This window comes from Brassica napus, chromosome C1 (assembly GCF_020379485.1).
Source record: "Brassica napus cultivar Da-Ae chromosome C1, Da-Ae, whole genome shotgun sequence".
Lineage (NCBI taxonomy): Eukaryota > Viridiplantae > Streptophyta > Magnoliopsida > Brassicales > Brassicaceae > Brassica > Brassica napus.
The window spans coordinates 40,055,328-40,127,416 of NC_063444.1; the positions used below are offsets into that span (position 1 = coordinate 40,055,328).

Below are 72,089 nucleotides of genomic sequence, written 5' to 3' on the forward strand. Positions count from 1 at the left end.
TGTTATGTTTATCTAAAAGGATTAGGAAATATTGAAAGTGTTATTTCTATTAGGATTAGGAGTTATCTAGTCTTATATATATTGAAGGTTATGTTATTGAATCGATCACGGATTGTGTGAAAGATTGAGCTTTAGTTTTTGAGATAATTTTCTAAAGCAATACGAAAGTGTTTGAGAGTTTGAGTTCTTGATTTCTATACTTCCCACATGACCCAGGATATACTTTTCAGGAGAAAAGGGTTAAGTCAATCATGGCTGTGAATATCTTGTTGGGGCTATACCTAATCTAGTAGTAACTAATATAAAAGGAAGTGTAAGAATTAGAGAGAGCTTCATCTAGATATTATATCTCATGATCAAGGAAAGGTGAGAGTACTGTCTAGCAATTTTTCTCAAGTTTGTAAACACTTTTATTATCAATATTATCAGTATTTATTGTGTTCATCTCTGTGTTACCAGTTCCGATACGTAAATCGTACCAGAATGTGCTCAAGTGTGTTAGAGATCAAAATGGAAACCATGTGATTCAGAAGTGTATTGAGAGTATTGCCTGCTAGTAGGAATGGTTTCATAGTTGGATTTTTCCGTGGTCAAGTCGCCCCTCTTTCTACTCATCCTTGTGGATTTTTTTTCTTAGTCTTGGTTTTGGTCTTTATAGCATGTCCTGGAGAGAGGGAAGCCAGATGAAAGGGGACAGATCATTGAGAAGTTGAATGGGAATGTTGTTCAGATGAGTCAGCACAAGTACGCGTCAAACATTGTGGCGAAGTGTCTGGAACATGCTGATAGTACCGAGAGAGAGTTAGCTTATTGAAGAGATAAAGGGCAAGTCTGAGGAAGACAATCACTTGCTGGTAAGAAGAACAAAATCCTAAAGAAACCACATTAGACTGACTTGTAACGTTCTTTGTTCTTTGGCAGGCGATGATGAAAGTCAGTCAAGATCAGCAAAGGGAAATTCTGGTGCAGAGAATGAACAACTGTTATTGTTGCAGAGAGTAAAGCCTCAGAAGAAAGGAACAGAAGGTGGTTTGCAAATTTGGACAATGTTTGACTTAGAAGAATACAATTTATATTTGAAAATGCTTATGTACATATGTGCTTGTATCTATGAATGGAAGTGTGAACATAATTTGTGGTTAAAATTTATCTCCTCTTTCATTATGACTGAGAAGAACTTTGCGGATTGTTTGGCCTTAACAACTTGAACTCAGCTTTTTACATTCCAATGGAATCAAAACACTCCCCAAGTGCACAAACAAAGAAAAACTTCTCATGGGGCAAATTAAGCGAAGCCACCACATTCCCTAAAACTCATAACTATGAAAATGTGATGATGTGGTTTAACCTTCAAGTAACACTGGTAATATTGATAAAATAGTATATACGTACAAAACCGAGAAGGCTTTTCGTGTTTTCAGAAATAACAATTGTGGAGCATGCAGACCCACCTTTGGTCATATCTCCAGCTAAAGCCCCACTAAACATACATTTATAAGTTAAATAAAAAATAAAAAATTCAGATTACAATTTAGATATAAGAAAATACATCTTATTTATTAAACAAAATTCTTGATTTTTTTCATGCATATGTGATTTTTTTTATTTAGACTATTTCTTAGAATCTATATCAAATTTTACATAATTTAATTAGAATATCTTTATTTTTTTATTTGAAATGCAAATTGATATTTAAAAAAAAAATATTCTACTGAACTTTTTGAAAAAGCTTTTCAGAATCTTTGCAAATTTTATTTCAGAAAATTAATTAATTAAATTATAATTATCATAAAATATAATTAGAGACTAAAATTAATTTATCTTTGATTGATAAACAAAAACTAAAATTATATAAATTTAATTATATATATTTAACGATAATAACAATTTAATTTTTTTAATTCAAATATAAAATAAAAATATTATACTTAAATTATGTAGAATGATAAATGACAATCACAAAATTTATCAAAAGACCGATGAGATATATTATTATTTATTTTGCTAAACATTTTAATAATAATATGGATGGATAATACCATATAATAGTAAAATAACATAATCATTCTTAATTTAATCCATTAAAAATGAAAAAAAAACACTTAAATGGATGTACGGATCAAATTCAAGTTTCGACTGAACATTCTCTGCAAAAATGAATGTTACATAACATTTATGGCAACAAAAAATTTAAACTTCAGGGTTTATCCTTTGGGTTTTTCGGTCTGCAGCAAGTCGTAACCTATATTTTGGGATTGGCGGTTTGTCCAGTTCACTAGTATATATGAGGGTTTAATCAGCTGGTCCAGTTCAAGGTTGTAGAACTGTAAACCGTAAATCATAACACGTGAATACGAGATGTTGACTCGAGTGCCGCCGAGCCTTATCCGATCACTTACTCACTCTCCAATTTAAGACCAAGACTTTCGCGTGAATTCTTGAAACTAGAATTGGTACGAGGTTATTATACTATGAATCCAATTTAAGACCAAGACTTTCGCGTTATCAAGTAAAATAGGCATCAACCATCTCCACACAATCAAATGTTATGCAATAACTTTCATATTTATAAGGCGATCACAATATTATTTTTTGCATGTAATTTAATGGGCACAAGCTTCTTCAATAGCTGCAACAGTTTGCCTCACATCCACTCCCTTATTGCAGATATTGGCAAGTGCTCCGGCATACTTCATATCGTATTCCATCTTTGCTCCACATTGATTCTTGAAACTTTTAACCTGTGATTTTTTATTCAATATATATTTGTTTTAAGGGTCTTTAAGTGGAACACAAGTAACAATAATTGATAAGGGGTTGTTACCAGAGTCTTGTAGCAGTCCCAATCATCTACAACAGGTTGTCCTGTTGTTCTTGTGGAAGTTAAGAGATCTAAGACATCGGTTTATTTGAGTGAATGTCGAAGAATCTCTATAATGTTCTGATCGATTTGTTTCCTGTGATTTATTTCCTCAAGCAGAGTCTTCTCAGCTTCATGTCTTTGAGGTGACCCCACAGGAGCGTTTTGAATCTGAGAGATAAATATATAGTGAAATATCAAAAACAGACACATCTTTCGTTTATGTTTCAATCTTGAAAGATCAGGACTTCACCTTCGTCTCGAGATATAACAGAGGGATATCTTGCCGCGCATCGACCTGCGAAAGCAAAGGAACAATAGATTTAGTTCATATAATCTCCCTAGGACCACTTTCTTTCTTTCTTATGGTTAGAACTTCTTATACACAAAAAATCAATAGACCTTATCCCTGTAGTTTTCGTGTTCTGCACCATCATCAGTGCTAGATTCTGTATCAAATAGTTGGGTTTTGCGAGATTCTGCTGAGAAAAGAAGCAGAGCATAACGAAAAACAAGAACTTGAAAATGACCAAGAAAAGACATTGTCGTAATAAGAATTCTAAAGAACTGTTTTTTTTTCTCTTGCTGTTGATGTTCTTGAATACCGTAGTATATAACTCGTTTATATAGAAAATTCCTTTGCGCATTTGCGTATTAAAGTTTGAGTCTGTGCAAAAAGTAACTCATAATATTAAACCCACAAAAAGTAACTCATAATGTTAACTTCTGATGTCAACGTAGTATTTAAATTTGCGTATTAATGTTAATTGCTTTTGTTTGCTAGCTTCTTTTTTGAGATAATTGGATATATATAAAAATTAATTTGTATGATGACAACTTTTTCCTATAAATCAATGAGGAGTTCTTCCTCGTCTGACGAAGTTGCTGCTCTGTTAGTGCCTAAATTTCAAGGAGACAAAGTTGCTTACGATAAGTTCAATGGAGCTTCATTTAGTGGCACGGTTTTCATGACTTTTTTGACCGATGCATCGATTGATATCTTGCTTTAAGTGTACTAAGATTAGGAAAAGTCGTTCTTATGGTGGCAGAATGGGTAACTCTTTTGGCAACCCTGGAAGGGTTTTGCCTCAAAACAGATCTTCTTCTTAACAACATTGGTGTTTTGATTGTCTACATGATCATCATTGATATTTAAAATCATATTCTAGTCTAATAAATAATCTGCTGCTACTTTGTCGAAGCTTACTCTTCTCTGGTTGTTGTTGAAGGTGATGTGTTGGCTGGAAAAAAGAAGAAGATGTGACTCACCATTATGGTGTTCTTGAAGTATGGTTCAGTCAGCATTGGTGGAACACGAGAGCTGTGAGAGCAATCTTATTGGTGAGATACTCAATAAGTATGTCACTAATATAAACTTATCTTAAACTAAAATAAATCTATATAAATTTTTTAACATATGGAATCTTAATATAAAATTTTTAGTTTTAGTACTATTACATTAATTGAAAACTTATTATACTATTATATTAAACTTCAATCATTTCAATCTAAACTATGAATAATGAATCTTGTTAGATAGATATTTTATTTTTAGATTTATAAAAATATATAAAAATATTTTTAATATCATATCAAGTGTAAAGAGTAGGTGATTTTATTTTATTGACAAAAAAATTGGCTAATTATAAACTGACATGTGTCATTTGCCAAGGGTAGTGAAGTGCCAGAGGAAATAAGTGTCCAGCGAGATTTCCTCTATGAAGTCATCGAGTTTTCTGGTAGGTTACCGATAAGGAACGCTATGATTTTCGTATTAGATTATTTCTTAGAATCTGTATCAAATTTTACATAATTTAGTTAGAGGGGTTGTTTCAAAAATGACTCAAAATTTCAAGTCAAACACAAAAATAACCTATGTTTTTTTTTGAAACTTTGTTTTGTCCTATTCACTCTAGAAGTTCTAGTTATTCACGAAAATGTCATTACTTTTTTTTCCGAAACTAGTGCTTTTACCTTACCATCCTCATCTTCACCAAATATTTACAACTTTGCCATTGACATCAATACCTCAGCTACCATGAACTACCAAATTGAAAGTATTAATGCCCTAAAGTTTCGATTTTTTCTCATCATTTCCCATTTCCTATCCACACAAACTACATATCTTACACTTTCTCTCAAAATTCATCAAAAAAATTGAAGATTTTGATTACAAATTATGTAAGGTTCATAAACTAACGATTCTTGGTGAATAACGAGTAGGTAGCTGTTGTGGTGAAGTTCTGGGTGATTGGAGAAACCACACAAGTCATCTCACGAGTTCAAGGTATGAAATCGCGAACCACATTTTATTTTTCAGATCTATTCGACGAAGAAGACTTCTTTAGAAGTCTTCTTCATCGAGAAGGCTTCTTTAGAAGTCTTCTGGTCAATGCATATGTTAGTTTTGCAATTGACCTTTTGTGTGTTTTTAATAGAAGACTTCCCTAGAAGTCTTCTAACTTTCCTTTGTAAACACAATTTTTTGAAACTCTAAGAGACTTCTAGGATAAACAGGTTAGTTTTAAATCTGACCGAAGTTCCTGGAGAAAACTTCTACAGAAGTCTTCTGAAAGTCTTCCATAAGTCTTCTCAATGCCGAAAGATGTCTGCGTGGATTACTTTTTCAATTGCAAAATAATAGTAAAACATTTAATATCAATGAGAAGACATTTAGAAGTCTTCTCGAGTTTAATTCTGGGTTTTCGTCAAACCTTTTCCCGCGAGAGAAGACTTCTGGAGAAGTCATCCGACGGAAGACTTCTAGAGAAGTCATCCGACGGAAGAAGTTTTCTCTCGAAAAGTCAAACATAGTCAGTTGCAAAAGTAACCCAGCAGACTTCTTGCAACATTGAGAAGACTTCCAGAAGACTTAGAGAAGACTTCTTTTGAAGTATTCTCCAGGTAGACTTCCCTAGAAGTCTTCTACAAAAAGTCAAAATTATGACCAACTTCGGTCAAATTCAAAAGTAACCTGTTTATCCGAGAAGAATTCTAAAAAAGTCTTCTCTGGGAATTTCGAAAAAATTTCAATTTTAAAAGTAAGCCAATATTTACAAAGTAAGACTTCCGAAGATGTCGTCTGTAGAGTAGACTTCTTAAAAAGTCTTCTTTCGTAAATTTGCAATTGCAAAAATGACCTAAACAGAAGACTTCTTTTGAAGTCTACACAGGGTAGACTTCTTTTGAAGTCTTCCATGGATGATTTAAAAAAAGTCTTCTACGTAAATCTTTATTAAACTTCAAATTTACCCAAAATTAAATTGAATTTTTAATATTTTCTTGCTAATTCATGTTTATTAGTCAATATTGGGACTACTGAGTCGAATTCATGACTTAATTGGTGATAATTATGAAGTTACAAACATTGATGTTTAATAATATTTCTAGCTAAACGGAGAAGTCTTCTGTAAGTCTTCCTCATAAGTGTTAAGTAACTTCAAGAATATCAAGTCATGTGGTTTAATGTGTCTTTTTAGATCATAAGATATAATTTTTAACTTACATAAAATTTTAAAAATTTCAGCTTTCACTTAAAATTCAAGTTTGATCTTTTGTGAATGTGACTAAATTTTTTTTTTAAGTCTTCTCTTTTAATTTTAGTAAATTTGACAAAGTTTTTGTGTTATTGTGTTTTGTTATGAGAGGGTAGAATGGTTAAAAAAATTCTTTTGATTAACATTTCCTTAAGTTTACAATAGAATTCACAACTAAATAGTGCACATACAAATCATAAAACAGACCATAAACAAAACTATTACACATGGAACTAGATATCATTTTTCAACATAGATAAGCTTGGTCTCTCGACTTGACATCATTCCTTTGTACCACTTTGGGCAGAAGACTTTGGAAGACTTCCCAAAGACTTCGTAGGAAGTCTTCTATTATAAGACTTCTCAAGAAGTCTGCCAAGAGTCTTCCGAGAATTTCTGAGAGTCTTCCGAGAATTTCTGAGAGTCATCTGAAAAATCTTCCAAAGTCTAACTCATATCTGAAAAATCTGCATATTCAAAAACATTCAAATGACTTCAAACAGAGAAATCTTCAAAAATAATTTTTTATGCTTAAATAATAAATAAAACAATCAAATTAGGTTGAATCAATAATTTTATAGAATCTAATATATAAAACACACAATGCATATCCAAAATTTGTACAACTTTGAGCATAAAACTTTGGAAGACTTTCTGAAGACTTCGTGGGATGTCTTCTAACATAAAATGCATTAGAAGACTTCCCAAAAAGTCTTCCGAGAGTCTTCCAAAAGTCTTCCAAAAGTGTTCTGAAAAGTCCTCCAAAGTATGATTTAGATCTAAAAATTTTACATATTCAAAAGCATTCAAATAACAGAGAAAACTTCAAAAACATTTTTTTATGCTTAATAATAAACAAAAAACTGTCACATTAGGTTGAATTTATAACTTTTTAGAATCCAATATATAAAACACAAATAATACATATTCAAAATTTGTACCAATTTCGGCAGAAGACTTCCTAAAGACTTCGTGGGAAGTCTTCTAGCATAAAATGCATTAGAAGACTTGTCTAGAAGTCTTCCGAGCGTCTTCTGAAAAGTCTTTCAACGTCAGTCTCAGATCTGAAAAACCTGCAAATTCAAAAAACATTCAAATGGCTTCAAAACAAAAAAAACATCAAAAATATAATTTTAATGCTTAAATAATAAACAAAACAGTCACAATATGTTGAATCTATAGCTTTTTAGAATATAATATATAAAACACACAATAATACATATCCAACATTTATAGATCTACCTTTGAATGAGTGTAAGATGAGAACCATGTAATGAAAAACCTGTAAAAAGAAGATAAATTTGTGAGAAGACATAAGAAAAAAATGAGAAATGGATTTAAATTTGGGGTTTTGGTGTTCAAAGAGATTAGAGAGAGTTTGGAGAGTTTTAGAGTGAGAACCATTACATTTTTGTTGCAGCCATTTGAGAGGAAGAAAGAGAATGTGTAAATTTTCTTTATATATGGAGACAAAAATTCCAATTAGGTTTAATATTTTTGATATAGAAGGCTTCTTAGAGAAGACTTATTGGGAAGTCTTCCAGATCCTACATTCACTTATTTATGTTAAAAATAATTCAAATTTAGTAAAACTAAATTTTCATCGTTTTTAAATGCTTATTAATAAATGATTTCTATTTTTCTCTTTCAAAATATTTTTTATTAAATTTATTAATTATTTTTAAGATCTGATACATGAGAAGAATTTCCCTAGAAGACTTCGGGAAGATTCTGGAAGACTTTGATTTAGGCAGGAAACCTAATTTTTTCTAAATTTAGACGGGAACCCTAAAATTTAGGCGGGATATGTCAGAAGACTTCTTGGGAAGTCTTATGTTAGTCTTCCAGACCCTATAATCAAATAACTAAGGAAAAAACACTTTCTTAAACTTTTAAGATATTTAGAAAGTATTTAAATCAAGTTATTAGATAATCACTAATCACATATAGGTCAAATTTAATAAAAAAAAAAGATGAGATTTCAAAATCTAACCCTAAAAATACTAACAATACTACAACATATGTTACCATACCCTAAAACAAAGACTATCATGACTCAATCTACATTCTCTCATCTATGTTAAAAATAATTCAATTTCAGTAAAACTAAATTTTCATCTTTTAGAAATGTTTATTAATACATGATTTTGACTTTTTTCCTTTGAAAATATTTTTTTTTAAAATTTATTAATTATTTTTAAGATCTAATCTATGAGAAAACTTCCTCTGGAAGACTCCTGGATGACTTATGGAAGACTTTTGATTTAGGCGGAAAACCAAAAAATTTCCAAAATTTAAGCGGGAACCGTAAGTTCTACTAAAATTTAGGTGGGATGTGTCGAAAGAATTCTTTTTATATCTTTTGTGAGTCTTCTAGACCCTAAAATCAATCACTACAAGAAAATATCCGTATTGCCACAATTAGGTTTCTGGTAAAAGACTAAAATCCGTGGCAATATAGATGTTTACAACAGTTTGCCACAAAATAAAAATCCTGGCTATACACTCGTAGCAAATCAGTATTAGTGGCAAATTTGTGACAGCTTTGCCACAAAATGCCACACACATATTTCGTGGTAACTATCACATTTTGACATAAATTAATTCGTGATAAAATAGTAACGATTTTAGTTGTGGCAAAAGCATGGCTAGCACAAAAAAAATCCAAAAAAATGTTTTTACTAATTAATTAAAAAATAATTGAATACATATATTATACACAATCGCCCTACGCAGAGCGACCGTTGCTGGCTCAGGCTCTGGCACTGTTTCCGGCTCTGTCACTGTCTCTGGCACCGGCATTTTTTGGGATCTCCACCACATTCATCATTTCCCCCACCGCACATACTTTTTGAAACAAACAAAAAAAGCTTTAGAGAACACAGTCTTTTGAGCAACACAAGAAGCACACTATACTAATGAGAATCAAACACCTTTAGAGAACTATGTTATAAAGTCTCACCAAGTCAAGAGAAGAGGCTCATCCAAATGATTGGAAACTTTAACAACAACATTGTAGTTGGTCGTAGCATTGAGGATTGGATCTGGAAACTGCTCATTAACGGCTTCACCTGAAACTCAATCAAAAATATGCTTAAACCATTGTATGAAGTTAGCACTAAGGCCATGTTCGTTTGTACATCTGGAAGATGCATCCAGATGGTCCATCTAGATGTCTTATCCAGATGCTCCATCTAGGTGTTGTTCGTTTCTTCATTTCGTCCATGCATCCAGATGAATCATCTGAATGCAACTATGTTTGTTTGTTTTTTATTTTTTAACTTCCATCTACATCCAGGTGGACTTGTTAATAAAATGATTAAAATATAATTGTTTATGTTTCGGCGGAAAAATAGCATTTTTACGGTTTTGGCAGAAAATATTTTTGAGGTTTTTGAGGAAAAATGTGTTTTTGGCGAAAAAGTGTGTTTTTGTTGTTTTGGCGGAAAAATACATTTTTATGGGTTTGGCGGAAAAATACGTTTTTATGGGTTTGGAGAAAAAATACATTTTGCGGTTTGGATGGGAAAAGTATGTTTTGCGGTTTTGGCGAGAAAAGTGTTTTTGACGGGAAAAGTTTTTTTCCACAATTTTGGCAGGAAAAGTTTTTTCGCGATTTTGGCGGGAAAAGTTTTTTCGCGATTTTGGCGGGAAAAGCATTTTTGCGGTTTCGACGAGGAAATACATTTTTTCCGGTTTTGGGTGGGAAAATACATTTTTCCGATTTTGGAGGGAAAATGCATTTTTCCGGTTTTGGCGGAAAAATGTGTTTTTCCGGTTTTGGCGGAAAAATGTGTTTTTCCGGTTTTGGCGGAAAAATCTGTTTTTCGGTTTTGGCGGGAAAATTGTGTTTTCCCGTTTTGGCGGGAAAATGTGTTTTCCAGTTTTGGAGGGAAATGCATTTTTCCGGTTTTGGCAAGAAAATTCTGTTTTCCAGTTTTGGCGGGAAAATGCGTTTTTCCGGTTTTTGGCGGGAAAATTCCGTTTTCCGGTTTTGACGGAAAAATTGCGTTTTTCCGGTTTTGGCGAGAAAATTGCGTTTTTCCGGTTTTGGCGAGAAAATGCTTTTTGCGGTTTTGGCAGGAAAAGGCTTTTTGGAGTTTGGCGGGAAAATGCATTTTTTGGATTTTGGCGGGAAAATGCGTTTTTTGGGTTTTGATGGGAAAATGCGATTTTTCGGTTTTGGTCGAAAAGTGCGGTTTTACTGGTTTGGCCGAAAAATGTGTTGTTATGGAAATTTTTGTTTTACGTTTTTTTGCGGAAAAACGCATATTGCGGTTTTGGCGGGAAAGTGTGTTTTTCAGTTTTTGCGAGAAAATGCATTTTTTGGTTATAGCAGAAAAATGTATATGCAAAAAAATAGAATTTAGGGTTTGAAAATAATATTTTGATTTTAAAAGGTCATTTTTGTCATTTATCATTTTGGATTAAACTAGATGCATCTGCATCCAGATGCACCATCAAGACTCACTTTCATTTGGGTGAGAATTTGAGATGAGTTTTTAAAAATCTAGCTGGATGATCTATCTAGATGTAGCATTATAATGCACAAAACGAACTTCGATTTGCATCTTCACCCAGATGATTTGGTGAGCAAACGAACATGGCCTAAATCAAAGTAGCAAACTTTATATACCCTAGACACATGTAAATCACAAATCTTGAGATTTTATGGTAATGGGTCTTAGATTAACTAAAGTGACCTTCTTTACGGAAATAGAACAAAACCCATCACTCGCCAAAACCCAAAAGGCACCGAGATCTCTTAATTGACAGCGAGAAGCCGGTGAGAATCTTATCAAGACACTGAATCAGAAATCTCTGTGAAGATAGTAAAGTAGGGAACGAAGTCACACCTGTTGAGGAACGCCGAGACTTTGAAGTCGAATGAGAAGAAAGGGTCGACAGCTAAAGAAACGCCGGAGAGAGAAGGTAGCAGAGGAAAAATGCAAACGCGTTTAGTTTTCAAAGCTTAAGCAAAAAAAAAATAGACACAAACGCAGAAGATGGAGAATAAAGAGAAATCGACCCTATAGATTTAGGGAAGAGATAAGAGAGAGCCTAAAAGAAACACAGGGTGTGGTGAGGAGAAAAAGAAGGAACGGATCTGAACCGTTGGATTGAAGTTATCAACGGTGACAAGTAGCTATCCATGTCTTTTAGGATTAGCCAATGACAACATTTCTTTACATCTTCATTTTATTTTCAGTACTTCTTCGTTACTTTTTCACTTTGCAGCCATTTATTACTACAGTTTCTTAAAAAGTTGTGTAATCTATATTTATTGTGTTTAACTTATAAGTTTCTTAATGATTTGACCTACAATTTTGATTTTATATAAAGTATGCGAATGATTTTAAGTATTTACATATATATAAGTAATGATTATATTTGATTTATGATTTATAGTTTAATTATAGTAGTTACATTTTAACAGTTTTTAGGGAGATAGGGTTCATGATTTAGGGTTTGGAGTTATGGAAATGAGTTTTGAGTTTTAGATTTAAGGTTTGACATTAATATTTTAACAGACAGATTTATAAAATTATAATTTCTTAAAAATACTAAATCTAAATTAGTTTAGTTATATTATAGTATCTAATTTTTGTATTTAGTGTTTAGAGTTTAGCATAGCCACAAAAACCATGTAAAAAATTTGTGATAATTGTAGTTTAAAATAAATGCGACAAAAGGTTGGATGATTAGTTTTGCAAGTTCCTTACAAATTTGTCACAAAATTGTACCACAAATTTATATATGGCAAATTTTGCCACTAATTGTTATATCTTTGAAAATTTGTGGCAATTATTACCACATATTGCCAGAAAATAAAATCCGTGTCAAATTTTGCCACAAATTGTTACAACTTTGTAACTAATTTTGAAAAACATGAGTTTGTGGCAATGTAATGGCAAATATGTGGCAATATTTTATTTTCCACAAAATGGTTGTGTCAAAATTGTGGCAATAAGCTTATTTTCTTGTAGTGTAATTACCTATGCAAAAAACACTTTCTTAAACTTAAAAGAAACTTAGAAAGTGTTTAAATCAAGTTATTAGATAGTTACTAAACATATATGAGTCAATTTGAAAACAAAAAAAAATGAAGGTAAGATTTCAGAATCTATCTCTAAACCCTAAACCATATGTTACCAAACCCTAAACCAATTACTCAAGAGCCGATATACATTCATTCATCTATGTTGAAAATAATTCAATTTCAGATGAACTAAATTTACATCATTGAGAAATGTTTATTATAACATGATTTCAATTTTTTACCCATCAAAATATTTTTTATAGAATTATAAAATTATTTTTAAGATCTACTGAACGAGAAGACTTACAAAGAAGTCATCATAGAGAAGACTGAACACATGTTTTTTGTTTGTTCATAAGGGTACTGTTGCAATTTCACTAGGCTTTTGAGTTACTTTTGCATTTGATTGAATTTGGGGTACACTTTTCTATTCAAAATCAAGTTTTGAGTAACTTTTGGCAAATCCCCCTTAATTAGAATATCTTTATTTTTTATTTTAAATGCAAATTGATTTTTTTTTGTCTTCATTTTTTATTTCAAATGCAAATTGATATTTTAAAAAAAAAAATCTACTGAACTCTTTGAAAAAGCTTTTCAGAATCTTTGAAAATTTTATTGCAGAAAATTAATTAATTCAACTATAATTATCATAAAATTTAATTAGAGACAAAAATTAATTTAGCTTTGATTTATGAACAAAAACAAAAATTCTATAAATTAAATTATATTTAAAGATAATAAAAATTTAATTTTCTTATTCAAATATAAAATAAAAATATTATACTTAAATTATGTAGAATGATAAATGGCAATCACAAAATTTATCAAATGACCGATGAGATATATTATTATTTATTTTGCTAAACATTTTAATAACAATATGGGTGGATAAAACCATATAATAGTAAAATAACATAATCATTCTTAATTTAATCCATTAAAAATGAAAAAAAAACACTCAATGGAAGTACAAATAATATTCTAGCTTCGACTGAACATTCTATGCAAAAATAAATGTTACATAACATTTATGGCAACAAAAAATTTAAACTTCAGGGTTTATCCTAGGGTTTTTCGGTCTGCAGCAAAAGTCGTAACCGATATTTTGGGACTGGCGGTTTGTCCAGTTCACTAGTATATATGAGGATTTAATCAGCTGGTCCGGTTCAAGGTTGTAGAACTTTAAACCACAAAGCATAACACGTGAATACGAGATGTTGACTCGAGTGCCGCCGAGCCTTATCTGATCACTTACTCACTCTCCAATTTAAGACCAAGAATTTCGCGTGAATTCTTGAAACTAGAATTGGTACGAGGTTATTATACTATGAATCCAATCTAAGACCAAGACTTTCGCGTTATCAAGTAAAATAGGCATCAACCATCTCAACACAATCAAATGTTATGCAATAACTTTCATATTTATAAGGCGATCACAATATTATTTTTTGCATATATAATTTAATGGGCACAAGCTTCTTCAATAGCTGCAACACTTTGCTTCACATCCACTCCCATATTGCAGATATTGGCAAGTGCTCCTGCATACTTCATATCGTATTCCATCTTTGCTCCACATTGATTCTTGAAACTTTTAACATGTGATGTTTTATTCAATATATATTTGTTTTAAGGGTCTTTAAGTGGAACACAAGTAACAATAATTGATAAGGGGTTGTTACCAGAGTCTTGTAGCAGTCCCAATCATCTACAACAGGTTGTCCTGTTGTTCTTGTGGAAGTTAAGAGATCTAAGACATCGGTTTGTTTGAGTGAAAGTCTAAGAATCTCTATAATGTTCTGATCGATTTGTTTCCTGTGATTTATTTCCTCAAGCAGATTCTTCTGAGCTTCTTGTCTTTGAGGTGACTCCACAGGAGCGTTTTGAATCTGATAGATAAATATATAGTGAAACATCAAAAACAGACACATCTTTTGTTTATGTTTCAATCTTGAAAGATCAGGACTTCACCTTCGTCTCGAGATATAACAGAGGGATATCTCGCGCATCGACCTGCGAAAGCAAAGAAACAATAGATTTAGTTCATATAATCTCCCTTGGACCACTTTCTTTCCTTCTTATGGTTATAACTTCTTATACACGAAAAATCAATAGACCTTTTCCCCGTAGTTTTCGTGTTCTGCACCATCATCAGCGCTAGATTCTGTATCAAATAGTTGGGTTTTGCGAGATTCTGCTGAGAAAAGAAGAAGAGCATAAAGAAAAACAAGAACTTCAAAATGACCAAGAAAAGACATTGTCGTAATAAGACTTCTAAAGAACTGTTTGTCTTTCTCTTGCTGTTGATATTCTTGAATATGACATCTCATGATTTTAATAAGTTTTAGATTCATATTGTAGCTTATTATGATCATTTTAGGTTGCATTTAGGTCTTTATGTTGCATTTGCATACTCATTTGCATATTATAGGGGTTGGAATGCACATTTTATAAGTTTTGGGTCCAATTTGATGTTAACAAGAGGCCAGGGATCAATGCTGCACATTCAGAACTCTCGGTTGGGTTAAATTGTATGATCGAAAGATTCAGGGCCAATTCGAGAGTTCTTTTATGAAACTATAAGAGTTTGGGGGCGAATGTGTGAATAACCAAACTTCGGGGACCTGTTTTGCAAATAATGAAGAAGCCACCATTGGGGAGAACGAGCCTTTTCTTGGCTGATCCGGAGCCGACGGCGAGGCTTGATTTGACGACAAGGGAGCTGACCATGACGAAGACGACAGGGCTGAGCATGACGGCGGATTGAGCAACGGAGAGATACATCGGAGGTTGACGAAACGCGAAGGTGGTCTGAGACAGACGCCGTGGTTTGAGCTGGGATGCGGCGGAGATGGAAGAACTCGCTGTGGGATCTTGGACCAGTGGCGTTCGCAGAAGAGGAAGCTCAAAACAGAGGTGACGAAGCGACATGACTCACGCAGACCACTTAGACGCGGGTGTACTAGGCCGCGGAAACGCGACAGAGAAAACTTTGGCTCAGATGAGAAACGCGGACAGCTGGAGCGGGTTGAGGCAGGACGCGGATTTGATTTAATTCCGGTTTAGTCCGGTTTAATCCTGGTTTGTTGGGTTAAACCAATTCGAGTTTTGCGCCTCCCTATAAATAGATTTAGACCTAAAAACCTTAGTTTTTATCTCATTTTCTCTCAAGACTTTGTCTAAACTTGTAAAAGCTTGAATTTTTTGATAATCTAAGGAAGTACTTTATCTTATATTTGTGTTTCTCTTGTTCATTAACATGATTAGCCTTGATCCTTACATGGATTTAAGGTTTCTCATGGAGATTTGTGAGTAGTGACCTTGTGATTTATGGGTTAAATAGATTAGGGTGATTAAGTGGATATTTAGGATGTTTATTGCTTGATTAACATTGTTCTATTCTTGCTAAGTGTTCTTAATGCTAGATTAGACTTGATCACTCTCATCTAGACCTTAAGCTATTTTACGCCCGAAAGGTGTTTGTTAAAACACTTGAATGAACTTAGTATTATCTTTTACATACTTGGCCAGCGACAGTTGATGTCCGAGATGTTTAAGTGGTTAGTAGACTTGTGATTTATGCATGCTTGATTGCGTTAGCCAACGACAGTTGATGTTTAATTCATGATTATCAAAGGGGTTTTTTGCCACGACAGTGGATTAATCTATATTGAATGAGATCTAGACCTATAGACTTGTTGATTGTTTTGTTTGAACATCCTAGATTGAACCTTGATCACCTTATATCAATTATCATTGCCCATGGATCCATCCTTAGCATTTGATTGAATTCTTGCACTTATTTCTTCATTAGATTTGAGATCACCTTGTTTATATTTCTAGGACATTAGCTTGTTACAAAATGTTTCATATTCTTGTTTGCTTAGATTAAGGAAGCTTGTGTATTCTTGGTGTTATAGATCATTAGTTCTTTGTGGATTCGATCCTAAAATGCTACAATGACATACCATTCGATTGTGGTATTGTTGGCACATTAGGTTAATTGGTGTGTGCTTAAACGCGTAATCAATTTGGCGCCATTGCCGGGGAACTAAGTAGAATTGTCATTAGGATTTCAAACTTTCTTGAGATTAAGCTTTATTTTCTTATGCTTTGTTTTGCTTTTGTATAGCTACTAACATTTTATTCTAGCTTTTGCTATTTGCAGTGATGGCAACAAACCACTTTGCTTGGCCACAAGAAGAGGAAGATACACTTGAAGATCACATTGATGATGATGATGAGCCATATATGGAGGAGCCATTTGATGAAACTATACTCACACCAGGGCAAAGTGTAAAGGTGGATGAGCTTTGCAAAGAGAACCCAATGTTGACAACGGAGGACATGGCAGTGATGCTTAGGCTAAATCTTATGTCACATCGGGCAACACTAGAAGGAAGAGAGCTCACGGGCATTCAGATACGAATGGCTCAACAGCTCAAAGAGGTATTTTATTGGGTTCCACCAACCCAGCTGGAAGGTATATTCAATTCGACTTTAGAACTTCATTTTGAGGATATTTGCTTGCCATGTGTTGAAGAGACTGCCTCTGATTTGAATTCTCATGTGCTCATCAATGAATGTCTTGATCTGATATGTGAAACTAGAAAACTAGATGACTTGAGAGTAGAAAAGCTTGTTAGAGATCATATTGAAGTTTATTTTGACAAGAACTATCTTTGTGCTTCAATTGATCTTGAATCTGAGTTTTTGATGCTTGATGAACCTAGACCTCTTCTTGAACTAGCTGATTTAGGGGATGAACTTGATGTTGATAGGCTCTTGTTTGAGAAAGAAAACCCCCTTGTCAAAAACTTTCATGAGAATGAGAAAATTGTGTTTTATTTGATTGATGGAGATAGAGTTGACTACTTTGTTAAAACTTCGTTTGAGCCTGTAGTTGAATTTGTGTCTCCACCAAATGCTTTTGATTCTTATGATCATCTGAACCTCAAGGAGCATTTCATAATTCATGTCACATCTTTAGTGAAACTCTTTGAGGAAAAATATGTCTATTTTCTATGGACAGTAGTGTGCTCCTTTGCATACTTGGTTCTTTGTTCTTGTAGGAGAAGGACCAAAGGTGCATTGGCTCAACCTTTTGATACTTATGATTAGCAAGCACACAAAGTCAAGCTAGAGACTTAAAACAAGATCACTTGGGAGGAAGTCCCATGTTTATCCATTGTATATATTTCTTTATCTTTCTTTCTTTTCAAGTTGTTTAATAAGTATGGTTGAGGTCTTTTTCAGGTTAAGTCTAGATACCGACCTTCACTTCCCCGCTTCAGCCCATGTTTATTGGTGAAACAAACCCGAGGCCAAGGGTACTCTACCACCCAATTCAGCCAATAACACCAAGTAAGTGTCACTTCAGCCTTGTAAATATTTAGTTATCATGTTTATCTCTTTCCTTTAGATCTCTTCTTTGAGCTTACTCTCACACAAGGGACTGTGTGAAGTAAGTTTGGGGGAGAGTCTACTATCTCACATCATTTTCTTTTTTGTTTACTTGCCATGAGTCTCATGCATTGCATTGTGAATACTTATTTGCATAGAAAATCCATAAAATTTTGATATTTTTTGAAAATCTTCATGTAGTTTCACTTGATCCATTTGCATCTTTAAGATTGAGTCTAGAAGCATTTAGATTGCATTCATGCATTGGGAGAAACATTCTAAAGAACACATGTCTAGAACTCAATTTGACATCCTAGCTAAACATATCAAGTAGCTTAAGCATCGCTTGAAAAAGCTTGTAAGCTTCGAGCCTTGAAAACTCTTCTTGAAACATGTTGTTTGCTTGATGATTGACATTGTTCTTGAAACCAACTCCAAATGAACTAGGGTTTAATGAACTTAATCTCCCTTGCATATGGGCATTTGCATACTTGATCATGGATATTATACACATTTGGGTTTTCTTTCTCTCTTTGTACCAATCTTTGTTAACCCAAATGGCACTTCCATACCCATTAACCCTCACCATTCTTTGAAGCCAACATTAATTTGCTTGAGTGAGGCTTTTTATTGATAGCATGTCATGTGCAAAATCTTGAAAGTATTAGGAGCGACAATGAGTTGTTCTCATCTTTGGCTAGCATTAGAACCTCATTTGAGCTAGCCTCTAGGATGTTTGTTGGGTTTGTATGCTTGATTTTGATCTTGGGATTGGGATTTAGGTATAAAAAAAAAGTGAAAGAAATAAACCAAAAAGAGTGAGAAAAGGAAAGAAAACCACTAGGGATTTAAAAAATAAAAAAATAAAAATAAAGAGGGCTCTTGTGTTTATAAATAGAATCCACTTTATAATAAAAGAAAAAAAAACATGAAAAGAGTGGGGGGGGGGGGGGGGGGGGGGAAAGAACTGAAAAAAAAAAAATTCCTAGTTGGCTAAAATAAGAAATGGGAATGTGTTCATTAGGTGAGAAATGAAAGTGAGAGTATTTTGGGGTTGAGAAATAAGGAAAAGAAGGGTAAAACTTAAAGCTACTTAGGAAAGGGGTAGAATAATGATAACAAGCATTGTATGCATAAATTGCTCCTTTTCTTAGATAAATTTTGCATAATGATCTTGCTCCTATTCTTGAGTGTGAGTCACTATAAATGACGCAATTGAAACCCATTTTTCTTCACATTAGACCATCTTCTCTCACCAAGCCAAATGATTGAGATCAAATATCCATTTGCAAGAACTCACCTTGTATGCTTGTTTAATTGAATGTGAGAGTTGGTTGAAAGACTTGTTGATTGATGAGCATTGTAACTTGTGTATAGGCACAAGAGTGTTGATAGGCCTTGAGAAGCTAGAGTGTATTAAGAGAGTTGCTGAAGCTATTTGCTATGTTTCTCTTAGGATGTCACATTGAAGGTTAGAAAGTGTATCTTTTGGTTATTAGCTCCCAATTTTAAATATCTATTTCTTGATTGTTCTTAAAGTTTACTTGTGGAAAAGTAAAGGACTAGTGTGGGAGAGTTGATATCTCATGATTTTAATAAGTTTTAGATTCATATTGTAGCTTATTATGATCATTTTAGGTTGCATTTAGGTCTTTATGTTGCATTTAGGTCTTTATGTTGCATTTGCATACTCATTTGCATATCATAGGGGTTGGAATGCACATTTTAGAAGTTTTGGGTCCAATTTGATGTTAACAAGAGGCCAGGCACCAATTCTGAAAATTCAGAACTCTCGGTTGGGTTAAATTGTACGATCGAAAGATTCAGGGCCAATTCGAGAGGTCTTTTATGCAACTATAAGAGTTTGGGGGCGAATGCGTGAATAACCAAACTTTGGGGACCTATTTTGAAAATAATGAAGAATCCACCAATGGGGAGAACGAGCCTTTTCTTGGCCGATCTGGAGCCGACGGCGAGGCTCGATTCGACGACGAGGGAGCTGAACATGACGAAGACGACATGGCTGAGCATGACGGCGGATCGAGCAACGGAGAGATACATCGGAGGTTGACGAAACGCGAAGGTGGTCTGAGACAGACGCCGTGGGTTGAGCTGGGATGCGGCGGAGATGGAAGAACTCTCTGTGGGAGCTTGGACCAGTGGCGTTCGCGGAAGAGGAAGCTCAAAACAGAGGTGACGAAGCGACATGACTCACGCAGACCACTTAGACGCGGGTTCACCACCGCGGCTGTACTAAGCCGCGGAAACGCGACAGAGAAAACTTTGGCTCAGATAAGAAACACGGACGGCTGGCGCGGGTTGAGGCAGGCCGCAGATTTGATTTAATTCCGGTTTTGTCCGCTTTATTCCTGGTTTGTGGGGTTAAACCAATTCGAGTTTTGCCTCCCTATAAATAGATTAAGACCTAAAAACCTTTGTTTTTATCTCATTTTCTCTCAAGACTTTGTCTAAACTTGTAAAAGATTGAATCTTTTGATAATCTGAGGAAGTACTTCATCTTATATTTGTGTTTCTCTTGTTCATTAACATGATTAGCCTTGATCCTTACATGGGTTTAAGGTTTCTCATGGAGATTAGTGAGTAGTGACCTTGTGATTCATGGGTTAAATAGATTAGGATGATTAAGTGGATATTTAGGATGTTTATTGCTTGATTAACATTGTTCTATGCTTGCTAAGTGTTCTTAATGCTAGATTAGACTTGATCACTCTCATCTAGACCTTAAGCTATTTTACGCCCAAAAGGTGTTTGTTAAAATGCTTGAATGATCTTAGTATTGTCTTTTACATACTTGGCCAACGACAGTTGATGTCTGAGATGTTTAAGTGGTTAGTAGACTTGTGATTTATGCATGCTTGATTGCGTTAGCCAACGACAATTGATGTTTAATTCATGATTAGCATAGGGTTTTTGCCACGACAGTGGATTAATCTATATTGAATGAGATCTAGACCTATAGACTTGTTGATTGTTTTGTTTGAACATCCTAGATTGAACCTTGATCACTTTATATCAATTATCATTGCTCATGGATCCATCCTTAGCATTTGATTGAATTCTTGCACTTATTTCTTGATTGGATTTGAGATCACCTTGTTTATATTTCTAGGACATTAGCTTGTTACAAAATCATTCATATTCTTGTTTTCTTAGATTAACAAAGCATGTGTATTCTTGGTGTTATAGATCATTAGTTCCTTGTGGGTTCGATCCTAAAATGCTACAATGACATACCATTCGATTGTGGTATTTTTGGCACATTAGGTTAATTGGTGTGTGCTTAAACGCGTAATCAGAATACCATAGTATATAACTCGATTATATATAAAATTTCTTTGAGTCGTTTGCGTATTAAAATTTGAGTCTGTGGATGCAAAAAGTAACTCATAATATTAAACCCACAAAAAGTAACTCATAATGTTAACTGCTGATGTCAACGTAGTATTTAAATTTGCGTATTAATGTTAATTGCTTTTGTTTGCTAGCTTCTTTTTTGAGATAATTGGATAAATAGGATATATATAAATTGATTTGTATGATGGTAATTGTTTTCCTATAAATCAATGAGGAGTTCTTCCTCGTCTGACGAAGTTGCTGCTCTGTTAGTGCCTAAATTTCAAGGAGACAAATTTGCTTACGATGAGTTCATTGGAGCTTCATTTAGTGGCACGTATTTCATGGATTTTTTGACCGATGCATCGATTGATATCTTGTCCAGTTCCCCAGTATATATGAGGATATAATCAGCTGGTCCGGTTCAAGGTTGTAGAACTTTAAACCGTAAAGCATAACACGTGAATACGAGATGTTGACTCTAGTGCCGCCGAGCCTTATCCGATCACTTACTCACTCTCCAATTTAAGACCAAGACTTTCGCGTGAATCCGTGAAACTAGAATTGGTACGCGGTTATTATACTATGGATCCAATTTAAGACCAAGACTTTCGCGTTATCAAGTAAAATAGGTATCAACCATCTCAACACAATCAAATGTTATGCAATAACTTTCATATTTATAAGGCGATCACAATATTATTTTTTGCATATAATTTAATGGGCACAAGCTTTTTCAATTGCTGCAACACTTTGCTTCACATCCACTCCCATATTGCAGATATTGGCAAGTGCTCCTGCGTACTTCATATCATATTCCATCTTTGCTCCACATTGATTCTTGAAACTTTTAACCTGTGATGTTTTATTCAATATATATTTGTTTTAAGGGTCTTTAAGTGGAACACAAGTAACAATAATTGATAAGGGGTTGTTACCAGAGTCTTGTAGCAGTCCCAATCATCTACAACAGGTTGTCCTGTTGTTCTTGTGGAAGTTAAGAGATCTAAGACATCGGTTTGTTTGAGTGAAAGTCTAAGAATCTCTACAATGTTCTGATCGATTTGTTTCCTGTGATTTATTTCCTCAAGCAGATTCTTCTGAGCTTCTTGTCTTTGAGGTGACCCCACATGAGCGTTTTGAATCTGAGAGAGAAATATATAGTGAAACATCAAAAACAGACACATCTTTCGTTTATGTTTCAATCTTGAAAGATCAGGACTTCACCTTCGTCACGAGATATAACAGAGGGATATCTCGCGCATCGACCTGCTAAAGCAGAGAAACAATAGATTTAGTTCATATAATCTCCCTTGGACCACTTTCTTTTCTTCTTATGGTTATAACTTCTTATACACGAAAAATCAATAGACCTTATCCCCGTAGTTTTCGTGTTCTGCACCATCATCAGCGCTAGATTCTGTATCAAATAGTTGGGGTTTGCGGGATTCTGCTGAGAAAAGAAGAAGAGCATAAAGAAAAACAAGAACTTGAAAATGACCAAGAAAAGACATTGTCGTAATAAGACATCTAAAGAACTGTTTGTCTTTCTTTTGCTGTTGATATTCTTGTATACCGTAGTATATAACTCATTTATATAGAAAATTTCTTTGAGTCGTTTGCGTATTAAAGTTTGAGTATGTGGATGCAAAAAGTAACTCATAATATTAAACCCACAAAAAGTAACTCATTATGTTAACTGCTGATGTCAACGTAGTATTTAAATTTGCGTATTAATGTTAATTGCTATTGTTTGCTAGCTTCTTTTTTGAGATAATTGGATAAATAGGATATATAAAAATTGATTTGTATGATGGCAATTTTTTTCCTATAAATCAATGAGGAGTTCTTCCTCGCCTGACGAAGTTGCTGCTCTGTTAGTGCCTAAATTTCAAGGAGACAAAGTTGCTTAGGATGAGTTCGATTGATATCTTGCTTTAAGTGTACTAAGATTAGGAAAAGTCGTTCTTATGGTGGCCTAATGGGTAAATCTTTTGGCAACCCTGGAAGGGGTTTTCCTCAAAACAGATCTTCTTCTTAACAACATTGGTGTTTTGATTGTCTACATGATCATCATTGGTATTTAAAATCATCTTCTAGTCTAATAAATAATCTGCTGCTACTTTGTTGAAGCTTACTCTTCTCTGGTTGTTGTTGAAGGTGATGTGTTGGCTGGAAAAAAGAAGAAGAAGATGTGACTCACCATTATGGTGTTCTTGAAGGATGGTTCAGTCAGCATTGGTGGAACGCAGGAGCTGTTAGAGAAATCTTATTGGTGAGATACACACTAAGTATGTCACTAATATAAAGTTATCTTAAACTAAAATAAATTTATATAAACTTTTTAACATATGGAATCTTAACATAAAATATATAATTTTAGTACTATTACATTGACTAAAAACATAATATACTATTATATTAAACTTCAATTATTTCAATTTAAACTATGAATAATGAATTAGATAGATATTTTATTTTAAGATTTATAAAAATATATAAAAATATTTTTAATATCATATAAAGTATAAAGAGTAGGTGATTTTATTTTATTGACAAAAAAAATTGGCCAATTACAAAATGACATGTGTCATTTGCCATGGGTAGTGAAGTGGCACAGGAAATAAGTGTCCAGCGAGATTTCCTCTATGAAGCCATCGAGTTTTCTGATAGGTTACCGACAAGGATTGCTATGATTTTCTTATTTACACTATTTCTTAGAATCTATATCAAATTTTACATATTTTAATTAGAATATCTTTATTTTTTATTTGAAATGCAAATTGATATTTTTTTTAAAAAAAATCTCATGAACTCTTTGAAAAAGCTTTTCAAAATCTTTGAAAATTATATTTCGGAAAATTAATTAATTCAATTATAGTTATCATAAAATATAATTAGAGACTAAAATTAATTTAGCTTTGGTTGATAAACAAAAACAAAAATTATATAAATTTAATTATATTTAACGATAATAATAATTTAATTTTTTTATTCAAATATAAAATAAAAATATTATAGTTAAATTATGTAGAATGATAAATGACAATCACAAAATTTATCAAATGACCAATGAGATATATTATTATTTATTTTGCTAACATTTTAATAAAAATATGGGTGGATAAAACCATATAATAGTAAAATAACATAATCATTCTTAATTTAATCCATTAAAAATGAAAAAAAGCACTCAATGGAAGTACGGATCAAATTCTAGCTTCGACTGAACATTCTCTGCAAAAAATAAATGTTACATAACATTTATGGCAACAAAAAATTTAAACTTCAGGGTTTATCCTTTGGGTTTTTCGGTCTGCAGCAAAAATCGTAACCGATATTTTGGGACTGGCGGTTTGTCCAGTTCACCAGTATATATGAGGATTTAATCAGCTGGTCCGGTTCAAGGTTGTATAACTTTAAACCGTAACGCATAACACGTGAAAACGAGATGTTGACTCGAGTGCCGCCGAGCCTTATCCGATCACTTACTCACTCTCCAATTTAAGACCAAGACTTTCGCGTGAATTCTTGAAACTAGAATTGGTACTAGTTTATTATACTATGAATCCAATTTAAGACCAAGACTTTCGCGTTATCAAGTAAAATAGGCATCAACCATCTCCACACAATCAATTGTTATGCAATAACTTTCATATTTATAAGGTGATCACAATATTATTTTTTTGCATATAATTTAATGGGCACAAGCTTCTTCAATAGCTGCAACACTTTGCTTCACATCCACTCCCATATTGCAGATATTGGCAAGTGCTCCTGCATACTTCATATCGTATTCCATCTTTGCTCCACATTGATTCTTGAAACTTTTAACCTGTGATGTTTTATTCAATATATATTTGTTTTAAGGGTCTTTAAGTGGAACACAAGTAACAATAATTGATAAGGGGTTGTTACCAGAGTCTTGTAGCAGTCCCAATCATCTACAACAGGTTGTCCTGTTGTTCTTGTGGAAGTTAAGAGATCTAAGACATCGGTTTGTTTGAGTGAAAGTCTAAGAATCTCTATAATGTTCTGATCGATTTGTTTCCTGTGATTGATTTCCTCAAGCAGATTCTTCTGAGCTTCTTGTCTTTGAGGTGACCCCACAGGAGCGTTTTGAATCTGAGAGATAAATATATAGTGAAACATCAAAAATAGACACAGCTTTCGTTTATGTTTCAATCTTGAAAGATCAGGTCTTCACCTTCGTCTCGAGATATAACAGAGGGATATCTCGCGCATCGACCTGCGAAAGCAAAGAAACAATAGATTTAGTTCATATAATCTCCCTTGGACCACTTTCTTTCCAACTTATGGTTATAACTTCTTATACACGAAAAATCAATAGACCTTATCCCCGTAGTTTTCGTGTTCTGCACCATCATCAGCGCTAGATTCTGTATCAAATAGTTGGGTTTTGCGGGATTCTGCTGAGAAAAGAAGAAGAGCATAAAGAAAAACAAGAACTTGAAAATGACCAAGAAAAGACATTGTCGTAATAAGACATCTAAAGAACTGTTTGTCTTTCTTTTGCTGTTGATATTCTTGAATACCGTAGTATATAACTCGTTTATATAGAAAATTTCTTTGAGTCGTTTGCGTATTAAAGTTTGAGTATGTGGATGCAAAAAGTAACTCATAATATTAAACCCACAAAAAGTAACTCATTATGTTAACTGCTGATGTCAACGTAGTATTTAAATTTGCGTATTAATGTTAATTGCTATTGTTTGCTAGCTTCTTTTTTGAGATAATTGGATAAATAGGATATATAAAAATTGATTTGTATGATGGCAATTTGTTTCCTATAAATCAATGCGGAGTTCTTCCTCGTCTGACGAAGTTGCTGCTCTGTTAGTGCCTAAATTTCAAGGAGACAAAGTTGCTTATGATGAGTTCAATGGAGCTTCATTTAGTGGCACAGTTTTCATGGCTTTTTTGACCGATGCATCGATTGATATCTTGCTTTAAGTGTACTAAGATTAGGAAAAGTCGTTCTTATGGTGGCCTAATGGGTAACTCTTTTGGCAACCCTGGAAGGGTTTTTCTTCAAAACAGATCTTCTTCTTAACAACATTGGTGTTTTGATTGTCTACATGATCATCATTGGTATTTAAAATCATCTTCTAGTCTAATAAATAATCTGCTGCTACTTTGTTGAAGCTTACTCTTCTCTGGTATTTGTTGAAGGTGATGTGTTGGCTGGAAAAAAAAAATGAAGAAGGTGTGACTCACCATTATGGTGTTCTTTAAGGATGGTTCAGTCAGCATTGGTGGAATGCAAGAGCTGTTAGAGCAATCTTATTGGTGAGATACTCACTAAGTATGTCACTAATATAAACTTATCTTAAACTAAAATAAATTTATATAAACTTTTTAACATATGGAATCTTAATATAAAATTTATAGTTTTAGTACTATTACACTAGTTAAAAACTTAATATACTATTATATTAAACTTCAATTATTTCAATTTAAACTATGAATAATGAATTAGATAGATATTTAATTTTAAGATTTATAAAAATATATAAAAATATTTTTAATATCATATAAAGTATAAAGAGTAGGTGATTTTATTTTATTGACAAAAAAAATTGGCCAATTACAAAATGACATGTGTCATTTGCCAAGGGTAGTGATGTGGCACAGGAAATAAGTGTCCAGCGAGATTTCCTCTATGAAGCCATCGAGTTTTCTTATAGGTTACCGACAAGGAATGCTATGATTTTCTTATTTAGACTATTTCTTAGAATCTATATCAAATTTTATATAATTTAATTAGAAGATCTTTATTTTTTATTTGAAATGCAAATTGATATTTTTTTTAAAAAAATCTACTGAACTCTTTGAAAAAGCTTTTCAGAATCTTTGAAAATTTTATTGCAGAAAATTAATTAATTCAATTATAGTTATCATAAAATATAATTAGAGACTAAAATTAATTTATCTTTGATTGATAAACAAAAACAAAAATTATATAAATTTAATTACATTTAACGATAATAACCATTTTTTATTCAAATATAAAATAAAAATATTTTACCTAAATTATGTAGAATAATAAATGACAATCAAAAAATTTATCAAATGAACGATGAGATATATTATTATTTATTTTGCTAAAAATTTTAATAACAATAGGGGTGGATAAAACCATATAATAGTAAAATAACATAATCATTGTTAATTTAATCCATTAAAAATGAAAAAAAAACACTCAATGGAAGTACGGATCAAGTTCTAGCTTCGACTGAACATTCTCTGCAAAAATGAATGTTGCATAACATTTATGGAAACAAAAAAATTAAACTTCAAGGTTTATCCTTTGGGTTTTTCGGTCTGCAGCAAAAGTTGTAACCGATATTTTGGGACTGGCGGTTTGTCCAGTTCACCAGTATATATGAGGATTTAATCAGCTGGTCCGGTTCAAGGTTGTAGAACTGTTAACCGTAAAGCATAACACGTGAATACGAGATGTTGACTCGAGTGCCTCCGAGCCTTATCCGATCACTTACTCACTCTCCAATTTAAGACCAACACTACAAGAAAACATCGGTATTCTGACGGACATTTCGACGGAAAATGAAATCCTCGGAATATCCTGAGGAATTTCCAAGGAAATTCCGAGGAAACACAAAATTTGGTTTCCTCGGAATATACCGACGGAATTCCGAGGAAATATCAATCCGTCGGAATATTCCGAGGAACACTTGATATACCATCGATCGATGGGTTTTTGAACATAAACGGATCGATCGATGCGTTTATAAAAAAACGTTCGAGATTTTGTTCATTCGATCTATTGGATATCCACATCGATCGATGGGATAATCTAATCGATCGATCACATTGTTACGCTTTGGTCCATCTTGGTGATCGATCGATCCATTTTGGGATTGATCGATCACATTGTTACCCCAAACCCTGTTTCCTCGGAAAAGCCTCGGAATATTCCGAGGAAATTCCGAGGAACACTTGATACACTCGATCGATCGATGCGTTTTTGAACATAAACGCATCGATCGATGCGTTTATAAAAAAACGTTCGAGATTTTGTTCATTCGATCTATTGGATATCCACATCGATCGATGGGATAATCTAATCGATCGATCACATTGTTACCCCAAACCCTGTTTCCTCGGAAAAGCCTTAGAATATTCCGAGGAAATTCCGAGGAACACTTGATATACTCGATCGATCGATGCGTTTTTGAACATCAACGGATCGATCGATGCGTTTACAAAAAAGCGTTCGAGTTTATCAAGTGTTCCTCAGAATTTCCTCGGAATATTCCGAGGAAGATAAGGGTTTCCTCGGAATTCCCTCGGAATATTCCGAGGAAATTCCGAGGAAATAGGGTTTTTAAACCGAAAACAACGTTTTGCGGTTTGAATAACACTTATATAACCCTTAAGTGTCTTAGACTGATTATGAAGTCAAAAATTTGTTCCTTACCCTATAATAAACACTTTTCCGATTGTATGAACGAAATCCCCACAACATAAGAGAAACACTTATACACTTTAATGAACTGTAAAGGGAATACTTTCAATTCGTTTTGAAATTTGTTATTTCATGGTTTATGCTCATCTATACAAAGAATCCTCAATGATATGCATTACAATTGTATAAGAAATAAAATACAGCAAAAAAAATTTGATGTTTTGAAACCCCAAACACTAGTTCCTAGGTATTTCCTCGGAATATTCCGAGGAAATTCCGAGGAACAATATAAATTAATAGAAATACATGCACAGGATATTCCTTTTCCTCGAATTAATGAAATATTCCGAGGAAATTCCGACGGATATTTAAGTGGCCGTCGGAATTTCTTCGGAATATTTTCATTTAACCGGGCAAACAAGCCGCCAAATATTTCGCGAAAATTGAAATTGAAAATACTGAGGGAATTCCGACGGACCCAAGGTTTTATAAACTCGAACCGCATCTTCTTCCCCATTTCTCTCTTCTTCCTCTCCGGCGATCTCTCTCTCCTTCCGGCGTTCTCCACCTTCTCTCGCGACGATCTCTCCGGCGAATCCTTTCCATTCCCTTACAAATCATGTAAGGACCCTATCTCACTCTCTTAGGTCCTATTTGTTAGGTTTTTAAGTAGATTTGATGATTTTAGAAGTTTTTTGATAGATTTTTGTTAGGGTGATTGGGTAGGATTGTGATTTGTTGTGTAATAGGTTTAGAATTGTGATTTGGTTGTGTTGAATTGATTTAGAACTTTTTTTATAAATTGTTTATTATTTTTGTATTTACAAAACGTTTTTTCTATATAAATTCGATTTTACAAAACTTTTTTGTATATAAATTCGATTTTTGGATTTATAAAAGATGATTTCATATTTATAAAAATATTTATATTTATTAAAACTAATTTTGTATTTATAAAACATTTTTTTGATTTATAAACACTATTTTTTTTTTGTATTTATAAAAACTATTTTTAAATATACAAAACGTTCTTTGTATATAAATTCGATTTTTGGATTTATAAAAGATGATTTCATATTTTAAAATTAATTTTGTATTTATAAAACATTTTTTGATTTATAAGCACTATTTTATTATTTTTTGTATTTATAAAAACTATTTTGTATTCATAAAAAGATGATTTCATATCTATAAAAATATTTCTATTTATTAGAACTAATTTTGTATTTATAAAACATTTTTTTGATTTATAAACACTATTTTATTATTTTTTGTATTTATAAAAACTATTTTGTATTTATAAAAAGATGATTTCATATTTATAAAAATATTTATATTTATTAAAACTAATTTTGTATTTATAAAACATTTTTTTTATTTATAAAAACTATTTTATTATTTTTTGTATTTTAAATATATTTTCTATTTCAATTTTAATTTTATATTTTCGAATTTCAATTTAAAAAAATAAATTTATAATATTTTTTTTTAATTTTGGAAATATTCTGAGGAAGTGTATCCCTCGGAATATTCCGACGACATCTTCCTCGGAATATTCCGAGGAATTTCCGACGAAAAAAGTCCTCGGAATTCCGTCGGAAATTTTCGAGGGATTTCCGAAGAAAGATGAATTTCCGAGGAGTTATTGCCAAGGACTTTTTCGTCGGTATGTCATCGGAATAGCGTTATTCCGACGACATACCGACGATTTTTTCCCTCAGTATGCCGCTGTTTTCTTGTAGTGCAAGACTTTCGCGTGAATTCTTGAAACTAGAATTGGTACGAGGTTATTATACTATGAATCCAATTTAAGACCAAGACTTTCGCGTTATCAAGTAAAATAGGCATCAACCATCTCCACACAATCAAATGTTATGCAATAACTTTCATATTTATAAGGCGATCACAATATTATTTTTTGCATATAATTTAATGGGCACAAGCTTCTTCAATAGCTGCAACACTTTGCTTCACATCCACTCCCATATTGCAGATATTGGCAAGTGCTCCTGCATACTTCATATCGTATTCCATCTTTGCTCCACATTGATTCTTGAAACTTTTAACCTGTGATGTTTTATTCAATATATATTTGTTTTAAGGGTCTTTAAGTGGAACACAAGTAACAATAATTGATAAGGGGTTGTTACCAGAGTCTTGTAGCAGTCCCAATCATCTACAACAGGTTTTCCTGTTGTTCTTGTGGAAGTTAAGAGATCTAAGACATCGGTTTGTTTGAGTGAAAGTCTAAGAATCTCTATAATGTTCTGATCGATTTGTTTCCTGTGATTTATTTCCTCAAGCAGATTCTTCTGAGCTTCTTGTCTTTGAGGTGACCCTACAGGAGCGTTTTAAATCTGAGAGATAAATATATAGTGAAACATCAAAAACAGACACATCTTTCGTTTATGTTTCAATCTTGAAAGATCAGGACTTCACCTTCGTCTCGAGATATAACAGAGGAATATCTCGCGCATCAACCTGCAAAAGGAAAGAAACAATAGATTTAGTTCATATAATCTTCCTTGGACCACTTTCTTTCCTTCTTATGGTTATAACTTCTTATACACGAAAAATCAATAGACCTTATCCCCGTAGTTTTCGTGTTCTGCACCATCATCAGCGCTAGATTCTGTATCAAATAGTTGGGTTTTGTGGGATTCTGCTGAGAAAAGAAGAAGAGCATAAAGAAAAACAAGAACTTGAAAATGACCAAGAAAAGACATTGTCGTAATAAAATTTCTAAAGAACTGTTTTTTTCTCTTGCTGTTGATGTTCTTGAATACCGTAGTATATAACTCGTTTATATAGAAAATTTCTTTGAGTCATTTGCGTATTAAAGTTTGAGTCTTTGGATGCAAAAAGTAACTCATAATATTAAACCCACAAAAAGTAACACATAATGTTAACTTCTGATGTCAATGTAGTATTTAAATTTGCGTATTAATGTTAATTGCTTTTGTTTGCTAGCTTCATTTTTGAGATAATTGGATAAATAGGATATATATAAATTGATTTTTATGATGACAACTTTTTTTCTATAAATCAATGAGGAGTTCTTCCTCGTATGGCGAGGTTGCTGCTCTGTTAGAACATCATTATCCCAAAACCTCTTAAATGGTCTCTTAATTAATTTTTAATAGTTTTTAAAGTGTAAAAGTGAATTAGGAGACTTAGAAAGAGATTTGAACATTTAAGTGGTTTATTGCAAGTCTATTAATTATGGGTTCTTAAAAAAAAAATTATAAAACACTTTTATTACAAAAACTTTACCACAATGCACAATCAAAAAACTTCAAATTGATCAATGATATTGAACTAACCAGTGTATAATAAGTTACACTCATTACTCAAAGACATTAGTGTATAGGACATACCCACACAATTCAAAAAAGGCCCGGAGATATAGAGTGGAAAAACGTAATATGGAAGCCATGTTCTGTAAACTATTATGCTAGATAATAATCCATAATTACAAAACCAACGTTAGAGAAATAAAAGAAGTACCTAGAGCCATTGTCGCCAAGGCCATGTAGCCAGACAATAGTAGCTTGATTCTTCCCTTTGGGCCTAACCACATGAGTTTTCCCAAACTCCACCGCTCTTCTCAAATTTCTGCCTGCAAATAAAGTTGCACCAGGGAGTAATTTTCCTTATATATTACCCACCACTCAAGACCAAATCAATAAGCAAAACAAGAGAGGAAGACACTAACTAGAACCAACTGCAGCAGCACCAGAGAGACTCATTATGGATGACAAGCAACCCTGAGAAGGGCCACTTGGTGAAAAAAACTCTACAGTTAAACTAAAACACCAAATTAGTTAACACACCACATTGATTCCATCAGAAAAAAAAAACAAATACCACATTGTGTCAAACCTTTTAGAACTTCAAAATTGACACAAAAACATTTAAAAAGACATAAATTTATCCCTTTGTTTCCAGCTATCTATTAACCTCTAGAAACTTGTAAATAGAGAAGATTCATTAGAATATAGAGTCCGCTCGGACGCTTCGCCGGAAAAGTACATCGGAACGAAACAATTGGTGAGATACTCACTAAGTATGTCACTAATATAAACTTATCTTAAACTAAAATAAATCTATATAAATTTTTTAACAAATGGAATCTTAATATAAAATTTAATTATAGTTTTAGTACTATTACATTAATTAAAAACTTAATATACTATTATATTAAACTTCAATCATTTCAATTTAAACTATGAATAATGGAACTTGTTAGATAGATAATTTTATTTTAAGATTTATAAAAATATATAAAAATGCTTTTAATATCATATAAAGTATATATGAAGAGAGGTGATTTTATTTTATTGACAAAAATTTGGCCAATTATAAAATGAGATGTGTCATTTGCCAAGGGTGCTCATGAGGTTCTAATAAGATGGGTGCAGAGGAACAGTCGTTAAGCTTTTGATTTAAATTTAAAATTTTCATTTATTTTAATTACATTTTAAGTCTTAGATACTTTTTAATATATTTTCATTGGAGCTGCTTTTATTCTTCTCATTACAACTGTCACGGGCCGAGGATATGGAGATGGACCTTGCAATGCAAGCTGATTACTCGTTGCAAAAATGAGTTTCTCAGATTTTTGGTCGCAAATGTTGCTAGTAGATGTTTTAAGATCCATTTTTCATTTGATCAATAGCTTACTGAGAGGCCGACATGTTCTTACCGAAAGGCCAATTGATTTTACAATTAAAACAAAGTCACACACTCTTATGACATTTAAGAATAACTATTACCTTATGAAATCGTAATCGTAATCGTAATTGTTGTGATCTACATAAAGGTTTTTATACGATATATCTTGATTTTGAGCCGATAATTTCTTCACAAGGAAACTCAGATGCACAAAGAGAGAGAGAGAGAAACAGTGGATCGTAAGATGAGTACACATGGTTGTTATATAATTCAGGCAAACTTTTGCTTGGAGAAACAGAGAAGCAACATAAAAGATCTTGCGTCCTTTGATTGATTAATTGTTCGAAGAATGTTGCCTAATATTATTGTTCGAAGCCTGTTGACTCTATATTATTTTAAGCCGTGTGACATATACCAAGAATCTTGTGTCCTGGTCGTTAAATGCGTTATGAAATTATTATGGGTGGTGGGTTCAAACAACAAATTTTTATTATTTCACTTTTTCTCAAAATTTAATTAATGAGATACAATAGATACCATGCGATATTTTGGGTGGTAGTTTTGGAGTATATTTAGGAAAGATATTAGACAGTATATGAAAGATTTCATATTTTTGTGATTTTTAAAACAAAATAGATGAAAAAGGCAGAACGTGTAACCTAACCTAGGTAATATAGAATACTAGGTTAATAATGGGTTGGAAATCTATTCTTCCATACACATATTATTAGTTAATAGTTAGAACATATCATTATAACACATAAACAAAACAATGCAGATTCCAAAACCAAAAACTGAGCAGTCAAGTTTGTGCTCTGAGGTTATGAACTTTTGGATTGAAACCTCGGAAGAAGGAATAGAAGGTTAGGAGGTTTGCAAATTTGGACAGTGCTAGATTTAGATCAATACAATATATATTTGAAAATGCTTATGTACATATGTGCTTCTATGAATGGAAGCGTGAACATAATTTGTGGTTAAAAATGATTTCCTCTTTCATTATGACTGAGAAGAACATAGCGGATTGTTTAGCCTTAACAAATAGAACTCGGCTTCTTACATCTCACTGGAATCAAAACCCTCCCCAAGTGCCCAAACAAAGAAAAACATCTCATGGGGCAAAAAGCCAAGCCACCACATTCACCAAAACTCAAAACTATTAAAATGTGATGATGTGGTTTATGTTGGGAATGTCTAAAATCATTTGTACTTACTCTTGGCAAAGTGGTAACGTCGAGATGCAGCCGTCATATAATATTAGGTAGTTATAATGTTTTGCTAGAAACAGCTTATAATCTATGAATTGAGAATTTATTACTAATATTATATGATCCTATAGGGTCACACACCTAAGCGAATTGAATTATAAATATTTTAGGGTTTATATTTATGTTATATATATGATATATAATTTACATATAATAAATACATATGCGATATGTAAGGTAACTTATATATGCATGCATGCAATAGTGATTGCACGTGGGCTAACTAATATAAATGGGCTTAGTCCATAATTCTAATGTGATTAGAATTAGGTTTCATGCACGTTATATAAGTTCATACCGTTGACGTTTTGTGCGATATACAAAAACACACAAAAATAAACGTGACGGCTAAAACCCTAAAGAGACAAAAAGAGTTTGTCAAGGCTTTGAGATTTGATCTCAACGGTACTAGCATCCCGTATCGATCCCGTTCGTGTGCGTGTGGATACCGGTAGAGGCACAACGTTTGGAGTGCTCAAAATCTCGACTTGGTTTGTTTGTCTTTCCGCTCCAAAACTTCCAGGTATATTTGAGACCCTAAGATCTAAGTTTATTTCAGTATTGGCATGAGATTCTAAGCAAATTGAATTCATAGGTTGATTTATAAATTGTTATAAACCGGTATGAATTCCAACAGTGGTATCAGAGCCTACTTGCATAATACTGAAAATAAATTGAGATAGCTTCAATGTGTTTAGAGAGATATACACGTTCGTTGTTAGTTTGTTTATGAACAAAAGAAATTATGTTTGATCTGATATATCCAGCTAATTCAATTAATCAGTTGCAAGTGATTTAAGAATATCTAGATATACACGTTGTCATGTGATGATTATGTATGTTGTTTACACATGGTTTATGCATACATATATAATTTAAAGAAAGCACTTTGTGTTATTGTAATACTTGTTAACTTTATTTTAGATAAAGTAATATGTATCATGGAATCATGTGATTGTGTGATCATCACCGAGAATTGGTTTCTGAAACCGATTATTCAAACAACATGCGCACGTCAAAGAAATTGTTTCTGTATAATTGATGTTAGGAGTTTTCAAGGCTCCTAAGACAAATGTTGTAGTATAAATGATTGTCGAACCAGTTCTGAGGGATATCAAAGCAATGAGAATGCAAGTACTCACTTAATCTAAGTGCAACCGATAATTTAAGAGGTTTCTAAACTAATGATTAATGATAAATGAAATGACTTTCTTTACTAAGGGAAAAGAGAACTCATGGGCATAGGGATTTGACCTTGGGTGATCAAGTTTCGAACTAAGGATGGCAAACGATCAATCAAACTATCAACCTTAAGCTTAGACACAATCTTAAACAAACTCTATGTCTAGATGAATGTTCATTTGCTAACATATTTCAAACATCAAATGTCTTTGGTTGAATAATATGAAAGCAATCATTACTAACAAGTCTATTGGCTATCTTAACACCTTTAACAACAAATGTCTTTGGTAAAATATGTTAAAAGCTTAGGAGAGTTGTCTCAGACATTTCATCAAACACCTTGTGGGTGGGAAATGCCTAAAAATCAACTTTTGAGTGGCCAACTCAGAAGATGCATTATGAATACTCTACTAGCAAGAAACATGAATGATCTACACTAAAACATCCTAGAACTAACCTAATCACCCTTAATCTCCCTAACCCATGAATTCAAAAGGTGATTACTCACTAATCTCCATGATTCCTCTTAAACCCATGGTGGATTTCAGATTAATCATGTAGAGAAATAGATAAGAAATCAACAAGAACACAAGATGAGAGCAATGAAATCTGAATCAAAAGAAGTTTTTTCTAGTTGTTCTTTGGAAAAGAGATTGTCAGCCACTGATGGCTTACAAAAGATATAAAACATAGGTTTAGAAAGTAAAAAACGTGCATAATGAAATGACCAAAAGGCCCTTGAGAAACATGAGTTCGGCCAAACAAATAGACGCGGAGTGACCTCGGCACGTCGCTGCGAGAGGTCGCTCCCGGGTCGTTTCTTCGCGAGCGACCTGGATGTGTCGCTCTGAAGACGTTGCTTCCGGGTCGTCTCCTCGCGAGCGACCTGGCAGTGTCGCTCCGAAGACGTCGCTCCCGGCTTCGTTTTGTGTCGTCTCGCCATGGAGACGCGAGCGACCTCGGAGCGTCGCTCTGGCCAGGTCGCTCCGGGATGTGTGTCACAGCGACTTCATGGCGTCGCTCCGGTGAGGTCGCTCTGGTGCGCTGCTCGTCCGTGGATCGCTTTAAACACTTCTTTTGAGCTCCAAATGCGCCCAAATGTCTCCAGGAACTCCATGTGGTACTCCAATACCTAATAGAGACATATGTATGCAAAATGCAACCTAGACATGGCTAAACTCTAATCTATATGATGAAAATGCACATGAATAAATGGATAAGACAATGTAAATATGCAAGATATCAACTCCCCCAAACTTATTCTTTTACTTGTCCTCAAGTGAACTTTCTAGAACTCATAGGGAGAGAGGTTTGAAGGTGGGAGCTCATAGCCAAAAGAAACACACAAAGCACTCAAATCAACATCTAAATTCAGCATTAGTACACCCTTTCTTATTATACTCTAGCTTCTCTAGGCCTATCTCAACTCTTTTCATCCCTACACTCATCATCATGCATTCACACATGCAAATCAGCCAACTCTCAAGTTCATTAAGCATAGCATCAAGTGAATTCTTGCAAATGGTCAATTGGTCCAAATCATTTGGTTGAGTAAGGGAAAGCTTTTATTCAAGTGGGACAAGAGGTTCAAAATCCATGATCTTTTAAAGTGGTTTACTCTCAAAACAAGTAGCCTTGACATTGCACATAATATATCTAAGAAAGGGACCAACTCATGCATACAATGCCCAATCTCCATTGTTCTACCCTTTTCCCAAACATATAGGTTACACAATCACTTCCCAATGTCAAACCCAACTCCCATCTCTCACCAAAAGATCCCAAGAATACTTTGCACATAAAACTCTTTTTCTTTGAAATCTATAAAGGATTTTCTCAACTTCTAAACAAATCTTAGCTCTAAACAACTTTGCTAGCTCCTTTTTTCTTTTTTTTTCTCTTTTTTTTTTTTTTGGGCCAAGACTTTTCATAAACTCGAGCTAGACATTTATCTATTAATTCCAATAAGATTATCCTTTTTAACACAAAGAGTCTATTCTTTTCCTTTGAACTTTTCATGCTTCCAAACCATAGTCACCACACTCACCCCCACCTATAGCTAGACAATAGAGTGCCTAATCTAGCAATAATGAAGACCAAGCATTGTCGTTCCCGATACTCTCAACATTATGCACATGTAAGGCTTTCCGAAAAAAGCCTCACTCATCAAATAATGAAAGCTTAAAAGGAGGAAGGGATTTTGGGAATGGTGTACCACTAGAGTTTGTCAAAAAAGATTGGCATAAAGGATGTGACAACTCAAGTGTGTATATCCATGATTCAGTACACAAGGGACCATGAGCAAGATGCATTAAGTTCGTTCAGTTCAAATAAGGTTGTAGTTGGCTTCAAAGACTGAGTTTCAGCAATCAACAAGTTTCAGGAAGAGTCTTCAAGACTCGAAGCATACAAGTGTTTTTGAGAGGTGCATAAGCTACTCAGGTGCAAAGTAATGTTCTTTACAAGGCATTTCAAATCATTGCTCCCAATGCAAGTAAATGCAACTTATATGCTCCAGACTCTCCTAGAAGTGCAAATGATGCAAACTAAATGAAATTTATTTTTTATGCAAATATATATGTATAATGCAATGCATGAGACTCAAAATCATCAAAGCAAACGTGATCAAATACTTGGTACCTCCCCCAAACTTAAATGACACAGTCTCTGTGTTGTCAAGGAGAGAGAGATAACCAAAAAGAGAAAACTAATACGCAAAAACGAAATGGTATATACAAGGGAAATTATTGGGTTACCTTCTATGGGGAATGAGTAGAGGGAGATGCTCCCTCCTCGTCGTCCTCAGGTGGTAACTCTTCAAGGTGCTCATCAGCAAGAGTGCCCATCTCTTCAATATAGAAGGCTTGCCCGAACACAGTTGGTTTCTTCATTTTCTCCTTGATGTCAAAGTGGAGAACATGCCCTTTACCCAAATGGAGATCAATCGTGCCCTCTTTCACCTTAACAATTGCTCCTGCTGTAGCTAAGAATAGCCTTCCAAGAATCAATGGGTCTTGAGCCTCCTCACCCATCTCAAGCACCACAAAATCTGTAGGTATCTCATACCTTCCAATCTTCACAGGTAGGTCCTCTAAGATGCCCACAGGGTACTTCACTGAACGATCAGCTAACACCAGAGAGAGTCTACACTTCTTGTACTGAGTGAATCCAAGCTTCTTTGCAACAGACAAAGGCATCACGCTGACACTAGCTCCCAAATCGCAGAGACATTTCTCAAATACCATAGGTCCAAGAGCACAAGGTAGTGTGAAGCTTCCTGGATCCTCTAACTTCTCTGGAACATCAAGCCTCTGGATGATGGCACTGCACTCATGGGTAAGAATCATCATGCTTTCCATTTCCTTCTTCTTTGCAGCTACAACATCTTTCAGGATCTTGTTGTATTGAGGAATCAACATGAAAGCATCGATGATGGCATTGCAACCTGAGCTTCACTCATTTTCTTCTCAAACAAAGCCTTGTACTTCTCTAGCAGCTGCCTCTTGAATCTACCAGGGAATGGTAGATTGGGTTCATAGGGAGGAGGAACAAAATAATTCTCACTTGCTGGAGCAAGAACTTCACCATCTTTCACTGTTTTCTTCTCTTCCCCCACCTTTCCTTTACCTTTGGCTTCCACAATCTTCTCCAAGATTTCATCATTGATTTTCTCATCAACAATCACCACTTCATCATCTAAGTTGATGGCCACCTCCTCACCTAGTTTCTCAGCATCCCTGGTGAGGGTTGTAGGAGGTAACTGCTTACCACTCCTAAGGGTGATAGCTTTGGCCTCCTTGGGGTTTTCGTCAGATTTTCCAGGTAGAGATCCTTGCTGGCGAGTCTGGTGAGTGTTCATGGAAGCAAACTGATTCTCTAAATTATTGACTGTAGAAGCAAGATGTAAGAATTTGTTGTTGAGCTCATTGTAGCTCCCATCAATCTTGGAATGAAGGTTCTTCAACTCATAACCAACATGCTTCTCACTTCTAGTCTGAGACTCCAAGATTTATTTCAGCAGGGTGTCAGTGCTGCTCTCTTGAGGAGCAGAGGAACAGATGAGGGTTTTGCTGAGGTTGATAGCTGCCTTGCTGGTTGTTTCGAGGCGGATAACTACTCTGTTGGTTGTTGGGATAGGATTTCTGTTGGTAGTTGTTGTACTGAAAGTTGGGCTCTTTTTTGTACCACCTACCATTGTTGTTAATGAAACACAACTCTTCCTGACCTTCCAAACCCTCAACCTCATGGACTACAGGTGGTGTCTCTTGGCTTGGGTTACCAACAAAGTGCAGCTGCTCTTGTGTGGCTTTATCAGCAAGGAGGATGTCTATCTTATCCTGTAGAGCTTTCAACTCCTTCCTCGTCTGCTTATCATCTGTTCGACTGCCTCTGTCGTGGTCTCAACTGTAGACTGCATCACTCTTTACCATGTTGTCAATCATCTCCTCTGCGTCTTCCTCAGTTCTCCCCAAGAAGAACTCATTGCTAGCTGTATCCAGTTTGGCCATGTACTTAGGAAGAGCACCACGGTAGAATGTGCTCAGCAAACTCTCCTTAGAGAAACCATGGTGTGGGCATTGAGCTTGGTAGCCCTTGAATCTCTCCCAGGCTTCACTGAAGCCTTCCAAGTTCTTCTGTTGAAAGCTGGAAATCTCATTTCTCAGCTTAGCAGTTCTTGAAGTAGAGAAGAACTTCTCCAAGAATGCTCTCTTGCAATCATCCCAAGTGGTGATAGAGTCGCTGGGTAGGGACTTCTCCCACTGACGCGCCTTATCCCCCAAAGAGAAAGGGAATAACTTGAGCTTTAAGGCATCTTCGGATACACCATTGGTTTTTGACAACCCACAGTAGCTGTCGAACTTGTCCAAGTGATCAAATGGGTCCTCTAGAGCCAAGCCATGATACTTGTTGTTCTCGATCACGTTGAGGAGTCCTGACTTGACCTCAAAGTTGTTGGCTGCCACAGCCGGTGCTCGGATTCTCAGTCTATGACCATGAATGTTGGGCCGGTCATAAGTACCAAGGGGTCGAGCTGCCCGCGGTTGGTGTTCTGCCCCTTGCGGTTGATCTTCCATATCAATATCGAATCTCTGCAAGTGGGCTTGTTGTTCTTCTTCTTTTCTAGCTCTAGCACACTCCCTCTCAAAAGCTCTGATGTCTGCTACTATTGGAACTAGGTTTGATGGACCCCTGCTCCTCAAGTTCATACACCTGAAAGTGAAAGGTAGGTGAAGAAGAAGAATCAGTAACAAAACAAAATTAAAATGACTTAGTCTCAAGCAAGTGATTAAATCTCAATGTTTAAATCTACTCAGAATTTGGCAACGGCACCAATTTGATGTTAGGAGTTTTCAAGGCTCCTAAGACAAATGTTGTAGTATAAATGATTGTCGAAACAGTTCTGAGGGATATCAAAGCAATGAGAATGCAAGTACTCACTTAATCTAAGTGCAACCGATAATTTAAGAGGTTTCTAAACTAATGATTAATGATAAATGAAATGACTTTCTTTACTAAGGGAAAAGAGAACTCATGGGCATAGGGATTTGACCTTGGGTGATCAAGTTTCGAACTAAGGATGGCAAACGATCAATCAAACTATCAACCTTAAGCTTAGACACAATCTTAAACAAACTCTATGTCTAGATGAATGTTCATTTGCTAACATATTTCAAACATCAAATGTCTTTGGTTGAATAATATGAAAGCAATCATTACTAACAAGTCTATTGGCTATCTTAACACCTTTAACAACAAATGTCTTTGGTAAAATATGTTAAAAGCTTAGGAGAGTTGTCTCAGACATTTCATCAAACACCTTGTGGGTGGGAAATGTCTAAAAATCAACTTTTGAGTGGCCAACTCAGAAGATGCATTATGAATACTCTACTAGCAAGAAACAAGAATGATCTACACTAAAACATCCTAAAACTAACATAATCACCCTTAATCTCCCTAACCCATGAATTCAAAAGGTGATTACTCACTAATCTCCATGATTCCTCTTAAACCCATGGTGGATTTCAGATTAATCATGTAGAGAAATAGATAAGAAATCAACAAGAACACAAGATGAGAGCAATGAAATCTGAATCAAAAAAAGTTTTTCTAGTTGTTCTCTGGAAAAGAGATTGTCAGCCACTGATGGCTTACAAAAGATATAAAACATAGGTTTTGAAAGTAAAAAACGTGCATAATAAAATGACCAAAAGGCCCTTGAGAAAACATGAGTTCGGCCAAACAAATAGACGCGGAGCGACCTCGGCACGTCGCTGCGAGAGGTCGCTCCTGGGTCGTTTCTTCGCGAGCGACCTGGCTGTGTCGCTCTGAAGACGTCGCTCCCGGGTCGTCTCCTCGCGAGCGACCTGGCTGTGTCGCTCCGAAGACGTCGCTCCCGGCTTCGTTTTGTGTCGTCTCGCCATGGAGACGCGAGCGACCTCGGAGCGTCGCTCTGGCCAGGTCGCTCCGGGATGTGTTTCACAACGACTTCATGGCGTCGCTCCGGTGAGGTCGCTCTGGTGCGCTGCTCGTCCGTTGATCGCTTTAAACACTTCTTTTGAGCTCCAAATGCGCCCAAATGTCTCCTGGAACTCCATGTGGTACTCCAATACCTAATAGAGACATATGTATGCAAAATGCAACGTAGACATGGCTAAACCCTAATCTATATGATGAAAATGCACATGAATAAATGGATAAGACAATGTAAATATGCAAGATATCAATAATGATTTCAGAAGTCAATGTGTGTTATTGTAACCTAGTTGGTGAGATTATGTGTAACCTTTTAAACCGGTTAAACTAGTTCTCTGGTTTATTTGGTTAGCTTGACCGATTTGATTCGATAGTTTATGTCCCAATGATTTAGAATTCTAATTTGATTAGATTCTAAAATTAACATAATTATTCATAATCCAATTAAAGTACATATAAGATATGTATTAGTTATATTTATCTTTTATATTCGATATAAAATTTTAAATATAAAGTTAAATTGGATAAAATTAATTCCTCAATTAATTTCAAGTATTTTTGATGTCTACCCAATTTTATCAATCATCAAGGCTTGTTTCGTTGTAAGATGGGCTTGCCAAAGCTAGGTGTCTGCAATTACATGAGTGAGGTGGATGGTAACGGCTACCATGTGAAACAAGATTGGTTTACTTGACTAGGCTATCAAAACGGTTTTGGGCTTAGAGACATAGGTTGGATAAGACATAAGATGTCGTCTGACAATCAAAAATTATATTAGATATAATTAGCAAAGTGTTGCTTACCTAAATAGCTTTATATTTGGGCGATGAGCCAAAGCTCACTCGGATTTTAGTGAAATATGGATCTTGGATTATTATATTCATTTGAGGAAAATGTTTTGAATATAATATGAGTTTTCTTAATTGTTGAGATTTCCCTAATTCCTGAACATCATATTAATATTCATTATTCTTCTATTCCATCAATGTTAACTTTTCACAAACCATTTTCATTCCAATATGCCCTTGAGAAGAACAAATTGAATGAATCAAATTTCCTCCATTACTGTCGAAACCCGAGAATTGTTCTCAAGAAAAGTTTAAACCCTACTTGGAAGATCTGAAAAAAAAAAAGAAAAAAACTTTCGAAACATCGTCTAGGGGTATTAATGTTATAGAAGTAAATGTTACTACTTCTGTCTCTACTTCTTGGGTATTGGATACCGGCCGTGGTGCTCATACTTGTACGAATATGAATGGCCTAAGCAGCAGTAGAATTTTGGAGAAAGTACAAGTGGACTTACGCTTGGGAAATGGAGCAAGGGTTGCTGCATTAGTTGTGGGAACATTTCACTTGTCTTTGCCTTCGGGCTTGGTTTTAGAACTTAACAATTGCTACTATGTACCTGCTATAAGTAGGAATGTTATTTCCATTCCTTGTTTGGATTTGGAAGGATTTCAGTTTTCGATCGAAAACAAGTGTTGTTCTTTTGACCGTAATGATATCTTTTATGGTAGCTGTCCATTAGAGAATAGACTTTATTTTCTAAACCAAGGCATGTCTGTCTATAATATCAGTACCAAAAGATTCAAGTCTAACGACACGAATCAGACATTTCTTTGGCATTTCTTTGGCATTGTCGTTTGGGCCACATAAATAAGAAACACATTCAAAAGCTTCATAGTGATGGACTTTTGAGCTGATTTGATTATGAATCCTATGAAAAATGTGAATCTTATTTATTCGGTAAAATGGCTAAGGCTCCTTTTACTGGACACGGTGAAAGAGCCAAAGACTTATTGGAACTTATACATACTGATGTATGTGGACTAATGAGTATAAATGCTAGAGGAAACTATCAGTACTTCATTACATTTACTGACGAATTCAGTATATATGGTTATGTCCATCTAATGAAACATAAGTCTGAATCTTTTGAAAAGTTCAAAGAATTTCAGAATGAAGTACAAAATCAGCTTGACAAGAAAATAAAATATCTTCGATCTGATCGAGGTGCAGAATATTTGAGTCAAGCGTTTAATGATCATCTGAGAGAATGTGAAATTGTTTAACTTTATTAGATATGGTTCGGTCTATGATGAGTCATACAGATCTTCCACCATCTTTTTGGAGATACGTTATAGAAACGTCTGCGTTTACGCTAAACAGATGTCCATCAAAATCAGTTGGAAAGACACCATATGAGATGTGGACTGGAAAGGTTCCAAATGTGTCTTTTCTGAAAATTTGAGGTTGTAATGCTTATGTAAAGCGTATGTTTACTGATAAGCTTGGACCTAAATTTGATGAATGCTACTTCATTGGTTGTCCTAAAGAAACCAAAAGTTATTACTTTTACTACCCCACCGAGAACAAAGTGTTTGTTGCTCATAGTGGTGTTTTTCATGAGAGAGAATTTCTTTCTAAGAAGAACAGTGGGAGTAAAGCACAACTCGAAGAAGTTCGAGAAACACAGAAGATGGTTTCATCATCTTAGAAAGATGATCAATTAGATTTACGAAGAGTCGTAGAATCTACACATGTGGAACCTGGAGTGTGTAGGTCCGAAAGGACTCGTCACGAACCTGATAGATATGACGTTTGGGTGGCGAATCATCATGATCTATTGATAATAGAAAGTGATGAACCTACGTCCTTTGAGGAAGCTATGATGGGCCCTGACTCCAATATATTGCTTGAAGCAAGCATCTCGGAGTTGGAATCTTCGTTTTAATGAGGCAATCAAAGAGTTTGATTTCATTAGAAATAAAGAAGAACCTTGCGTTTACAAGAAGACTAGTGGGAGCGCAGTTTTCCTTGGTGTTGTATGTAGATGACATACTTTGAGGTTGTTTCTTAATGAAAGACATGGAAAAAGCTACATATATCCTTGGAATAAGAATCTATAAAGATAGATTAAATAAGACTATTGGATTATTTCAAGATACTTATATCAATAAGGTCTTACATAGATTCAAGATGCATGATTCAAAGAAACGCTTTTTGCCAATGTCTCAGGGCATAACTCTTAGCAAGACTCAGTGTCCTTCGACACAGGATGAGCGAGAGCGCATGAGTAAAATCCCATATGCTTCTGCTAAAGGATCTATCATGTATGCCAAATTTTTTTAAATGACAAAGGTGATTTTCGATCACGAGTTGGTTTCATCTTTTGCCTTAATGGAGAGTGGTGGGTTGGAAGAGTTTCAAGCAAAGCACCATAGTATAGTCTCAATAGATGCAGATGTTTTTGATCGATTGACCAAACCTCTTCCATGGCCTAAGTATGAGAGTCATACTGCAGCCATGGGTACTAAGTATCTTAAGATATGATCTTGGTTTTAGTGGGAGGCTTTATGTTTATGATATGATGTTCATATTGACATACATTTGATTATGTATTCAAAATAATGAAATTGTTTCAGATTTATTTGATTATTGGATAGTTAAATAAAAGTCTTAAAAATAATTTATATCATTTTTATAGGTCATCAAGTACGTGACCTGATCATGGAAACCTATTAGTGAAAATGGCATAAATTATTGAGGTCTCTAGTCAAGGTTGTTAATATGGGACATTAATAACCAAGAATGACTAGTATGTGAGGTGATTGATGACTAAGTTTCATAGAGTCATTCAATATGTGGTATTGAAGTCAATCACATGGATATGTGTTAGAGAATACATGATCGGACTGACCCGCTAATGAGAACTCTACAAGATTTTTATATGAGTGTCATAAGAGTTTCTCATTACGACTATAGAGTATAGTCCGTAGACCTGAGTTCGTCATGATTCTCTACTTGTGGATTAGTTCACTTTGACCTTGTCAAACGTCAGCCGTAACTGGTGATTATAAAGGCATTGATTAGGTGTTCTATGAAGTTTGTAAGGAACAGGGATGGAACAAGATGGGATTTGTCCCTCCCATATAACGGGAGGCAAATATCTCTAGGCCTATCGAAGATTTGATACTAGAAAATGCATGGCCGTGCTCAAACGAGGTGAATGTCAGTCATTTGTTTGATCAGTATAAATCAGAGTTCGATAAACATGATCTAGCTTAATAAGGATGACACTAGTTCTTGTCTTATGCTGAGATCGAGATATAGAGACAAAGGGATTATGAGAATAGATGATTCTAGTACAAGTGGGAGATTGTTGGGAATGTCCTAAAATCATTTGTACTTACTCTTGGTAAAGTCGTAACGTCGAGATGCGGCCGTCATATAATATTAGGTGGTTCTAATGTTTTGTTAGAAACCGCTTATAATCTATGAATTGAGAATTCATTACTAATATTATATGATCATATAGGGCCACACACCTAAACGAATTGGATTATAAATATTTTAGGATTTATATTTATGTTATATATATGATATATAATTTACATATAATAAATACATTTGTGATATGTAAGGTAACTTATATATGCATGTATGCAATAGTGATTGCACGTGGGCTAACTAATATAAATGGGCTTAGTCCATAATTCTAATGTGATTAAAATTAGGTTTCATGCACGTTATATAAGGTCATACCGTTGACGTTTTGTGCGATATACAAAAACACACAAAAATAAACGTGACGGCTAAAACCCTAAAGAGACAAAAAGAGTTTGTCAAGGCTTTGAGATTTGATCTCAACGGTACTAGCATCCCGTATCGATCCAGTTCGTGTGCGTGTGGATACCGGTAGAGGCACAACGTTTGGAGTGCTCTAAATCTCGATTTGGTTTGTTTGTCTTTCCGCTGCAAAACTTCCAGTTATATTTGAGACCCTAAGATCTAAGTTTATTTCAGTATTGGCATGAGATTCTAGGCAAATTGAATTCATAAGTTGATTTATAAATTGTTATAAACCGGTATGAATTCCAACAGTTTAACCTTCAAGTAACAGTGGCAATATCTATGATATAGTAAATACATATAAAATCCATTCGGGTTAAAGAATGTGTTATTTCTAGTCTTTTTGTTTTTTGTAAGAATATCTAGCCTTTTCATCTTTATGGAAATAACAAGTGTGGAGTATGCAGACCTTATTGTTTCAAGTGGAGAAGAACAACTTTTGCCATATCTCCAGGTGACCCACTAAACACACAATTATAATTTAAACTAGGTGCTTTTTCCGCACATGCGGACATAATTTTCTTACAAACACTTATTAGTTTTAGTCAAAAAAAAAAACACTTATTAGTTTATAATTTATTAATTCAAAAACCAATATGATAATATATAAAATTTCATCAATATATATATTTATTATTGTAAATTTTAAAAACACTCACATATTCAAAATATTTTATAAAATATACTGATTCAAATATTTTTTTCTCAATTAATTTTAATCGTAAGTTTTTTACATCTTAATTTTAAAAATATTATTTTCAGATAACAACACAATATATATATAATAATTATCTTATTTTTTAAAAATATATATTTTTTGAAAATTTTATTATATTAATTTATAATAAATCATCTAATATAATTTTATAAATCAAATATTATTAATAAAAAAATCGTTTTAATTAATTATATAATGAATGATTTTTTTCGTTTTTTTCCTTATCAGAGAGGGGCCCCTTAGGTATTTAGTTTATTTACAAAAATTTGTTTTTCATTAATCTAAAACTACACATCTTTGTTTTTAAAACTTAATAAAAGAAGGAAAAAATGATGTTTGTGAGAACAAATTGAAAATAGAAAATGTAACAACATGTTTATCTTGATAATATAAGTTCATAAAATATAAACCATTAAATATGTAGAACATTATTACATCAACGGAGCATTGAGATATACACTAATTATATTTTTTTTATAATATGTTCCTGTTTTTTGGTTAATTTTTATTTTTGTTGTAAATATTTTAACATTTACTAATACTTAATTTAAAATAATAATATTATATAAATTAATGAATTAATAACACAATTAAAAATTACTAAAACATGATAAATAAGCAAAATTCCCTAAAATCATGAAGAAAATGACAACTAAGCCAATTCACTTCTCAAATAATAATATAGATAGATTTTTTGTTAATTTTTATTTTTGTTGCAAATATTTTAGCACTTACTTATACTTAATTTAAAATAATAATATTATATAAATTAATGAATTAATGACTCAATTAAAAATACTAAAACATGATAAATAAGCAAAATTTCCTAAAATCATGGAGAATATGACAACTAAGCTAATTCACTTCTCAAATAATAGTATAGATAGATATAAAAGAAAGAAAGAAATTCAGATGATGATTTAGATATTAAAAAAAAAAAGCAATTCAGATTATTTATGACTGGACATTCTGCAAAATTTGAGCTTTATGGTTTATGCTTTGGTTTTCTCGGTGTGCAGGAAGTCGTAACCGGTATTTGGAGGTTGGCGGTTTGACTTGTTTCACCAGTATTTATGAGGGTTTAGTCAGCTGGTCCGGTTTAAGGTTTTAGAATTGTAAACCGAAAAGCGTAACACGAGACGGTGAATTGAATCGAGAGCCGCGCCTTATCCGATCAGAGTTACTGTCTCACTAACTCTCCTTACCGCTCGAGGAAGATGTCTTGCTTGGTCTCATCAACTTTCTCACTCGTCCCCTTCGACACGAGTCAGTCTCGGCCCACTCGAGATTGATGTCTGGATTGATGTCTCACAATCTATTGATGCTTGAGAGTGAATCTCTTCAAAGCTTGTTTCTTTATCTCCTGGGTATTTTAAAGATCCAGTTTTAATGCATTGTTTAGGAGTCTTTTTGTGCAACCTGCATGGACTCAAAGATCACGTGGCAAAGCAGCGAAAAGAGGCCCAACAGGAAGTCATAGAAGCAAAGAAAGACATATGTACATGAGGCCTTTCTTGCTCAATGTCTTCTTATCCAGGAAGTTCATCCACGCCAAAGTGAACAAGAAAAGTCATGTCCGTTGCCACCACAAACGCAAGAGATATATCAGGACAAACATACCGTCTCCTGCGTGCAGATTGGTCGGTAAGCTCATAGCTGAGCGTTCGATGGAAGCAGACGTGTATGCTGCTGTGTCTTGTGAGCCAAGAAAGGGTGAAAGAATTGAAGGGAACCTAGGGATTGTTATCGATACCATTAAGGAACATGGCATTGTTTTTTGTTCCTTGATTCTCTCTTACAATACATTTTGTGTTACCAAAAAAAGGTCTGTGTTTTGTTTCCTTGCCTGTGCAGCTGAGGAGAAACACAACCTCTGTGGAAGAGAATTGTTCAAGAACACTTATATTTTTTTCTTGTCACAAGACCACCCTCTGTGGAAGAGAATTGTTCAAGAACACTTATATTTTTTTCTTGTCACAAGACCACACAATCAAAATATTATGCAATAATAACTTTCTTATTTATAACTTATAAGTCGACCACATTACTTTTTTTGCATACAATTTAATGGGCACAAGCTTGTTCAATAGCTGATACATGTTGCTTCACATCGACTCCCATATTGCAAATATTTGCAAGTGCTCCTGCATACTTCATACCGTATTCCATCTTTGCTCCACACTGATTCTTGAAACTCTTAACCTGCCATGTTTTATTCGATATATACTTGGTTTAATGGTTGTTACGTGTAATATAAGTAACACGATTTGAGTTGTGTTTGTTACCAGAGTCTTGAAGCAGTCCCAATCATCTACAAGAGGTTGTCCTGTTGTTCTTGTGGAAGTCAAGAGATCTAGCACATTGGTTTGGTTAAGTGAAAGCCTCAGAATCTCTATAATGTTCTGATCGATTTGTTTCCTATGATTCATTTCGTCAATCAGATTCTTCTGAGCTTCTTGTCTTTCAGGTTACCCCACAGGAGCGTTTTGAATCTGAGACATAAACAAGTAAGACATCAAACAAACAAAAAAGACACATCATTTGTTTATTTTGCAATCTTGATTAATGATCAGGACTTCACCTTCTTCCGGAGATATAACAGAGGTATCTCACGTGTATTGACCAAGCTTAGGTTAGAGATTTGTGAGGCGGTCAATGCAGCTAGACTGAAGTTTTTGTTTTCAGGATTGGTGCCAATGTAAGAGACGAGATAGTCATTAAGAAGCTCCTCTGATCCAAAACGGCAGACATGAGAAGATCTTGTTCTTCTCTTTACAACTTGGTATTGCTGCTTCAAAGTCTCTTTTCTCATGTCATGAAGTTCGCTGCCCCCAAAATCAAAAACAGAGAACCATTTAGGAAAAAGTGATTCTTAACGTCTTGAAGAACAATCAAATCATAAAGATTTTGTTTCTTAAAATTTTACCTGTCCTCAAGCCAAGAGACACTAAATTCGTCGCCGAGACAAAGACCATTATACTCAGGAGGAGAAGGAGGATATGTATAACCACAGTAGATACCAGAGCAGCTCTCTTCTGCACTAGAAGCAGTCACTGCGTATATATTAAGATTTGTCTTTAACAGCCCTTCAAACATGCTTCCAGATTCACAAGCTTCAATATATATCACCTAACATAACACACTTCAACAATTCAAGAACAGAACTGCATATAGAAAAATACTAGAAAGATGATAATGAAATGACTTGAGTTATTAATGCATACCATCTTCTTGTATCTTTTTAGCAAGTGCATCCTCTCCAAGACTTTGATGAAATCTTCTGCATAGAGTGCTTCACCAGTGGGCATCGCTGAGAATAATAACATCAAGAAACCATGGATTAGTATATCACAAGAAACATCTTTATCATAGATATGAAATGATGGTAAAATACGTACACATAAACCCTGTAGCTCCATGGTCAGCATAGTAGATGAATATATTGTCATTCGGACCACTTTTCACAACTTTTCCACTTCCTCCTGTGACGCCACTCTCGTTTCCAAGTATCACATTTAAAAAGTTCTCTACATTCACAGCTTCTCCCGTGTAGTCCTGCTCAACCAAAAACATCAACAACATCTAAGTATGTGGCTTCATTTATAAGCATATACAAATGCACAAAAGAACTTATAAGAACCTTAGGAACTCCTTGATAAACATCCTCTCCCCCGGGTCTGTTAATGATTACTCCACGCTTGGGATTCTTAGGATTTAAGGCAATATCGTCAAACATAAACACTATTATGTTTTCATCTTTTAGACCTCCTTTACGCAGTATTTGATACGCATGGCATATGTCAGCCTGTTAAATCAAAACAACAGTAGATAATTAGTTCATAGAAATCTCCTAGCTAAGACCACTTCTTATCTTATTATGTTAACGACTTTTTATAAAAGAAAAAAAAATGCAAAACCTGATGCCTATAGTTTTCATATTCTTTAGAACCAGCCACTAGAACCGCCCATCGTTGTCCTTCTGCACCATCGTCACTAGATTCAGTATCATGTTCGGTTTTGCGAGATTGTGCTGAGATAAGAAGCAAAGCATAAAGAAAAAGAAAAATTTGAAAGTGGCCAAGAAAAGACATTGTCAGAACTGTGTTTTTCTCTCTGTAAATGTTCTTGAATTCCGTATATCTCGTTTATATAGACGATTCCATTGGTCAAAACACTTGTTTGCGTATTAGAGTTTGAGTATGTGAACGCAAAAAGTAACGCATGACGTTTACACGTACGCTTAAGCACTTAGCATGATATTGAAATAATTGCCTTGAAATGTTAATAATTTGCTTTTGTTTGCTAGCTTGTTTTTTTTTCCTTGTTACCGCGTGGATATAAATTATTTGTATTGGAATTTATTATCTGAATATCGAAAATGATGAAATGAGTACATAAGATTTTGTTGGCTTTATTTTTGGTTCTTGCTGAGAGTTTTACTTGTCTGATGATCTTGTGTATAGGGTTGACTTCATGTATGGGAATTGTTTAGTTTGTTTCTCCATATGAAGCCTTGTATCTCAAACCAAATATCTGTTCTGTTGTTTACCTGTTCAATAACAAACCAACAACGATGTTCGTTTTTGTTGTGGGATTTGTCCAACGACATTTGTTCTTGGATCAGTGTGAATAGTTGTAGACTTTCGCAAGTTACGTTCTCGGGCATGGGTATTATGTGTTAATTCTAAAAAAATTGTAGAAACTACACATTTATGAATTTAAAAATGTGTGGTTGTTTTGTTTGAAATATATCTTTCTATTTTCAATATTTGAAGATCATTTTTGCCATCATTTGAAGATCAATTATACAAATAGTTTTGACATATCTAACAGTTTAACTCTCTTTTTATTTTAAGAAAGATAATGTAATATATCAAAAACAAATTCTTATCTTGAACAGATTATTAGACTTTGTGACTATTAGAGTTTTCCTCTTAAAGCAAGAACTCAAAAGAGCTATAATCAAGTGCATACACTAATGGCCGTTCACTGACAGCGATAATTGAACCATCTTCAATATACCATTAACTGGTTGATTCTCTCATTTTTTTTTCAACATATTTTTTCATTCGCCAATTTAAATCCGATCAATTGAAAACAAGATTCATATTTAACATAAGCAATACATATAGGTCTTTAGAGGCTATATTTGGATTTCTGAAGTTCACTGGGAGGATTTTTGTTTTGAAGATAAAATTGAGAAGGTATCTGTTATATAGGTTTAGAGAGAGGTCATCAATACGAGGGAACTAGCCATCAAAATCATTGAATTAAGAAGACAGAATGAAGTTTGGTTAGCAGCATCTGTTTGGTTAGCAGCATCTAGTTTCAAAACTCTCTCAGAGCGCGAATATCAAGAAGCCGCCGCTATTACCGTTTCTTGACGCCGGCGGCGTCCTTGGCCGTCGGCGTCAGGCCTGTGCTTACCTTTCTCTCTCTATGATTCTTTTCCTCTCTGTTTTGATCATTTTTTCAAGCTTCTGTGTTTTTATCTCCGTCTTGACGGTCGCTTTGTTTGACGCCGGAACTTCTCTTTGGAGACTGTTCGTCGGAATGTGCTGGCGACCACTTCGCGGGACTGTTCTCACCGGATTCGGCTCACTCTGGAGGACTCCCCTTCACAGCGTGCTCCGCTCTACCTTCAACCACCGTGCTTATGCTTCAAACCCATGGATCTACTTCCCAGAGTCTATCCCCATGGATCTGCTCCTCACCAGCCAGATCCACCTTCATCTCTCGCTTGCTGTCTTCCTCGGGTCTCCGTGGTGTCAACATCTTGTTCAAGTCTCGTCGTAGTCTCCACCGCTACTATCAACACTCCATCTCAAACCGACATTTCTTCTCGGAGGCAACTTGGCGTTGAGGATGGAAGCTGCTGGCTTTCTTGCTATAGGTCCGCTAGATCTGTTATTTTCAGGGGGATTCCCCTTACCGTCTCTCCCCCCTTCACCTCCACCCACAAGCCATCTCCACCGCCTTCACCATCTGTTCTGGTTCTGAAACATCTCTTGCCCCTCCGGGAAAGTGATAGCTTCCGTCACGCTACTCCGCCACACGTAAGCTCAACACCAGTAGATCGGAGGTCACCGGCGTTCCTCCTCTCACCGAACCAAAACCGTTCGTTCACCTGGCGCTACACTGAACTTGACAATCCAACCTATCGCCGGCGTTGCTCCGTCCATTTCGAGCTGGACCACAAAGTAATGAGATTGGGCCTGGTGGACCCAACAGCTCTTGATGATTTGTTGGTCAGCCCAACAGTTTCACGGCCCATGTTATTGTGGGGGATGTTGATATTTTTGATCAATTTTCTAAAGATTTCCGATGGATTCATTGGGATTTTTACCGAAACATACTTGCACACAATGCGTCATCTCTCTTTTATGAAGAAGTTACAACCTTTTCACTCACCGGTGGACTCACCGGGACTTTCGTCTTTATCATCATTAGCATCCTTTTCTTCAGAGAAGCGATCCGTCTTATCCCCAGTCTCCTTTTCAAAGAGTTTTTTCCATCTAAACGTTAAATGGAGGTATATGCCCATATCTATAATCGTTTGTCTATCTTGTGGAGCGGTCCGTTCGGGGCCTGAAGATGCAACGGATTTCGTTTCGACGGTATTCCGAGGTGCGGATTGGGTATCAACGTCACACAAAGTGACTATCTCTCAAGTTTCTGGCATTGCCATGAAGCTTGCTTCGACGCACTCGAGTTTTTCTCTGAGTTCGCTGTCAACCTATCTTAGAGGTTTCTCTATATCTATCGCTTATGTTGTATCGTCTTTTGTTTGTAGAGTTTGTTTAAACTCTCTTCTTCTTTGTAGTTCGAATGTTTAAGAATTAATGAAAGTTGTGTTACAAAAAAAAAAAAAAAAAAAAAAGAAGACAGAATGAAGAATCGTCACGTTACTGTTTCAAAAACGTTGTGAAGTGCAATCATTTCTTTTTTTTTTTTTGTCATCAAAAGCTTCATTCAAAGATCAAATAGGTCCTAACACTCTAGCTTCGAGAGCTAGTTGTTGAGGGACCTTAACGTCTACAAGTATAAAGGTGAGTCTCGTGATCGGGCCTCTTTTGCAAGAGAATCCGCACGGAGGTTCAGAGATCTTGAAATGAAGCATAAAGAAAATAGAGAAAAAGATGATCGAAGTAGTTGAATATCATTGAGTTCCGGTGCGAGTGCTGGCCAGGCTTTTGGGGATGTAACGATTTGCACCAATTGTTGACAGTCGGATTCAAAATTCACATGTTTGAAACCGCGTCCACTTAGCTCTTCCATAGCCCAGACGAGGCACTCTGCCTCCGCATGTAGTGGTGAGTTCGAGAGTCTAACCTTGCGCTGTCCCACTACTATCTCTGTATTCTCTTCCAAAAGTGTGAATCCCAGTCCAGTCCCGGTGTCCTGCTCAGTCCATGACGCATCGACCTGGCATCTCCATCTTCCATTCGCTGCAGAAGTCCCATGCGCTTGTTGTGTCTCCTCGTGAGTCTCATCTGTTCCAACCATTTCTGGCACAATTTGAGCTAGCTTCCAAGCCTCCGCTTCATGCCTCGCTAGTTGCAGAGTATCCATTGGCGATGTGTCCTTATTACTGAAGCATTTATCATTCCGGGCTTTCCACAAATACCAAATGATCCATGGAAAGATCGGTGTATCCATACCTTCAGTATTTAAACTTCCTCCCAGTCGCAGCAAGGTATCAAAATTAACGTATATAGATGAACACGGGAAAAACCCCGGAGATGAAGGAACTGTCGACAGGGCCCAACATTGGATTGCCGGTGAGCATTCAAAAAGTATATGATTAATGGTTTCATTCTCTGCTCCACACCATTGACAGACCGTATATGTACCACAATGTCGCTCCTTTAACTTGCTTGCTGAGGCCACGTAGCCTGACAGTGCTTGCCATAGATAGTGTTTCATTTTTCTCGGGGCTTTCAGCTTCCAAACTTTCTTCTTAAGACTATTGCAGCTCGGTTCCAAGAGCATTTCAGCATCCTGCTTGTTCCTCCTCTGCTCCACTGCAATAGCATAACCCGATTTCACAGTGTAGCATCCTGAGCTTGTATGATTCCAGCTATATCCATCACTCCGGTTTGTCTTGCTAATTCGGAGAGAGATAATCCTAGGAACGTCCTCCGCGTCTATGACTTCGCTTATAAGATCGACCTTCCATTCCTTCCTGTCATGGTCAATGAGATGATGAACTCTGAGATCAACGTCAAAGTTTGGCAGTTTTGGTTTTGCAGCCCTAGCAGGAGACCCGGGGATCCAAACATCCTCCCAGACTTTTGTTTCTGCGCCAGTTCCAACGGTTCTCCTGATCCGGTCCACTAGGATAGATTTTGATGCCATGAGGCTACTCCATCCAAACGATGGTGAGTTGGCTTTCCCAGTCAGCAAAGGGTTAGAAAATCTATAATATCGTCCTTTAAGCACTCTGGCTATGAGGGAATGCGGGTGTGTCAGTAGGCGCCACACTTGCTTGGCAAGTAAGGCCAGATTGAAATCTCGGAAGTCCCTGAAACCCAATCATCCTTCCTCTTCTGGAACACAAATCTTATCCCAGGCAACCCAATGTAGACCTCTGTTATTATTGCCTGTGCTCCACCAAAAGCGCGCCACTGCGGCGGAAAGTTTTTTACAAATCCCCTGGGGCAGAAAATAGCAAGACATAACATACGTTGGTACTGATTGTGCAACTGATTTAATCTGTATCTCCTTCCCACCTTTTGATAGAAGTTTCCCTGACCACGAATTTATCCTCCCATTCATTCTCTCCTGGACAAATGAAAAAACTTTTTTCTTTGATCCACAAATCTTCTCCGGCATACCCAAATACATCCCCATTCCACCTTCTTTATTGATTCCAAGTGATCTTTTCAGATCGATTTTTTTGGACGCTATGACCTTAGAACCGAACAGAACTGAAGATTTTGATTTATTCAGTTGTTGTCCTGAGGCTTTACCATAGACGTCGATGATACGAACCAGTTCTTCGCATTGGGATTGCTCCGCTTTGCAGAAGAAGAGGCTATCATCTGCAAAAAGCAGATGAGAGGTGGAGGGGCTTCCTCTAGCGATCTTGATACCTGTGATGTCTTTGTTCCTTTCAGCCTGCTTGATATGTGAGATCAGCACTTCGGTACACAGTATGAACAGGAAGGGTGAGAGTGGATCGCCTTGTCGGAGACCCCGGGATGGCGTTATAAGTCCTTTGGCTTCGCCATTGATCAGTACTTGGTACGAGACAGATGTTATACATTTCATAATTCTCGCCACCCACTGTTGGTCAAAGCCAAACTTCAGCAGCAAAGCTTCCATGAAGCTCCATTCAACTCGATCGTATGCTTTGCTCATATCAGTCTTAATCGCCACATATTTTTCCTTACAACTCGGGTTAGTCCGCAGGGCATGGAACATCTCTTGTGCCACCATTATATTATCCGTAATGAGCCTCTCTGCTACAAATGCCGATTGTGTTTCTGAAATGATCTTGGGCAGTATGCACTTCAATCTAGAGCTGAAGATCTTGGATATGATCTTGTATCCCACGTTACAAAGACTGATTGGCCGAAATTCTGTCATCGATTCCGGTCTGTCCATTTTAGGTATGAGGCAGATATTGGTCCTGTTCAGTCGTTCATCAAGCTCTCCCATCTCGAAAATTTTTTGAACCAGGGCATACATCCTTACCCACAATACTCCAGAACCGTTGATAGAAAAGACTAGTCATACCGTCTGGCCCTGGAGCTTTCGCAGGATTTATAGCAAAAGTGGCTTCTTTAATCTCCTCATCGTGAGGGATGCGTAATAGACGTTGGTTCATCTCATCACTAACCGACGCGGTAATGTACCGGAGTGTTTCATCAATCGTTTCAGGATTCGTTGTTGTAAACAGCTGCTGGAAATAGTCAGTGGCCACTGCTTCGATGTCTTCCTCCGAGCTAACCCATTGATTCATCGAGTTCTGCAATCTGGTTATCCTGTTCCGGGCCCGCCTCTGCTTTGTCTTGGCATGAAAGTATTTTGTGTTACGGTCACCTTCCCGGAGCCATAATACACGGCTCTTTTGCTTCCAGTACATCTCTTCCTCTCTATATGCCGCACACAATTTCCACTTTATCTCTAGTTCTTCTTCACTTGAGATATTCTCATCGTTCTGTGCCGAGTCCAGCTGTTGTTTTAACATCTCGATCAGTTTGGCATTGTTGGTAGGCCGGTGCTTCTTCCATCTCGAGATAGATTTGCGCGTTCTACAGATCTTGTCAAAAAGTTTCATGGCCGGCTCCCCTTTCAATGCTTCCCACTCCTCTCGCACCGCCTCTACAAAGCCTTCTTTACCAAACCAGTTACGATCAAATCGAAAATTCCTCCTTCCTTGTTTGTCTTTGGATTGGAAGCGCGCAAGGATGGGTCGATGATCAGATCCCCATCGTAAAAGATATTCCACATATGTGTGGGAAAAGATATTGTGCCAGTCTTCGTTCCCAACCGCTCGATCCAAGCGGCATTGCACCCGTCCTGCTCTTGTTCTTCCAGCCCACGAGAACGGGTTCCCCTTATAGGGAAAGTCTATCATACCACAACCTGACAGCATGTTTTTAAATGATAGGAATGAGGCATCAGTACGTTTCTTCCCTCCTTTCTTTTCCGAGTTGCTGGTAATCTCATTAAAATCACCCATTAGAAGCCAAGCTCCCGTCCTAGTAGCGCTCATACGTAATAGCCTTTCCCATACATTATCTCGGCATTCCACCACCGGATCTCCATACATGAAAGTGATATACACTTTATGTCCATCTATCTGCGTTTCAATATCAATCATACGATTATTTGAAAAGTTAATAATGACTTCAGACGCATCCATGTAAAACAAAGCAAGTCCACTGCTCCTACCAACAGGATCCACGGTGAACAAATTATCATAACCAAACTCCAACTTAAAATCATGCAAAAATGAAAAACTGTTTTTTGTTTCAGAAAGAAAAAGAAAAGTAGGATGAAAGTATCGATGCAACTCCCGCACGTGTTGCTTTGTCAGGAGTGAAGTGCAATCATTTCATTAGGGAGATAATATAAGTAGTTATTAATGTGACAAATTTTGATTGGTGTTATTTTTTTGTTGACCTGTCATACGTACTGATTTGGTTATATATTATTTGTGTCCAAAGAATTTAAAATGATTAGAACTCATAATTTGTATTTTTACTATGGAAAATCATAATAAATGATAATAAAGTTCTTAGTTATGATATAAATACTGTTATATTAATTTAAACTTTATTTTTGTTATAAAATCACTGAGTGCCAATCTTGATTTGATATTTTACATTTTAGCTCAGACTCAGTAGCTGTTTAGAGTATATATAATTACTAGTATCTCTTAGTTTAGAAGCTAACTAGGACTAGCATTAGGATTTGTGCGTACATATTTCGTCTTGTATATCAAAACAGTGTTTACGTGTATAAGTACGAGTATCTCTTAATTTAGAAGCTAACTAGGATTAGCATTAGGATTTGTGCGATCCAGATTTTGTCTTGTATATATCAAAACAGAGTTTACGTGTTGCAGAGGGATTACTACCAAACCTAACATATACTTTCCTATAGTTTTCCGGTTTACGAATATAAACAATATGAATACATTACACCAAAAAAAAAAAAGAATGGCCTCAGTTCATCTGTCCTTCAACATACAAGGATTCTAATCCTCGTCGTTTTCATCTAAAACGAAAAACAAAAGTAAAGTTAGCATAGATACAAGTTTACACTAGCTCATTTTATGTTAATGTTTTAAAAGTTAATTTATGGAAAGTATAATGCACCAAAGTTCTTCTTCGTGTCCAATAAGACTAAGTACTTGAATGTGTATACTAGCCATCCGACGTTACACTAACTCATTTCATCCTGCAACACTTAAAAAGATTTTCATTTTAAAATGAGGATAAAACAAAAATGTTTAAACACTTATAAGGTTAATCATGTGGATATAACCAAAATGTTAAACACTTAGCATTCTTCAGTACTTACAACTGGTGGTAAGGAGATTATAAGCTATGATTTGGTTTACACTCATTTTATGTTAACACTACAAGAAAACACATGCTTAACGACGAAAATTAACGAGGAAAAACAATCCTCGTAAATTTGCGTCGAGTTTACGACGAATTTACGTGAAAAACTAAAGTCATCGTTATTTCCTCGTAACGTAACGACAAAACTGTTTCGTCGTAAAGTGGATGTAATTTTACGAGTATTTTACGAGGAAAAACTATTTCCTCGTAATTAAGACGTAAACTTTGCGTGGTATTTACGAGGGAATAGTTTACGTGTATTTAGCGAGGAAATTTTTGAATCCACCAACTTTATAGGTGTTACACGTTTTTTTTGCCCACCTAATTAATTTTCGTCGTAAATTCATAGCAAAATTACAACTACCAGATTCGAATTTTCCTATAAATATGGATGTTTGAACATCATTTTAAACACACCAACAACAAAAAACGTGAAAGAAAAAAAATGGCTGGCTCCGGGACTATTTACGAGTTGCGGAAGTTGATGTATATGCATAGAGATGCTAACGGGAGAGTGACGAAAGAATACCTTGCGGGTCTGGAGACATTTATGCATCAAGCATATTCAACACTGCTCGCCCAAGAAAGTGGTAAGATGTTCTGTCCTTGTCGGAAATGCAACAATTCGAAACTGGCAAATCGTGAAAATGTTTGGAAGCATTTAATAAATAGAGGTTTCACGGCAAATTACTATATCTGGTTTCAACATGGAGAAGGTTTTAATTATGATCAGAATGAAGCTAGTAGTAGTAATAGCAATTTTCAGGAAAAAGAATCGGTTGATCATCATTTGCATAATGAACATAGTTACCATCAGGAGGAGATGGTAGATTATGATAGGGTTCATGATATGGTAGCTGATGCATTCGTAGCTCATGATGAAGATGAAGAACCTAATATAGATGCAAAAAAGTTTTACGAAATGTTAAACGCGGCGAATCAACCACTTTACAATGGTTGTAGAGAAGGTCTCTCTAAATTGTCGTTAGCTGCTAGAATGATGAATATTAAAACTGATCACAATCTACCTGAAAGTTGCATGAACGAATGGGCGGACTTGTTTTATGAATAAGCAAATGTGGGAATTGTGGTTTGGAATGGAAATAAAGATGGGGTTTGGAGTATATGAAGTAGAAAATAAGGAATATGGGGTTTGGGGTTTCGGATTCAAGGGATTTAAACATAACACTCGTCAATTCCACGTAACAAAAAATCGTCGTAAAGGACTCGTAGGTCAACGAGGAAATAACGACGAAATATAAAAATAAAGCACGCGGGACTCGTTAATTCCACGTAGGACAAAATCGTCGTAAATACCACGTAGGATGAATTCGTCGTAAAAACCACGTAGGATGAAATCGTCGTAAATACAACGTAAGACAACGAGGAAATAACGACGAAACCTAAAAATAAAGATGCGGTTTGGAATATATGAAGTAGAAAATAAGGAATATGGGGTTTGGGGTTTGGGGTTTGGGGTTTCGGGTTTCGGGTTTCGGGTTTCGGGTTTCGGGTTTGGGGTTTGGGTTTTGGGTTTTTGGTTTCGGGTTTCGGGTTTAGGTGTTCGGGGTTTGGGGTTTGGGGTTCGGGGTTTAGGGGTTCGGAGTTTGGGGTTTCGGGTTTAGGGGTTCGGGGTTTTGGGGTTCGGGGTTTGGGTTTCGGGTTTTGGATTTCAGGTTTTGGGTTTCGGGTTTTGGATTTCGGGTTTCGGGTTTCGGGTTTCGGGTTTGGGGTTTCGAGTTTGGGGTTTCGGGTTTAGGGGTTCGGGGTTTGGGGTTTCGGGTTTCGGGTTTGGGGTTCTAGGGATTAAACCATAACACTCGTTAAAAATAACGACGAAACTTAAAATTAAATATGGGGTTTGGAATATATGAAGTAGAAAATTAAAGATGGGGGTTTGGGTTTCGGGTTTCGGGTTTGGGCTTTCGGGTTTCGGGTTTGGGGGTTGGGGTTTGGGGTTTCAGGTATGAGGTTTCGGGTTTCGGGTTTCGGGGTTGGGGTTTCGGGTTTCGGGTTTGGGCTTTCGGGTTTCGGGTTTGGGGGTTGGGGTTTAGGAATAACGACGAAACTTAAAATTAAATATGGGGTTTGGAATATATGAAGTAGAAAATTAAAGATGGGGGTTTGGGTTTCTGGTTTCGGGTTTGGGCTTTCGGGTTTCGGGTTTGGGGGTTGGGGTTTGGGGTTTCGGGTATGGGGTTTCGGGTTTCGGGTTTCGGTTTTCGGATTCTAGGGATTTAAACATAACACTCGTTAATTCCACGTAGGATGAAATCGTCGTAAATACCACGTAAGCATAAATCGTCGTAAAGACCACGTAACCAGAAATCGTTGTAAAGACCACGTAACCAGAAATCGTCGTAAAGACCACGTAAAAAGATTTAAACATAAAACACGTTAATTCCACGTAAGCATAAATCGTCGTAAATACCTCGTAGTGTAAAAACTAGAAAAAAAGGAAAAGGATCAAAATACCAGAATAACATGTGGCAAGACTTCCAGCAATTATAATACGTAAGTCTTGCCCACATGAATTCTAATATCTTATCCTTTTCCTATTTTTTTCAAATATTTATAATTTGAATATGATTTTGCTGAGGAATGTGATTTCAGATAGGTGTGTGATTTGGGAGTTTATGTGTGGTTTGAGAATGAGAGTTGTGAGTATATTTATAGGAAAGCAAGCCTCGTTAATTCCACGTAGGCAAAATCGTCGTTAATACCTCGTAAACAAAAACACGGGCCTTTGTGATTCCTCGCAATTTCCTCGTAAAAAAAACACGGGCCTTTGTAACTGCTCGCTATTTCGTCGTAAACTTACGACGAATTTGCGACGATATGTAATCTTATATATACACTCGAGCGCTCACTCTTTCTTTCCTCTCAACTTCCTCTCTACTTCCTCTCCATTTCGTAGCAATGATAAGCCTCTCTGATTCCTCTCTAATTTGGTTAATTTAGGATAGATTAGGTGGTTAGTATAGGGAATTTAGATAGGTTTGCGGATTTTATGTTATTTAGTGTTGATTAGGTGGATAATGTTGGAAAATATATTGTTGATGTTAATTTTAAAAATTTCATTTTTTTCCCAGGTTCGAAAAGGAAGACTTACTGCCCATTACAGAGAGATCTTCGGTGAGCCGGGTAGTCGTTTAGACCCGGCCTCTTCTTCTGCTCCCAGTTCTTCGGGCCAGGAGACTGTCCCCGAGACTCAGTACACTCAGAGAGTCTCTGGGTCTACTTCTTCTAGTGCACCATCCGATGCCTCCTCCTGTGCCTCCTCCGATGGCACCTCCGATGGCCGCCGATATTCATCCTGATCTGATGGTGCCTCCGAGTGCTCCTTACTCGCAGTACACTGTAGAGGACATTCTCAGTCTGCCAGGCAGAGAAGGTTTACCAGTCATCGACCCAGACCGACCGGACGGAACGTTGTGGTATGTTGCATTAATTTTTTTTTAATTCGTTTAAATTTCTTTTATAACATTAAAAAATAATTTATATTTTAAATTTGTATTTTCCAGGTGGGGGGTTGACGGATGTCTTGCATCGGACGTAACCGACACGATCAAGGGTTACTTCTCCATGGCACATCCAAACTGGAGTAAGACGCCTCACTACGTCAGAAAGACGTGGTTCAAAATTTACGCTGTAAGTTTCTATTAATTAATTATATATATTTTAATTTTTTCATGATTTATATATATACTTTCTAAAAAACTAATTGTTAATTTATTTTTTCCAACAGCAAAAATATAATTGGGTCTTGGGGATCACTGAGAGGGTGAGGAAGAAGTTTAACGCGAAAGCGAAAGTTCGCTTGTTGGACACGGTCTCCAACTGGAAGGGTGACTGGATCGTGAAGGGGTATGAGCGTGGCAAACCCGCTGAGCTCACCACGGATGTGTGGGATGGCCTCATCCGTTATTGGCGCCTTCCTGATTTCATTAGAATCGCCCAGGCTTGCTCTAACTCCCGTAACACGGTCGATGAGCACGGGAACGGGCCGATGCTTCACACTACGGGCCAAAACCCCCACGCCGGTGTCCGTTTGGAAATGGTAATTAAATATTTTATTAAATAATTTTTTTAATACATATATTAATTTATTCTAACTTTCTTAACTGTTTTTTAGGCCAAAGAGACGGGACATCTCCCGTCTCTTATGGAACTTTACGAGAGGACCCACAAGAACAAGGCGGGCGTATTTGTAGATGGCAAGTCCGAGCAAATCTACAACGACGTAGTTGCTCGGGTTGAAGACCACCAGACTCAGCTGACCCAGCAGTCTACCGACGGATTACCCGTCACCTTATCCACACTTGAAGTGGATAAGATTTACGAGGAGGTAAATTTTCAAAAAAATTAATTTTTAATTATTCATTTAATTTAACTTTAAATTTTTACTTACAATATTTATTTTTTGTTTTTAAGGTTGTCCCTAAAAAAAAGGGACGGACGTTGGGTATTGGTTCTGTCAACGATGTTCCGAGAGCGACATCGTCTTATGGTCAGCGACGGGATGATGAAGTCACGGAGCTGCGTAGAGAGTCCGCTCAGCTGCGTAACGAGTTGACCGCGACAAAATCTCGTATGGGTGGAGTCGAGGGCTTCTTGGACGTTATTGCGGCCACAAATCCGGAATGGGAGTCCATGTTGAGGAACATGCGACAACAACATCCCATTCAAGGCGAGTCATCCGACGTACATAATGAGGCGGATGTTACGAGGAGGAGTGATGAATTCTACCGGGCGATGAACGACCCTTAGTTTTTTTTTTGGTTCTTGTATTATATAAATTCAAAACTTATTTATATATAAAATATTTTCATATTGATTTATTTTTATTTTGAATTTTAATTTATTATTAAATTAAATAATTTTAATTATTTTTTAATTATATTTTTAAATTCTGTAAAATAATAAAAACGAAGTAAATTCGTAGCCAATGTACGACCTCTTTACGTGGAAACCTTACGAGGAAATGACGAGAAACATTTAACGAGTATTTTACGAGGAACCATTTACGAGGAAATAACGAGGAAAAGTTTACGACCATTTTACGAGGAAATTATTTCGTGGTTGTTACGTGTATTTTGCGAGGAAACTCTTTCAAGGTATTTACGTGTAGATTACGAGGAACTATTTTCGAGGTATTTACGAGGAATTATAGCGACGTCCTTACGTGGAATATTGACGTGGTCTTTACGACGAATCGCCCTACTTCGTCTTTACGACGAAATATATTCCTCGCTAAGTTACGACGAATTAGCGAGGAAATATGTGTTACGACAGACGTGTAACGAGCAAACGCGTTTCCTCGCTAATTCGTCGTAAAGCCTCTTTTACGACGAAATAACGAGGAAAATCGCCCTCGTTAAGATTATGTTTTCTTGTAGTGTAATGTTTTAAAAGTTAACTAGAATTTGATCCGCGCGGGTGCGCGGGTGTTATTTTTGTATAAATGAATATTTATTTGTATAAGTGATTATATATTTTAAAATTTACCCGTTTAAATTTTTTTTTAATATGATATTTCGAAACAAAATAATTTTATAGTTTATATTGAGTAGTTTTATTTTATCATGTAAACCTAGTGTTGGGTTCGCGGGTCAACCCGCCCCGCCGCGGGTCGAATCATTTTTTCGATTCAAAAACTCGACCCGCATAACCCGCAAACAAAAACTTTTATATCTGCACCCGCCCCGCCAAAGCCCGCGGGTAACCCGCCAAACATGCGGTAATATTAATTATATTAAAAATAGTTATTTTAATTAAAAATGATTATTTTCTAATTATATAATAATTATTTTAATTAAAAATAATTATTTTTTATTTATATAATAGTTATTTTTAAAAAATACTATTCAAATAATATATTTATTATTAAAATTATATAAATATTTATTGTTTTTATATATTTTACGAAAAATGTTTTTTTCAAAAAAAACTTATTTTTTTTTAATTTGCGGGTTGGCGGGTACCCGCGACTCAAATTCGGCTGACCCGCACCTGTCCCGCTCAAAATAATCTCGATCCGCACCCGCACCCGCACCCGCGATTTAAAAATTTCAAATGGTTCGACCCGTACCCGCTTAAACGGGGCGGGACCCGCGGGCAATGATTAAAATTTCCAGCTCTATGTAAACCCTTAATTATTCATCCATTTATTTATAATATGACCCGTAAATTCTCACAAATGTATTTTTATTTTTTATGGATCAAAATTTTATGATAATATATAATAAAATTGTTATATAAACTGTTTTTATGGATCAAAATTTTATGATTATGTATAATAAAATTGTTGTATACTATTTATTATGTATATGTGGAATTAGTAAAATAATTACCATATAATGTATGTAATTACGAAATGTATATATGAAATTAATTATTTTCAAACACACACATATAAAATAGGAAGAGACAAAGAATAATAAAAGCTAAGTTTATTAATTACTAGATTTGGGCCCGTGCGTTGCAACGGACTTTACTAGATATTTTAATTTGATAAAAATATTAAAAAAATCATTTTATTATTGTTTTAAAATTGTTTTTACATATGTTATGTGAAATTTATTTTATAGTTAAGAACTCGTTTTCACACATAAGTTTTAGTTAGTATTTGTTAGAGCTAGAAAAAACATCCAAACGTAAAAATTTAAACCGGATCCAACCCGAAATAATAATTATAATGAAATAAAAAGGAATTTGGAAGTTAAATAAGACCAAGAAGCAATGACAACATTATACACTTTCTTATGTACTAATTTAATGTTTTATTAAACTTATCTGATGTTAAATAATTTTCTTGATTCATTTTTTATTAATGATATACTTTCATAATAACATTTTAATTAAAATAAATTATAAACTATTACATAGTAAAAATAAAAAATGTAATAAGATAATGATGAAGCTTGATTTGTTTTTGACTAAACATATGTACGGTGACAATAATAATAATCAATTTTTATGAGCAAACATGAAAATATATATATCAAACATGTGTTTGATTTTCGTATAACCAAACATATAAATACTAATCACGACAACATCCTAAGTTTAGATTATTTTTTAATTTAATAGCTTTGGCATCATACTTGTCATCAAATTCATTTTTAAAAATACTATTAAATATGTATGTTTACTTTTATTAGGATTTTTTAAAAAATGAAAAAAATATATTTTATAAATATCGTTTTTATTTAAAATTAAAAAAAAAAAAGAAAAACTATCAAATAATTTTTTATATTTTTGTTTAGGATTATAGAAAAGGAAAAGTATTATCATATAAACTCTTACAATTATCTTATGTTTAGAATTTCAGAAAAATCTTATTGCAATCAAATCATTATTTCTAGTTACTATTAAATAATTTTAAATTATGATTTTTACAGTTCATATCAATATTATTTTTATAATTCATTTTTAATTAAATACTATTTAGTATCATATTCATCATCAAATTTTCTATACTATCAAATAACTTCTTACAATTCTCTTTTGGTTAAGAATTAAAACATATGATACAAATCTCTTTTCTTTAGGATTTTCTTTTTTAAGGAAAAGAACTATCAAATATTTTATTACAGTTTTAGGGTGTTAGAAAAGAAAATTAAAATTACATAATATTTTATAGTTAAATTTTTAGGATTTATAAAATAAAAATACTATCAAATAATTATTTCCAGCAAATATTAACTATTTTTAAAAGTTGCTATTTTCAAAATTCATTTTCTCAATATCACTAATATTTTTCATTAAATATTTTCAGTATCATATTATTTTCAAAATTCGCTTTCTCCCATCACTAATATTTTTAATTAAATATTTTCAGTATCATATTTATCATTAAATTTTAAAAGTAGAAATTACTTTTACAATTCTATTTGGTCATGATTTAAAAGGAAAAAAAAAATCTTATTTGGTTAAGATTAAAAGAGGAAAAAGTTATTTTTCATATTTCTTTTATTTAGGATTTAAGGAAAAAAAATTATTTTCATATAATGATAGATTTTTATTAATACATACACAATGATTTTTTTTGTACAAAATTCACAATCATATCAGGTGAAATATTTGAAGTTATTTTTGGTTTATAATTTTTAACACAAAATTATCTATTAAAAAGAAAAGTTAGTTATTTATAAGAAATAAGTTACTTTAAATTTTTTAAAAAGGAAAATTCCAACTATAATTCGGTTTTGTTTTTTAAGATTTTTATACAACTAATATATTTTCAATAAAAAATTATGTTTAGTTAATTATATATTGTGTCTTATACATACAAACATATATTCCTCATATTTACACATACTTATGTATGATAAAAACATCGTAATTAAAAAAAGCTTGTGTTAGCATCACAAGATGTAATAAGGATGATAAAAAAAATTGAATTGTTTAAAGAAATTAAAAGAAAATACTCAGATAATATTTTTCTTATCAATACTATTTTTGTGAAAATAACATGAGTAAGCTTAAACCTAAATATAGATGTGAAAATAATATTTATTTTGGTTTATATTTTTGTAGCATACATTTATCTATTAAAAAGGAAAGTTAGTTATTTATATGAAAATAGTAAGAGTACTTTTAAATTTTTATTTTTTTAGGTTTTAAAAAAGGAATATCACTTATTTTATAGTTAGTTTTTCTATTTGTTTTTTATTAAATAATTTCTTGTACTTGTAGGATTTTATAATTCGTTTTGTTTTTAATTTTTTTCAAAAACAATTAATATTTTCTCTTATAATATCTTTCTTTAGTATCTTTAAAATGAAAAATATACAAAATATTTTAAAAAGAAAAAAATATTTTCAAATAGCTTTTACAATTATTCTTTTTTTATAGAATTTTCAAAAATTAAATTTACTATCAAATTTTTTTAAAAGATTATAAAAAGAGTCATACAAATATAATTGTAAAAGTCTATGTAATAGTAATTTTTCTTTTCTTAACTCCTAAAAGGAATAATAAACTATATTTTTGTAATAATTTTTCTTTTCTAGTTTCCCAAAAATGTAATAATAATTTTTTTTCCTATTTTTTTTTTAATTCTAATAAAAGGGAATTGTAACATATTTTTGACACATGTCACAATCTTAATAAATTAATTGACACATGTCACAATCATATTAATTAGCAACTTTGAAGAACCAAGTTTTATATAATAAGATTGTTGCCATAATTTTTAGTTAGAATTTGATCTTGGAAATGTATTAATTAAAGAGGAAAACACAAAAAATCCTAAAATATAGGTTAATTAACAAATTCAGTGGTATGCCTTTGTAAATAAATTGAAAAATTAAGGGTTATTTTATTTTTGTACTTTTCTTTTAATAATATAGATTTATGGAAAGTATAATGCACCAAATTAAGTTCTTCTTCGTGTCCAATAAGTACTTGAATGTGTAAACTAGCCATCCGACGTTACACTAACTCATTTCATCCTGCAACACTTTAAAGATATTTTCATTTTAAAATGAGGATATAACAAAAATGTTTAAACACTCAGCATTTTTCATTACTTTCAACTGGTGGTAAGGAGACAAAAAGCTATGATTTGGTGATGGGCCTCTGGTATAGTTGAACATTATACACTCCATATTGGCATCTGCAAGGGCTCTCAGTCTATTGAGCTCTGGTAAAACCTCTTTCCCTAGGTCTGATCATTATTTCCTTCTCAGCTGTGCATATTTAAGCGCAACTTTTTGCCAAAGTTAAAGCTTCCTCCACCGGCCAGTTATGAACTGCTGAGTCGTCTAACATATCCTTGAATGTCCCTTGCTCCATCGCTTGCTCAACGTTGTAAGCAAAACCAATAGGTCTTTTTGATGTGAGCAGGTCGAGAAGCAAGATACCAAAGGAATAGACATCTGACTTCACACCAAACATACCCGTTTGTTGGTACTCCGGGTCAATATAACATAAAGTAGCAGCAGTTGTCATGACATGGCACTGAGTGACGTTCTCTGCAGCTTCAGGGACTAGTTTGGCGATTATGCTTAGATAGTTCTGGTCAATCAAAATGTTTCCTGGTTTCAGATCACGGTGCACTATAGTTTGTTCTTGGAGAACATGGAGGAGGATGATAGTTTGTCCTTTGGAGACAATATGATGACCTGCTCATTTGAGAGCATGTTGGCTTCCTTTATCTTTATCCACTGCTACAGATACTAACCCTAAATTCACATACTTGTTCTTCACGTTTCCCTTTTGGAGCTTCATCAATTACAGAGTAGCTTGCTCTCCAAGAATCTTGGCCTTTTCTCGGATGGCTTCAATATAAATCTGTGGTATTCCAAAATTAGGGCTTTCAAGGACTCCTCTTACCTCCAAATTAGAACAATAATGGATCATAAGAAGTAGCTTCTTCTTGGAAAAAAGAAGTCCTAATCTCACGCATAGATTCATGTATTATGTGTAGGATACACTCTTGTAATGTTATAATAATAATCATATGGAGAAATGAGTAAACTTTATGAAACTGTGCAAAATAATTTACACGAACGAGAGAGTGACTGATTTTATAAAGCTGGAAAAGTTAACAAATTGTTTTTTTTTCAAACTCTTCCATTGATAAGACTGACCGACCATACTCATCATCGATTTACCGCAAAACCAAGGTCATCATCTTCTATCAACCGAGAAGCAAAGACATTGGTAGAAGCTTCGAAGTCTGTATCAGAAGACTCTCTTAACCTCTCTATCTTCTCCACAGCATCTCTCATCTCCATCCTCCTCTCTTCATCTTCTTCGCAACAGCTCAACCCTATTTTCAATAGGCTCAGCATCTCTGCTTTACAGTTCTTCTTCCCAATCATTTCCTTGTCAAATACGTCACTCGTTTTCTTCTCTTTCACCATGTCACTCACCCAAGTCACAAGGCTCATGTTAGCATCATACCCTTTACTTAGATAATTCTCAGGAAACCTACCGGTTATAAGCTCCAAGATCAGGACACCGAGGCACCACACATCGGTCTTCTTCGTTATATGTCCCTTTAAGCTGTACTCTGGCGATTTATAAGCGATCATTAGGTTATGAGATTGCTCTGAGTTCATCACGGGTCTTAGCGCGTAGTCTGTTAAGAGAGGCTCAAATGCTTTGTTAAGAACGACGTTGGATGACTTGAGATGACCGTGAGGGATGGTCAGTGTTGGTAGCTCCTTGAACAAGTAACCTAAACCCTTGGCAACTCCTTGTATAATATTTAGCCTTGTTGGCCAATCCAATCCAGGTTGATCCACCGAATGATTCGCTGAAACAACAGAGCAGTTTTAATAATAATAATAATTATTATTATAATAATAATAATGACGACAAAAAGTAAGCGGCAAAAAAAAAAGTAAGCGTACCGTGAAGATGGCTTGCCAAGCTACGGTTCGGCATGAACTCAGCGATCAAAAGCTTCTCTTCTCTACGGTAATAGTAAGCCACAAGAGGCAACAGATTCGGGTGGCTCAGCTTCCCTAACCTTCTTATATGCTCATGAAACTCATCTCTTCCCACGTTGTTCATATGTTTATACCTCTTCACGACCAGCGTCTTGCCGCTACTTATCCCGGCTTTATAAGAAGCACCAAAGCATCCACTCCCAAGAACTTCAGCAGAAGCTCTCAGAAGATCTTGAAGGTCGAATCTCTGAATGTCTTCTTGCAGAAACAAGAGCTTGTCCTGGTCCTGTACTGTTACTCGCCTAGTGGTGTAGCTAGTAACAGACTCCGCGGCTCTCTCCGTGTCCGCGGGTTGATCATAACTGTATTTATATGTCCTGTCTTTCCCCGCGGATGGATAAGCCGACAAGCACTTCTGTTTTCTGGTGTGAAAGACACAAACCACAAGGGAGATGATCACTAGTATTACACCAATGACAATCAAAACGATTGCAATCGTGTAGAAAGAGCTGCTCTTGTTCTTCTTCTCCGTGGAAGTAGAAGAAGGATCCAGAAAAAACCATGAATCCCCTGAGCATGAGCTTAGTGGAGGATCACACAAGTCCTTGTTCCCTGAATTGTTCAAAAAATAAGAACAATCATTTGCATTTCAAATTCAAGAACTCATGTGGAAAATGTAATGTGTTTGTAATAGCATAGTTATTCAACTTCTTAAAAAAAACTATGTGTAGATCTTGAAAAGTTTGTTTAGTTTACCTGCAAAAGAGCCAGGATCCATGTTCCGTAGACTTTCGGGTATAGGTCCTTCGAGGTCATTGTTCTCGAAGCTAGCTAACTTAAGATCTTTCTGCTTAAAATCAGGTATCGCCCCTTGGAACTGGTTACCATTCAGCCTCACCTCTAAAAGCAATGGTAAAGAAGCTAAAGAAGAAGGTACTTTTCCGCGAAAGGCGTTGTTCGCCAGCAAAAGCTTTTTCAAATGATGCATACCATCAAACGCATCGGCGGATATC

At 35.0% G+C, this 72,089-nt stretch overlaps 3 protein-coding genes, 3 long non-coding RNA genes and 1 other non-coding gene across 8 annotated transcripts in view; 2 read left to right on the forward strand and 5 right to left on the reverse strand.

Moving 5' to 3' along the window:
• Window positions 1–8,357: 8,357 nt before the first annotated feature.
• LOC125580250 lies at window positions 8,358–12,558 on the reverse strand. Its single transcript, XR_007318011.1, has 3 exons — window positions 11,253–12,558; window positions 9,359–9,467; window positions 8,358–9,243 (listed from the first exon to the last, which is right to left on the reverse strand). It is a non-coding gene; the product is annotated as an uncharacterized LOC125580250 (long non-coding RNA).
• A 9,352-nt stretch (window positions 12,559–21,910) lies between these two features.
• LOC125580023 (vacuolar-processing enzyme delta-isozyme-like) lies at window positions 21,911–22,707 on the reverse strand. Its single transcript, XM_048743958.1, has 4 exons — window positions 22,567–22,707; window positions 22,421–22,462; window positions 22,132–22,338; window positions 21,911–22,048 (listed from the first exon to the last, which is right to left on the reverse strand). Exons 1-4 carry the CDS (start codon window positions 22,705–22,707, stop codon window positions 21,911–21,913), a joined length of 528 nt encoding a protein of 175 aa, XP_048599915.1.
• A 2,217-nt stretch (window positions 22,708–24,924) lies between these two features.
• Window positions 24,925–51,735, reverse strand: LOC106356289 (vacuolar-processing enzyme delta-isozyme-like). 2 transcript variants are annotated; one of them, XM_048744499.1, is made up of 8 exons: window positions 51,509–51,730; window positions 51,232–51,396; window positions 50,990–51,146; window positions 50,816–50,901; window positions 50,518–50,720; window positions 50,173–50,416; window positions 49,877–50,083; window positions 49,588–49,793 (listed from the first exon to the last, which is right to left on the reverse strand). In XM_048744499.1, exons 1-7 carry the CDS (start codon window positions 51,680–51,682, stop codon window positions 50,060–50,062), a joined length of 1,053 nt encoding a protein of 350 aa, XP_048600456.1. In that variant the 5' UTR covers window positions 51,683–51,730; the 3' UTR covers window positions 49,588–49,793; window positions 49,877–50,059. The 2 variants fall into 2 exon arrangements, with proteins under 2 accessions (XP_048600455.1, XP_048600456.1); XM_048744498.1 differs by lacking the exons at window positions 49,588–49,793; window positions 49,877–50,083 and adding an exon at window positions 24,925–25,318 and having other exon boundaries at window positions 51,509–51,735.
• On the reverse strand, window positions 30,514–32,275 carry LOC125580251. The gene is made up of 2 exons (XR_007318012.1): window positions 30,794–32,275; window positions 30,514–30,710 (listed from the first exon to the last, which is right to left on the reverse strand). It is a non-coding gene; the product is annotated as an uncharacterized LOC125580251 (long non-coding RNA).
• LOC125581002 lies at window positions 40,328–40,434 on the forward strand. Its single transcript, XR_007318713.1, has one exon. It is a non-coding gene; the product is annotated as a small nucleolar RNA R71 (small nucleolar RNA).
• LOC111207680 lies at window positions 50,104–50,511 on the forward strand. The gene is made up of 2 exons (XR_002659919.1): window positions 50,104–50,195; window positions 50,277–50,511. It is a non-coding gene; the product is annotated as an uncharacterized LOC111207680 (long non-coding RNA).
• A 17,258-nt stretch (window positions 51,736–68,993) lies between the features above and the next one.
• LOC125580252 (pollen receptor-like kinase 4) overlaps window positions 68,994–72,089 on the reverse strand; it is a 5,701-nt gene continuing 2,605 nt past the window's right edge. The window contains exons 1-3 of the mRNA XM_048744500.1: window positions 71,833–72,089; window positions 71,038–71,688; window positions 68,994–70,940 (exon numbers count right to left, since the gene is read on the reverse strand). The exon at window positions 71,833–72,089 is cut by the window's right edge and continues 2,605 nt beyond it. Of these exons, the coding sequence (XP_048600457.1) occupies window positions 70,282–70,940; window positions 71,038–71,688; window positions 71,833–72,089 (1,567 nt within the window). The 3' untranslated portion in view covers window positions 68,994–70,281. The remainder of the gene's footprint in view (window positions 70,941–71,037; window positions 71,689–71,832) is intronic.

Bases quoted from the DNA above. Each gene is read 5' to 3' on its own strand.
- LOC125580023 (XM_048743958.1), bottom strand. From the start codon at position 22,707: ATGTCTTTTCTTGGTCATTTTCAAGTTCTTGTTTTTCTTTATGCTCTT. The intron at 22,339-22,420 runs GTGAAGTCCTGA...TTTCTCTCTCAG, and splicing joins TGTTATATCTCGTGACGAAG to ATTCAAAACGCTCATGTGGG. The intron at 22,049-22,131 runs GTAACAACCCCT...AAAACATCACAG, and splicing joins GGGACTGCTACAAGACTCTG to GTTAAAAGTTTCAAGAATCA.
- LOC106356289 (XM_048744498.1), bottom strand. From the start codon at position 51,682: ATGTCTTTTCTTGGCCACTTTCAAATTTTTCTTTTTCTTTATGCTTTG. The intron at 51,397-51,508 runs GTTTTGCATTTT...TTGATTTAACAG, and splicing joins ATGAAAACTATAGGCATCAG to GCTGACATATGCCATGCGTA. The intron at 50,902-50,989 runs GTACGTATTTTA...TATTATTCTCAG, and splicing joins TGGAGCTACAGGGTTTATGT to CGATGCCCACTGGTGAAGCA.